The 72,089-nt window shown below is 36.5% G+C and overlaps 4 protein-coding genes across 9 annotated transcripts; 1 reads left to right on the forward strand and 3 right to left on the reverse strand.

Moving 5' to 3' along the window:
• Window positions 1-33,954: 33,954 nt before the first annotated feature.
• LOC113359665 lies at window positions 33,955-35,231 on the reverse strand. The gene is made up of 3 exons (XM_026603258.1): window positions 34,857-35,231; window positions 34,503-34,610; window positions 33,955-34,419 (listed from the first exon to the last, which is right to left on the reverse strand). Exons 1-3 carry the CDS (start codon window positions 35,229-35,231, stop codon window positions 33,955-33,957), a joined length of 948 nt encoding a protein of 315 aa, XP_026459043.1.
• A 7,718-nt stretch (window positions 35,232-42,949) lies between these two features.
• LOC113356585 (patellin-1-like) lies at window positions 42,950-45,412 on the forward strand. Its single transcript, XM_026599753.1, has 4 exons — window positions 42,950-44,309; window positions 44,408-44,532; window positions 44,639-44,780; window positions 44,884-45,412. The coding sequence occupies exons 1-4, from the start codon at window positions 43,098-43,100 to the stop codon at window positions 45,136-45,138; spliced, it is 1,734 nt and encodes a 577-aa protein (XP_026455538.1). The 5' UTR covers window positions 42,950-43,097; the 3' UTR covers window positions 45,139-45,412.
• A 1,554-nt stretch (window positions 45,413-46,966) lies between these two features.
• On the reverse strand, window positions 46,967-49,219 carry LOC113356587 (carboxymethylenebutenolidase homolog). Its single transcript, XM_026599761.1, has 3 exons — window positions 48,979-49,219; window positions 48,130-48,422; window positions 46,967-47,637 (listed from the first exon to the last, which is right to left on the reverse strand). Exons 1-3 carry the CDS (start codon window positions 49,084-49,086, stop codon window positions 47,106-47,108), a joined length of 933 nt encoding a protein of 310 aa, XP_026455546.1. The 5' UTR covers window positions 49,087-49,219; the 3' UTR covers window positions 46,967-47,105.
• Window positions 49,220-49,351: 132 nt separating this feature from the next.
• Window positions 49,352-55,223, reverse strand: LOC113356586 (serine/arginine-rich splicing factor SR45-like). Of its 6 annotated transcripts, none has more exons than XM_026599760.1 (12): window positions 54,916-55,223; window positions 53,848-53,910; window positions 53,019-53,107; window positions 52,469-52,515; window positions 52,305-52,385; window positions 52,043-52,208; window positions 51,750-51,939; window positions 51,600-51,650; window positions 50,809-50,916; window positions 50,154-50,220; window positions 49,974-50,011; window positions 49,352-49,860 (listed from the first exon to the last, which is right to left on the reverse strand). In XM_026599760.1, exons 1-12 carry the CDS (start codon window positions 55,104-55,106, stop codon window positions 49,851-49,853), a joined length of 1,101 nt encoding a protein of 366 aa, XP_026455545.1. In that variant the 5' UTR covers window positions 55,107-55,223; the 3' UTR covers window positions 49,352-49,850. The 6 variants fall into 6 exon arrangements, with proteins under 6 accessions (XP_026455545.1, XP_026455540.1, XP_026455542.1 ...); XM_026599755.1 differs by having other exon boundaries at window positions 50,142-50,220; XM_026599757.1 differs by having other exon boundaries at window positions 53,019-53,116.
• Window positions 55,224-72,089: the final 16,866 nt, after the last annotated feature.

The raw sequence follows: 72,089 nt of genomic DNA on the forward strand, positions 1-72,089 counted from the left end.
AACTTTTATATATATCCAATGGTTATTTCATTATTTTTAAGGTAAGTGTAATGAAAAAATCCGCCTAGGTGAAATATCAAATTCGATGCTTAAGATCTGTTTGGCACTTAATATTTTGTCTTATTAGTAGTTGCCAATACAACGATATTGGGATCACAGACAATGAAATTGTGGTGTTTGGCATGGCACTGAAGAATTAATCTTTTTTATCTATTGTTGCTCATTGCATGGTTCGAAAATACTTAAAATCAATAACAAGTCATCAAAAACACAATTAGTTGTTGAGGTTTACATGTCTTGAAAATAGTTAAACTCGACAATAAGTTCATCAAAAACTAATTTTTGAGGTTTAGATTTAAAATGGAGAATGATATGGTTTAATATTCTTTCCGGGCAGCCAATATTTTAGGATCACGCATATTTTTGTTTTATCTTAAATATATGTAAGATATTGTATATCTTGGCATTTAATACAACTTCTTCTAAGATATGTGCACTACGTATCAAGCTGATAACAGGAGAGTATCCGGGAAACGATCCTTTCGCCCCAATCAAAGAAAAATCATAAATGCAACGATGAGTGGTTGTGATGTTTTAGTTTTGATGCCATCTGGAGGTGGGAAGAGATTGATACATGGGCGAAACTATGAGAATACTAATTGCAGTAGATAACAGAATATATGCATTGGATGTAGCCTTGATATGTTTCTCAGTCTGCTCTTCTCTTTCAAGAAGCTTCTTTGTTCCCGAGAATTTTTTCTTCAAGTTCTTGTAAAGAAATATTCTTTGTTTTCCGTTACCTAGATGCATCTACGAATTAGTCTTCTTATCATCCCAACCAAACACCCTCTTAGTGAAATCGTAAATCTTGCCCCACTCAAGCCCATTCACGTAGTTTGGCCTCCTCACGACTTTTCTTCTTACGCTTAGACCAGTAATCAACGACATTATTTGGATTTATTGTCATTTCGCCAACCGGAAGATGGAAAGTATCCGTTTCCCCATAAAATATCTCGACAAAGGTAAAAATAAGAGGTTTGTTATATCCAACGACCAAATTTTTGACCGCAACCAACAACCTCGTAGCATCCACTAGATGGAAGACTTCGAGTATTTTTTTATCCAGCGACCATTTGGTCATTTTACCCGATGACATTCATGGCCAAAGAAGACGCACGACGTTGGTGTGGTTCTAAAGAGCATACCGGTAGAATCATAATACTAAACGGAAATAGGTTCTTATTTATGGTTGCACAGATGGCAGCAGCCTGACTGTGTTCGTACCCCCATAACAACTCTCCTTTATCGCCAGATAACTCATAAATAGGAAAACCAGGTCCACGAGGTAACATCATAGTAGACTTCGGAAAATATTCCACTTTCTTCTTTGGTAGTCCCTTTGGGGCTTTTCCTTTACCTTCAGTAGTCCCTTTGGAGGTCTGTCCTAGTTTTTCTTGACCTTGTTGTTGATCTTCTTTGCCTCATTCTTCCTCGTTATCACTTTTTTCTTTATCAACTTTTTCGTCATCCCTTTTTTCTTCATCACTTTTTTCTTAATTTTCTTATTCGTCGTCATTTTTTTCTTTATTAACTTACTTGTCACCGTTTTGTTTTTCATTACCTTCTTCTTCACTATGAACATTATCACTTGGTGTACGAGTATCAGATTCTTCTTGTATAGGATGATAAACTTGAGTTAGTTCATTGATCATGAATGATTTACCTTTACCCGCCGAGCCCTTACAATGTTTAGCATCCAACCTTAGACCGTCCTTTCGATGAAGTTCCAAACTTCGAGGTGAAGCAAGATCATGGTGTTTCTTCTTCACTAGCTATTCCATTTGCTTTGGTTTTTCCTTGTTATCTTTAATGAATATGATAAATATATGTCTACCAACAATCAAATTCAAGTAAATGTAGGAATTCCAGGTTGATAATCGGTTCCTAACGGTTTACACAATAGAATCAGTCTATAAAAGGATGCATATAAATCGATTCCGAGTTAAAAAATTTAAGAAAATTTGGGCATTTTATCCACACAGAATCGGTTTATATAAGCACTTACATAGATCGGCTATGGCCTTGAAGGTTGAGAAATCATAGATTCTATAATTTGTTTATGCATACATTCACATAAACTGATTCTATCAAAAATAAGCAACAAAAACACAACTATTAATTCTACCAAAAACGGTTGATGTGGGCATGAACATCTACCTTTTCAGTTTAGGTGTTCTTCAACCGTAAAACACATACAGAATAATCAGTTGACGTGGGGATGAACATCGACCATTTTATGAAGGAAATTTTTAATTTTTTTTATCAAGGTCATGTTGTTCTAACTTTAAGTTAGAGGATTATGCTGCTAGAAAAGTACTCATGGTTGGAGCTTTTCTTCTGCTTCTATTAAGTTATGAGATTGTTTGTCTTCCACAACCGTTTTCGACATCGATAGTTTATGGCGAATCGATGTCCGAATTCTTGAATCCTCCAAACTAGGATAAGTAATATTACTGGGATGCTTCACTCGTGATGATTCGTCACTGTATAGACGACTGAAACGACTAATTATTTTAGGAATCGTCGATATTTTTCGTTTGAAAATGACAAAAAAAAGGAGTGGAGGTGGGGAGGAGAAAAGAGAAGGAGTCGGTTATTTATGGAGAGAGTGTGAGGATTTGAGATGGAAACGAATTTAGAGTTTTAGGTTTTATTTATTATTAAGAATTAATAGAAAGTATTTTGGTAGTTTCATCCAATTCAGACACCCCTTATACTCCATCTAGTTGGGAACAAAATTTTGGTAGGTCTCAAATAATTGAGATAGGGTTCAAACTTCAAACTAGGCAATATATTTTCAAGCAACCACAAACTTCAAGTAACAGTGCACGTTGGTGAAAACGATGGGACAATTTGCTGCAATTACTGTGGATAACGTCAGAGTAACAAAAGTGATGGAAATATTATTTGTGGACGCTGAGTAAACACTAAAGTCTTGAAAAAGTAATATTTAAGGAATCAAATCGGGTAGCAAGAGCAACAACATAATATTCAGGGAATGCAACACGAATTCTTCAATTTATCTCTAATGCAGAGTTCGTTATGTATGTTGATCACTGGAACATATCAAACAATCATTAGGGAAGAACTGATTTTTGCTTTTTCATCGTAATTACTAATATCGAGGTAGTACATATGCATGTGGTAAATTTTTTAAACTGAGTTAGTCTGTAGCCATATTTATTTGGACAAGTTAAACCTATGTTTCCCAGCATAAAATGCTAATGATTATTTTGAAAATGTGAGTAAGTTACTCCAATCGTAAGATTGTTTGGGCACTTTTTAAGCATGAGTAAAGACAATTGTTAAACTGACTTGGTCTCATTTTTTGCTCATGAGTTTGGTTCGAGGGTGGTTGATGCTTCTAAGTTTTTTATGTTGACGTACATAATTTTCATTTCTTGACGATTTGGCGTAAACACTATTAACAATGCATTGGGTCAGTGTAAGCACAATGACTGTCGTTAAATTGCAGCAAGACCAAACGTAATGTGTAGTTTAAATATTAAAGTCATCAAGAAAATTGATGATCTTCAAAACAATATACAATCATAATACAATGATATATTGTGAAATGCTACCAAGGCTCTTGTCTTGGGTGTACAAATCGTTAAGGGATCCTCGTCAATAAGGCGGCCAAGGCGCAAAATAAAGAAGCAACTACTTATTTATTTTTCTCTGGGCACCTTATGCGCGCCTAGGTGCAAAAGGTATGAGGAGAAGGGCGTGGCTCCTCGACTCACCTCGACTTGCGCCTCACACAACAGAGCTATAAGGTATGAATACAACTAAGTAGATCAATCGAGTGCTTTGTAAAAATCTTAGATAATCAAACGCCAAAAGATATTCCCTCCGTCTTTTATTGCCTGTCCAATTTGACTAAGTCAAGATATTACGTAGATCGGAGTAAATGTCATGGCTAATCCTATTTAATACTAGATTATTGCTAAAAGTAAAATTAACATGTGTAATATATAAAAAAAATATATACATTGGGGAAGTTTATTATTTTTGGAAATGTTTTAAAGAAAATAGAAACAAATATTTTGGTTATACTTATGGATTTTATATTTGGTTACATTATAAGATCATATTTGGTTGGCCATAAATATTTTCATTTAAAAAGGGAATGAATAGATTTGTTTCTTTATATATGGAAATACTATTAAGATTTTGGATTGGGTATGTATTAAAAATGATTTTATATAACTACTAATAAAAATGAACAAAGAAGTAAATGCGGTTGTCACCAAACATGAGTTCACTATTAATAGCCTATCAAGTGAATTGGCTATTTTTTGTGACCAATCAAGGCACACTAAGCTAACACCCACTTAAACCACGATAAAGAAATAATAAGATCCCTAGGGTTTAGAAAGAAAAAAAAAGGATAGGGTAAAGGATGTAAAGCTCCTTGGATAATGAAAGAGAATAGATCGAAAATAAAAATGATAACTTGCCTTTTTGATTCTTACATTATCATATTTAGCTATGGATGCTGGATGTAACCAAAAACAAAAAGATGAAGCCGAAGAACAATAATAAGATGTAAAAATGTTGAAGAAGATGCGTCAAGAGTAGCGAAGTATTTTTGCTACTTTAGAGGATATACTCACAAATAATGGGTGCTTACCTTATCGATCGACCTGTGGGTTTATACGCTATATTCAGATCTCTGAATTGCATGATACCAATCTCTTGGGGACTCAAACCGGAAATCAAGCTTCACATTAACTGGAAAAAATAAGTACTAAATTTGATTCTCGACCATCATCTTCATAATGATGACTTAATGGGGATCTGGTTCGTGACCATTGACGGCCTGCTCGACATTTATATGGAGCTACTAAACTAGCTAGGTAAGTAATTGTTTGATAAAGAAAAAGAAGAGAAAGATGAAAGCAATGACAAGGAAAATCAGGAAGAGAAAGACACTGAGAAAGAAGAACAGAAAAGCTTCGACAAGGAACAAGAGGAAAAGAAACAAAACTGGCAAGGAAGAAGAACTTGTAGAGAAAAACACCTACAAAGAACAACAAAAATGCTCCGACAAGGAAGAAGGGGAAGAAAAACAAACTGGTAGTGAAGAATAACAAGACACCAACAAGGAGGAAAAAAGAAGAAGAATTTGAATATAAAGTTTGTTACTTGCAAGTTTTAAAGACTTGTGTGTTAGAGTCGAGGAGGTGGGGGAGAAGGTTCGTTGTTGCAAGGGTTTATAGTGGCTTTAGCGGGAGACTATACCAAAGCGTACCCACTACGCATTGAATAATAGAAACTTGGAGAAAATGTGACAAGGGTTCTCATTCCTCTCTACACGAAGAATTAAAAGAACACCCGAAGAATAATAAGAAAACGGAGTTTTTATTAGTCACCCCAAGTAGTGATAGAGGATACGGTTTTGAGATTAGTCTTATACACCCAAGAAAACTATTCATATGGATGGTAGCTTGTTCTGTTTTGGTAGTGGATCTGATTGGGCACATGATTTTATAGAAAAATACGAAAAAGAATTCGACCCACAATCCTATAATGAGATAAAGGAAATGCTGAAGAAAGCAGTGTACCATATTTCTGAAAAAGAAAAGATTGTTGGTGGAATGGTGGTTATATCAGAGATTGAAATAGAAAAGTCTGATTTTGGTAGAAAGCTAAGAACTAAAATTTTCAGGTTTCCTTCGGCAAGACAGTATGGCCTTTTTCTGTCACGCTAGTTAGCATTTGTTTTTCAGGTAAGAATTTAATGGCAATTAAATTAATATTTCCATCATTATCATTATATCTTCTTTTTTTTCTCAAATTTTGGATAATAACCTTTACACCGCCTCATAATTTTCTCAAATTCTTTATGATTTTCTAGTAATCTCTTAACCATTCCCTCCTCATTTTTGACTTGATTAAACTCAGAACTAAGCACTGAAGCACCTTAACACCACAAAAAGTGGTAAGTTCTTAAACCTGCTTCTTAATATTTTCTGTGTTGTTTTTCTTGTGAATATTTTGGGAATGCACTAAACAACAGAATTAGAAGGATCCAAGAAAAAGATCCTAAAATTTCCTCTTTATAAAATCTGTAAACTATACTTTTTTCTTTTCTAAAAAAAATTCAAACTCAGAATGAAGAAGATTTTGTTAACCGTTAGAATGTCGAGAAACATACTGGAAGTTCTTATGGAAAACACACCAATAGAGGTTGATGCAGGATGCTGGATAAATTTTTTTGCGAGATGTATGAAGTTATTATTATTCATGAACTTTAATTTATATTTGGGTTATCACCCTTGGGAAAATATTGTTAGCTTGTCATATAAAGGTAAACCCTGATGTTGATTCAAATTTAATTTTAGACAAAGTTATTGGGTCATATTTGAGGAATTTACAACATACCTCATATGAGTATACAAGAACTAGGAACGTAGAAATGTTGAAACTTGATCTTGCTACTCATGGAGAACCTGAAGACGTATCGACAACAACGAAGACATCATCCTTAAATTCGAGTTTAGTAACTACAAACTTGACATGTTCCATTTATAACGTTTGTTCATTCAAGGTAGTATTTATTGAAAACATAACATACGAGGTAAAGTTTAAACTAAGACCAATCCCTATAAAGGATCTAAATTAGGACTGATCCTTATATGTCTGACCAAAATCATACACTTTTGATATGTCTGTTATCTTCGGGTTACTAAAGACATCGAGATGTAAATGGGTTAGCATAAGAATGTTTATAAAGGTCAACATAGTGATTTGAACATATGCTAAACTCTAATATCTTAATGTTCAAGTATTTTCCTTTGATACTCAAGGCATGATACTGAAAATAATGTTTCAATATCTTTTTAGATATCGAAATTATATGTGTTAGAGCATTGCTCAGTTGAACCCACCAAGAGTTGGTATATCAAGGTTGGTTGTCATATTTTAGTATCAAAAATCAAAGTCGCTTGATTAGATTACTAGAGTCAACTTTATTAGGTTAGACTAGGAAGCCTATAAGTGTTGATACATACAGGTATTACACTAAAGATTGGGAAGGCGTATCGACATCAACATACACGTAATCCTTCTACTTGAGGTTAGTAATACAAGACTTGACTTGTTTCCATTTATATATACTTTACTTCAAGTCATTTAGATTGAAAACATAACATGTGAAATTATATATATATATATATGAAATTGTAAGTATTAGATACTTTATCATCTTATCATGATCAAAGTGTCAAGGAAGAATATACAAGTTGTATCACAACTTAGGTATATTAAATTATGAAGTATAACGCATATCTTTTGAACTTCGTAATTACAACATAGACATAATCTTTGTAACTTGTTACTAGATTATGTAATGAACTTAGGATTGATTTCATGCCTAGAAAACTATGTTTGATTACATGAGTTTAAGGAAGTAGACTTACGAAACTTGTTTTGTAGTTGAAAGAAATCAATGAATTAGTGGCCTGGTTCCTATTGGGGATCTATAGCAGGGCCGATTCCCTATGCATTGGGGATCTCTAGAAGAACCGATCTCTATTGGGATCTCTAGTAGAATCGATCGCTAACTACTTGGGATCTATTGTACGACCGATCCCAATGGAAAAACCGATTTCAAATCTCACGTACGCTTTAGGGTTTGTGTGATTTTGGAAGTTGGGTTTGCAAAATAGAAAAGTTCAAGATGTCTACATTGTGAATTAATTTGAACATGTGTATACATCTTATCTTTTATTGTTCAAAGATATTCCTTGATACTCAAGGTGAGATCCCAAAATGAAATTTCTGAGAATCTTCTTTTAAGACTTTCAAATATATATGTTTTAAATTTCCATCAAGTAAAACATATCCATGGAAGCTATATTAGTAAAACATACTTATATACCTATTAATATCGAGTTGTCATCCAATAGGGATTTCGGTATTACAGTTGGATATTGTTTGGAATTAGATAAAACCCAAAATCAGTGTTTATTGCATATCTTAAGAATATTTTCGGTTATGAAAATTCCTTGGTGTCCAAACTACCTTGGTCTATAAATAGTGAAGTTTGTTCTTCTTACAAACTTATCCTAAGGCAGGCACTTTACTTTATTGTCACTGTTGTAGCCGACTAATGGTATCACTTGTAATACTATATTGGAGAGGAGAGTAACCTAATTAGGCGAAATCTCTAACGTCTGTTAGTTTAAATAATTTTGTGGGATCAAGAAGAGCCTAGATAGTATCATTATTAGAAAACAATAATTTGCATTGTTATTTTAGTTGTTCATTATTGATTTGATCGATCAACGGTGGTTGAACCTTGATTGCACTTAGTTTGTTTATTCTGAGAGGCCTTCTCTTCTAATATAAGGTCACTCGAACTAGATCAAGGATCATATCAGATATTTTTTTTGATCTGACGATAGGCTCAGGATCATCCATTATTAACAGACTTTTCTGTGCATGATCGATCACAAGGGAATCAAGTTTATTTTTGCGGGTAGAGAATAAGACATCGAAGATTTGAAGACAAAAAGATTTCTTAGTTTCGTATTTTTGTAATTTAACTTCGTGCATACACTTGATCGTCTGGGATCCGACTAGATTTTTTTTACCCTTTTGATAGATATCTTATTTGCTAGTCTTACATAGTAGATCAACAAACTATTATTTGGTGGTATTCTTCAGTATCTAGATCTGATAGTTTGTATACCTAGATCTGGTCATCTTGATAAACTAGATCTTGGTAGAACTTACCCAATAAAGGATTTTATTAGATTAAAAGGAATACCTTTTGTTGAACTAAACTATAATCTTTGATTTACTTCTTGAGATTGGAATAGTAGTTACGAAACAAATTAGTCCTTTACTGTTTCGGAAGACGATGTAAACAAGTTGAGTGTTTGAAGTCTTCACAGTGGCTGAAACAACTTAAGATAGTGTACTCGATCTTAGGATTCGCGTGTGTTGGCCAGATTGGTCGTAGGCGCAGGGATACTGGGGAAACTAGGTAATTTGGGGTAATTTACTTGGTCTCAACTATACAAAGTTGGTAGTAGTCTTTGTATAACGACTTAATAATGAGAGTATTCAATCTGGATTAGGTCACAGGGTGTTTCTGCATTTGCGGTTTCCTCGTTAATAAAATCTTGTTATGTGTTTTTACTTTACTTTCCGCATTATAATCATTATTTAGTTATAATTAAAGTAATTGCATTTACACGCTAATCAAACACTTGGGTTGATCCGTATAATTAGTTTCGGTTTTGATACCTATTCTATGTAACAAGTGTGTACCTTTTTGTTGACATCTTCTTGACAGTCTCTGTCTATATTAGATCATACAAGGTATCAGACTTATAGGTTGATATAGAAAATATTGAGGTGTACTTGGAATCCTCGTCATTTCAATATTCTTACCATATCCCATAGGTTTGCATATCTTTAGTTGTTATATTAGTAAAGTACATAGATGTGTGCTATCGGTTTAATAGTTCGAATACAATTGGTATTTGTTAGTTCCAAAATTAAACATTCATTGCATATCTTAAGTGAAAAAGCGGGGACACAACAACCACACCCAATATTTCGATTAACAATCTGTATGGACTAACTCCAATATACTTTCAAGAGAATCAACTAGACTCAATATTAATAAAGTATATCAAAGAGTTATAATATGTCGATCTCTCGATTTAATTCTTACTCAAGCAAATAGAAATCTGCGAGTCAAATTAAATACAAGAGAGGTAACTTGGATGGTATCAAAGGCCAATATCCAAGTGTCAATCAATGTAAATCAACAACCAAAGGTTGGATATTCTAATTGATTAAACTTAACGCACAACTTGTGATATTTCAATTCTAAAACAAAATATAATGCGTAAAAGAAATAACACAGCCACCAGAAGTTTTGTTAACGAGGAAACCGCAAATGCAGAAAAACCCCAGGACCTAGTCCAGATTGAACACACATTGTATTAAGCCGCTACTGACACTAGCCTACTACAAACTAACTTCGGTCTGGACTGTAGTTGAACCCCAATCAATCTCACACTGTACTCAATACGATAGAAACAACTAGATCAGATCACACAACTACAAGAAAGTAGTATCGGTCTGGCTTCACAATCCCAATGAAGTCTTCAAGTCGTTAACCTACACGGTCTCAGTAGAAACCAAAGGTTAAAGGAGAATCGACTCTATCTAATACAACTAGTATCACATAGAAGGTGTGGGGATTAGGTTTCCCAGTTGTTAGAGTTCTCCCTTATATAGTCTTTCAAATCAGGGTTTGCAATCAATGTTAGCTTAGTAACAAAGCATTCAATATTCACCGTTAGATGAAAACCTGATTAGATTCAAGCTAATATCTTTCAACCGTTAGATCGAAAACTTAGCTTGTTACACACAAATGAAATGCATGTTTTTAGGTTTGTGTAACCGTACCCAAACATGTACATTTGTTGGTTCAACAATAGTTAACCAAATGGTTAGCCATATGAGCACTTTCATATTAACCATATTCTTCTTCACCATAACTAGTTCAAATGACTCAAATGAACTAGTTAGAGAGCTGTTCAATTGCTTAGATCTTATAGAAGTATACAAGACACAATCGAAGCAAAACGATTTGATTCACTCGAATCGATTCATGAACTTTATAGCCACGGTTTGCAAACTTGCATTCCTTAGTTAATATAAGTATAAGTTCACGAATAATCGTTTTTAGATATAACCAACATAAGTACGCGGACTTGGTATGCGGACTTAACCAACCAGAATAAGCTTGTAACAAGTTTAAAAACTCCAGCAGATTTTCTTGGGAAGAGAACCTCCGTCAGTACGTGGACTGAGTTCTCGGACTCTTGTTCCGGTTTTCCTGAGCAGCAAAGTTAGCATACTTTGGTTCAAGGAATAAGGAATTATACATGTATGCGTTTCCACACAATGCTTATATCCAACAATGGCTATATAATCTGAACTCTCATTTCAATCATTGAAACATTCTTAGAGGACGTTATATAGTTGTTATTCACAAACCATTTTTCGGCAAAGCCATTTTCAAGTAATTGAAACATAACATGACTTTCGTCACTAGGTAAAGATGAACTTGGCCAAAGCGAAAGCTTACCAACACATATTTCGAGAAATAAATAAGCAAGATACACTCGGCCCGAAATAACAAATGTGTATAATCAAAGTCTATATAGCAAAACGACTGTTGTCTCAAGATATGAGATAGAGTAAATATACTTTTAAGTGATAGATAAGTTCAAGTCTCCACATACCTTTTAGCCAATGAAGTTCTACCAGTTTCTTGAGTAGCTCTTCGTCTTGTATGATGATCGCCATGGAGTTCTTGAGCTCAACTACACTTTCTATCCTAGTCTGAGGCTTAGTTATAGTAGACTAAAAATCAAGGCTTATAGTTTTGGTCACTAACATTGACAAACATGCTTGAGATAGCAACACATGCGAGTTCGACCGAGCATTGCTCTAACAATCTCCCCATTTGTCAATTTTAGTGACAAAACTATCAATACATATGGAATACAAAAATAAATAAACTTTTGTAGCTCCTATTTCACATGCCTAATCTTCAAAATTACTCGAAATCTTCGTCACTTCCAAGTACTCCAATGATCCCAAAGGTGGTAAGTTTAGCATCATCGTTGTTGGAAATCCGTAGCTATAACAATGAGAAAACAAAAATTCTCGATCATTTTTATACAGTGTCATAGTATTATCATACAACATCAAAGTTCAATTGTATCACAACTTCGACAACAATACTATGGTGATATGTATCACTCAATACTCCATCTCACATGGAAACCACTCCCCCTTACATAATGATCCGAAAATCATAAGTGTTTGTAGTGTGAACTACACATTAATTCTCCCCCTTTTTGTCAATAAAATGGAAAAGGTACGAAAACGGGATCCTAATGAAAATTTCCATAGAGACATTTCATGACCAAAAGTAAGCACATATCGTATAGCCGAAGCTAAATGCTTTCATCAAGGAGTTTATAAAGATACAAGATAACTCCTATAATTTTCCACAGCCGCACTCCTCACAAAAGATTTGGCAATTAAGCACAATTCAATTAAGAACTCTCCCCCATAATATGTCATTCCCGAAATAACAACAAGAGCGACCTTAATTTCATAAGAAAAGAAGGATTTCTTTGGACACAACAAATCACATACAATATGAATTTGAATCCAAAAATACTCAATTAGATTAATCACAAGAGAACTCATAATTAATCTAATCGGAATTGTTCGACATAAGAGAACTTACGGAGCCTCACAATATATACATAAAATATGGATCAGGGAAGATCAATACTGCGGAATAGACAAGGATTCATTCTATTTTTCATCACTATTTGCACAATGACATACAATAGATATAATCCTCGTAAACAAAAGTTCATCCTATCTTCCATCAATATTTGCATAATGACATAATAGGCTTCAAACTTTTGTGATGTCAAAAGTTCATTCATTCTTTTATCAATACATGCATATCGACATATCAAAGACTTAACTTTTGATAAGGTATGGGACAATCATAGTGCACGGATGAAACACACATATCCCATAAAAAATTGCAATATATAAAACCATAAAGATTAATACTGCAAAAATCATCTTCCAAACAATTTTTTAGAATTTAAACAAATAAACCTAAAAACATGAAGATGAAAATGTTGGACCAAAAGAAATATATTAGAGAACGAGCCAAAGGGCATAGCTATGTGTAATCACAATAATGGCTATTCCAAACTCTAGTTATTCTTCTAAACAAAACAAGAAAATAAAAGTATCATCCGAAGATTTACTAGGATTATAAAATCAAAGTTCATTAAGAACCTCATACCTTTCAATGAATCCATCAAAGAATGTATCACCGATTTCCTTTATTCTCTTGACCGTAGACACACCATGTTCGTGAGTTAGAACACTAACTTTACGATCAACAACCCGAGCAAGATGTATAGCCTTGACACAGTCCATGATGAGCTTCTTTTGATTCCGTATCAGAATATTATGATTAGCAAGGATTCTGGCCTGACCATCTAAGTGTTGGTTTATTTGCAGTTGAAGATTTGCAAAATCGACCTTTGAATCATTCTGAAAACACATTAAATCCGTGACGGAATCATCAATCCAGTAGTTGTGATCCTTTCTTTCAATTCTCTTAGTAATGTTTTCTTCTTTCTCATTATATCAAGTAATTCATGTGAATAATAATGTTATCCTGGATATTTTTACCTGGTAAAAAGGCTGCCTGATGCGGGAGATAATTTTGGAGATTATTGGTTTCATGCGATTTACTAGAAGATTCAAGATAATATTGTAAGTTGAATTACAGAAAGCTAATGGACCAGAAATCAGTTGGGTAGCAGTACACTCACTCTTATGGACTGGATTATGAGGTGAGTTTTGTATTGTTTGTCACAGGTGACTAAGACAAAGCCATCATAAATTTTATGCTCTTGCTTGGTTTGATTTATTTTTTCTTGTTATTGACTTCAAATATCATGTATTGTTTGTCACATGTGAGTCTTGTATTGTTTGTCACAGGTGACTAAGACAAAACCATCATCATTCTTAAGATCTTGCTTTGTTTGATTTATTTTTTCTTGCTCTTGACTTTAGATATCATGAGATCTTTCTTAATTCCGTTGACAAGGCTCTTGTAATCATTGTTGCCAATAATTATCATTTATGTGTCATTCTTGTGACAGATTTATGATCTTAATTTCTTGTATGGTAGACTTGGGGATCCATTTATGATCATCCTTAGCAACATTTGATTTCTTCTTCATACCATTAAGACGATTTCCCTTCTAGATAACTTGTGAATCATCCCTTTTCCAAGTTGAAACATCGTATCTTGTCTTTGCATTTACAAATTTATCTCTCTTTAAATTATTCGGTATTTTATGGGAGAATTTTGGCGAGATTCAATACAAAAATCTTGAACTTTAATTGTAATAATTCTTTTACCTAAACTTCGGACAATGACGACCTGAGTTATTAAGGGGAATATCAATATTGGAATCGAATTTTTCAATTCATCTGTCACCCAAGCTGCAGCACTGTGAGTCTTGTTAAACTTCATGTCACTTTCTTTAATCCTACAACTCCTTTATAAGCGACCTTTATTTCCATAATAATGGTATTGGTTAGTAATATAGGAATATGATGTTCAATGTGGAATCACTTTTTTGTTTGGAGATCGAAGGTTTTTGTTCTTTTCAATATTTGAAGATATTGTACCTTTGATATGATCAGCATTCTTGAGGTGTCTGGTTGACATAGTTAGCCTTGAAAAACTTTACCTCTTTACAAGAACTAACATCATCTATTCCTTTATATCCCAATCCCCGTGTATCATGAAATTCGTACTTGCTCATAATGTAGAGGTTTTTGTTTGAGCTATCATTGAACTTATTCAAGTCCTTTCCTTCTTCCAACCTTTTGATTTTTTTCAAGAGCAGCATCATGATCATTCCTAACAGTTCTGCTCGAGAAAGACTGACACTAATTTTACCTTCAAGATTTAGCATTTGTTGAGAATTATTTTCCCTCAACTTCTCCAAGAGTAGTTTCTTGGAGAAGTTTTTAAATATTGTTAGAGAAGGACTCAATGATGTTATAGAGTTCATGTTCTAGACCAAGAGACTTTTCAAATTCATCAATAAGCTGAGCACGATCCTGAAAATCAATAGCCTCAGTAGAATTTTTTGAGATTCTGGTGAGCTCCATTTCAGCTTTTTCCATAGTGTCAAATGTCTCATTGGAGAAGGAAATGTCACCATTTGATAGAACAATCTTCCTACCTCGGGATTCAGAAGAATCAGCTAAGGAGTAATCCTTTGAGGTATTCCCAAGACATTTGGCATAATTAAAAGCTTTAGGAGATATCTTGGTATGCGTATATGCCAGAGATGAAATTCTGTCCTCAGACCCAGATTGCCACAAACACAGACTTGTAAGGTCTTTAAACGTTTTTGCCTGCTCTGATACCAATTGAAAAAGGGGGGGAGGGGGTACAACAACCACACCCAATATTTCAATTAGCAATCTGTATGGACTAACTCCAATATACTTTCAAGAGAATCAATTAGACTCAATCTTAACAAAGTATATCAAAGAGTTATAATATCTCGGTGTCTCGATTTAATTCTTACTCAAGCAAATAGAAATCTGCGAGTCAAATTAAATACAAGAGAGATAACATGGATGGTATCAAAGACCAATATCCAAGTGTCAATCAATGTAAATCAACAACCAAAGGTTGGATATTCTAATTGATTGAACTTAACGCACAACCTGTGATATTTCAATTCTAAAACAAAATATAATGCGTAAAAGAAATAACACAGACACCAGAAGTTTTGTTAACGAGGAAACCGCAAATTCAGAAAAACCCCGGGACCTAGTCCAGATTGAACACACACTATATTAATCCGCTACAGACACTAGCCTAATACAAACTAACTTTGGTATGGATTGTAGTTGAACCCCAATTAATCTCACACTGATCCAAGGTACAATTGCGCTCCGTACGTCTCTGATTCCAGCAGGATACTACGCACTTGATTCCCTTAGCTGATCTCACCCACAACTAAGAGTTTCTACGACCCAAAGTCGAAGACTTTAATAAACAAACCAGTATCACACAGAAAAGTCTACGGTAATAGATAAATTTGTCTCCCACAGAAATACCTGCAACTACATGAACAAAACATGACTTTCTTCACTAGGTAAAGATGAACTTCGACAAAGAGAAAGCTTACCAACACATATTTTGAGAAATAGATAAGCGAGATAAACTCAGCTCGAAATAGCAAATGTGTATAATCGAAGTCTATATAGCAAAACAACTTTTGTCTCAATATAGGAGATAGAGTAGATAGACTTTTGAGTGATAGATAAGTTCAAGTCTCCACATACCTTTCGTCAATGAAGTTCCACCAGTTCCTTGAGTAGCTATTCGTCTTGTATGATGATCTCCATGGAGTTCTTGAGCTCAACTACACTTTCTATCCTAGTCCGAGACTTATCTATAGTAGACTAGAAATCAATACTTATAGTTTTGATCACTAACATATACAAACATGCTTGAGATAGCAACGCATGCGAGTTCGACCGAGCAGTGCTCTAACATTAAGTATTATTGCATTGCGCAATCGAACTCACAAGTGTTGCTATCTCAAGCTTATTCTCAAATTTATTTGTCAAAACTATATCTTGATTTCTAGTATACAATTAGTTAAGTCTCGGATTAGAATAGAAGATGTAGTTGAGAAACAGACATTACGACAGTCATCATTGCGTTCTACCGTTTGAAGGTGAAGATCAACTGAAGCTTTTGGAGAACTTCTTCAATGAAAGGTAAGTGAAGACTGAACCACCTACATCTCAAGTTATATTTATCTTTCTATCTATAAGACGACGTCGCATAACTAATTAGACTATCGTAATCATATCAAGAATTCCGGGTCAAGTTTATCTTGGTAATTAGTTCTCGAAATATATGACTAAGTTTAATGAACATTTTTTTTATCTTGATAGCTCGATTATCATGATCTTGTGCGATTGCTGAGCTGCTCACTTGAACAAGATAGATAGAAATATTCAAAGTTCTCTTAATACTTCTGAGATGAATAATAATCTAGGCTACACTTCGGGTAGTTCAAATCTGATTTTGAGGTTAACTAGACTTTGTATATTGCTATCAATTTTCAGTATCACCTTGATCTACGATCAAAATGGAAATCACATATATGGGCTTATCTGTGGGAGGCAGATTGGTTTAAAGTCTTCAATTTAGTTGAAGCAACTCTTAGGCTGTCAAGGAAGTCATCTAAGGGGATCATTTGTGCAGAGTCCTGCTAGGACTCAAGAGGCGCAAGGAGCGCGACGTAACTGAATTGTTGTGAGGGTTTAATTCAGTCTCAACTACATTCCGGTCAGAACTTAATTGGTACTAGGCTAGTGTCTGTAGCAACTTAATACAGTTTGGTGTTCAATCTGGACTAGCAACTTAATACAGTTTGGTGTCTGTGTTATTTCTTTTTCCGCATTATCTTATTTATCTCTATAATTGAAATATCACATGTTGTACGTAAACCAATCATAGTAGATACATCCATCCTTGTTTTTTGGATACGGTTTAATTAATTCTTGGATATTGATTCTTGAGATCGTCCAAGAACTCTCACACGTAAATCAGGTCCACATTTTAGAGTGGAATCTATGTTGGGGATTATGATCCATAGAAGATGAGAATGGAAGTTTTCACATTGGTGAAGCATCTCAAGATAGTGGAATCCATGTTGGGGTTCATGTGCATAAACCAGATTGGTTGTATGCTCATGGATACTGAAGGAACTGAGTAATGAAGTAGTGTTTACTTAATCCCAACTATACGAAGTTGTGGGAGTAAATCTGTACAAAAGCTTAATTCTTGGAGTATTAAAAACTAGACTAGGTGCGATTTATTTTACCATCTGGGTCTTTTTTACCATGTATTTTTTCTCGTTAACAAAATCTTGTGTGTCGTGTGATTTATTTAACTTCCATTATATATAGTTTATCTCTATAATCAAAGTAAATATACTTGTACACTGGGTAGCACTAACGCGATATTTTTGGAATCGTTTCCATGTCGGGTATTGGACACGGTCATGACTCGGGAATAACTCATATCAGATGCACCCACGTGTGCGTCACATGTGTTTATTGTTTTGACGCATATTGGACGCGTCTAGGACAACACAATGGACGCATTTTTCTCATTTTAGGTTTCACTTTTGTTTTAATTTTCATTAAGAAAAACTAGTTCATTGTGTTAGAGCACTGCTCGGTTGAACCCGCCAAGTGTTGGTATGCCAAGGTTGGTTGTCATATCTTAGTATCAAAACTCAAAGTCGCTTGATTAGATTACTAGAGTCAACTTCGTTAAGTTAGACTAGGAATCCTAGAAGTGTTGATACATACAAGTATTACACTAAAGATTCGGAAGGCGTACCAACATCAACGTACACATAATCCTTTTACTTGAGGTTAGTAATACAAAACTTGACTTGTTTCCATTTATATATACGTTACTTCAAGTCATTAAGATTGAAAACATAATATGCGAATATATATATATATATATATGAAACTCTAAGTATTATATACTTTATCATCATATTATGATCAAAGTATCAAGGAAGAATATACAAGTTGTATCACAACTTAGGTATATTAAATTATGAAGTATAACGCATATCTTTTGAACTTCGTAATTGCAACATAGACATAATCTTTGTAACTTGTTACTAGATTATGTAATGAACTTAGGATTGATTTCATACCTAGAAAACTATGTTTGATTACATGAGTTTAAGGAAGTAGACTTACGAAACTTGTTTCGTAGTTGAAAGAAATAAACGGATTAGTGGCCTGGTTCCTATTGGGGATCTATAGAAGGACTGATCCCTATGCATTGGGGATCTCTAGCAGGACCGAACTCTATTGGGGTCTCTAGTAAAATCGATCGTTACCTACTGGGGATCTATTGTAGGACCGATCCCCATGGTGAACGAGGAAACCGCAAATGCAGAAAAACCCCAAGATCTAGTCCAGATTGAACACACACTGTATTAAGCCGCTACAGACACTAGCCTACTCCAAAATTAACTTCGGTCTGGACTGTAGTTGAACCCCAATCAATCTCACACTGATCCAAGGTACATTTATGCTCCTACGCCTCTGATCCCAGCAGGATACTGCGCACTTGATTCCCTTAGCTGATCTCACCCACAACTAAGAGTTGCTATGACCCAAAGTCGAAGAATTTAATAAACAAATCTGTATCACACAAAAAAGTCTACGATAATAGATAAATCTGTCTCCCACAAATATACTTATGAGTTTTGTTCCGTCTTTTGATAAATCAAGATGAACAGGAACCAATCAATAATACCAGACTTATATTCCCGAAGGACAACTTAGTATTATCAATCACCTCACAATAATCTTAATCGACGTAGCGAAAAAAAAATATTACGGAATCACAAACGATGAGACGAAGTTTTTTTGTGATTACTTTTCTATCTTTCCTATCGGAGATATAAAATCTCAAGCCAAATATTTCAATTGTACTCGTACGATAGAAGATGCAAGATCATATCACACAACTACAAGAAAAGTAGTATCGGCCTGGCTTCACAATCCCAATGAAGTCTTTAAGTCGTTAACCTGGTTTAGAAGAAGAAACCAAAGGTTAAAGGAGAATCGACTCTATCTTAGCACAACTAGTATTACACAGAATGTGTAGGGATTAGGTTTCCCAGTTGCTAGAGTTCTCCCTTATATACACTTTCAAATCAGGGTTTGCAATCAATGTTATCTTAGTAACAAAGCATTCAACATTAACATTTGTTGATTCAACAAGTCAACCAAATGGTTAGCCATATGATTACTCTCATATCAACCTTATCCTTCTTCACCATAACTAGTTCAAATGACTCAAATGAACTAGTTAGAGAGTTGTTCAATCGCAAGGAAATCTTATGTAACTACACAAGACACAATTGAAGCAAAATAAGTTTGATTCACTCGAATCGGTTCATGAACTTTATACCCACGGTTTACAAAAGCATTCCTTAGTTTATTTAAACATTAGTTCATGAACAACCGACTTTAGATATAACCTGCTCAAGTTCGCGAACTGGGGTCGCGGACTTAAGCTCATATAATGAGTACACGAACTCCAGCAGAAAATCTCGGGCCGAGAAGTTCCGCAAGTTCGCGGACTGAGTATGCGGACTTAGTTCGTGGACTTGGGTCACGCCACTTCCAACTTCTCTTGATCAACAAAGTTTAGCAAACTTTGGTTCAAGGAATAGGACTTATGCATATATGTGTTTCCACAACAATGCTTATATCCACCAATGGTTATGTAATCTAAACTCTCATTTCAATCATTGAAACATTCTCAGAGAACGTTATATAGCCGTTATTCACGGACCATTTTTCGTCAGAGCAATTTTCAAAGTGATTGAAACATAACATGATTTTCGTCACTTGGAAAATATGAATTCGGCTAAAGCGAAAGCTTACCAACACATTAGTGTTCTTGAGGATATTGTCAAGGAAGACTCAATTAGAGAAAAACGTTTGATCGAGACACATTCATCAGATCTAAACAGACTTCGTGTCGAAAAAGAGAAACTAGGTGCATCTCTTATTCTAGCCCATGAACAATGCAGATCCTTGGAAAAGGAAAATTCTGTCTTAAGGAGAAATTCTTCTGTACCAACTAATTCTCATGGATTACAACACATGAAGAAATGTCCTCCAGAAGAAGGTTGTGTCAAGAAAGATTTACGTGACTTACAATCTTATCATATGGCTATGAAGTTAAAACAGATGCCAGTTATTGCTTCTCCTCCACGAACCTGTACATTCTGTGGGAAAAAGAATCACTATGCTATTCAATTTTTTTGCCAGGAGGAAACAAATGTCGAATCTTCATAATTTGTTTCTTTCTACTATTAATGGAGTAAATAGTCTGTCGACTACTGGAGTGAATCTCGTGCCCATAAAAAACCAGAAACCTTATAAAAATGATCTTTATTCTATAAATCGTCACAGGGAACTAGCTCATCTCAATGGTATAAATTCTTGTGCCACTAATTAACAGATTCCCTGTATTTATAAGAATGAGTCTGGTAAATCTAAGTCTAGAAAATGGATCCCCCTCTATTCTGATCCTTTTGAACCAATCTCAAGAGGTCCTAGATTTAATCCTCAGAGAAAGCCTTCTGACGGATATGTTAAACAAGATGTGTCTTACTCTTCTGGGATGAAAGTCAACCGAAGAAAGGCGAAGAACACAAAGATCAAACTGTCAGATGATATGTACAACTCCTTTCTCAATAATCATATTTGGATTATTTCTCACTCTTCCACCTGATTCCATGTATTCTTTTCCTTGTTTCCACCTGTTGAGTTTTTGTGTTGACGGTCCACAAATGTTCGCGTCCTCCTTTTTTTTTGAGAGTTCATAGGGTTTCCATAACAAGAGTTTCCTTCTCCTGTTTACAAACACATATATATTCACTCTATATTGTGTTCTTCCATCCCTAACTAAAAATTACATGGAGAACTCTGCAAAATCTTAAGAGATTGTGCATCTTGATATGGAGGAAGACACTCAAGGATGCGAGTCAATTCAAGAGCTGGTTCTAAAGATGCTTTGAAAAACGCGAGTCAATTCAAGAGATTGTGCATCCCTAACTACAGGCGTTTAATAGATTAGAATGGTCTTTTGTTAAAGACGTTCTTCAACAAGTAGGCTTTGAAAATGAATTGTATAATATGATCTTTCAATGTACTACTACTCATACTATATATCTCTTTGTTATTGAATGGATCTTTCAAGCCTACTAGAGGCCTTAGACAAGCTGATAGTTCGTCTCCTTATTTATTTATCATATGTATGAATGTTTTATCTCGTTTACTTACGCAGAGTGTAAGAAACTCATTTATTGGGTGAAACCTGCTCGCTCTGGCCTTTCTATCGCATATTCGTTTTTGCTAATGATGTGCTTTTATTTTCTTAAATCAAAAACTTCTGAAATCAGGTATGCTTGGAATATTCTTATGCGCTTTAGTCGAGCTTATGAACAAGCTATAAATCCGATTAAGTGTTCTGTTACTTTCGATAAGAAAATATCTAGAAGTGGGCAAATTGAATTGACAAACATGTTGCAAATAAAGCCAATAAAAATCAATGATAAATATCTAGAGGTTCTTCCTTTTTTGAATAATATCTAGGGTTCAAAATTTCCAGCTTTTGATTCAACAAATGCAAAGCAAACTAGGTGGCTGGAAGAAAAAACTGTTTTCTCAAGCCAGCTAGTAAGGTTATACAGATTCAATCTGTATTAAATTATATTGCTATGAATCAGACGACATGTTTCGATTTACTTGGTGCAACCATTAAACAGCTGGACAACTTACAACGCATGTATTGGTAGGGTCATCACCCCAAAAAAATTATCTGAATCCAAAAGCTTAGAAAAGCTTATGTTGGCCTGAGCGACATGGAGGTATGGGTTTAAAAACATGTCCAAGTTTAATCTAGTTGTGCTTACTAAAGATGACTTGGAAATTAACTAACCGTCCATATGCTTTATGGTCGAGAGCCCCTAAATCTTAATATTTTCGAAACAACATATTCACTATGCTTAAAAAAAACAATCCACGTGGATTTCGAGGGGCCTGACTATGGTCTTATACATAGTTAAAAAGTATCACATATGAGAAGTTGTTACATGTGAGAATACTAGCATTTGGCAGGATAACTGGAGAGATATAGATTTACCTCTTCTTATTAGACCAGCTTATTATTATTTGCAAGATTTACTCAGGTCTCGCAGCTTATTACTCACTTCACTAATGAGTGGGACCTCGGCTCTTGCTGAATTATTCTCTCAAGATCACATTGATAAAATTACTCAGGTTCCTCTTCCCACTTCTGGTGAAGACTCTACCAGGTTATCGGTGAGGTCACTTTTCAACTAAATCTGTTTATAAAACCCTTTTGGGAAATCAGTGAAGATGTATTCCATAAGAACAAAAGTAATGTCTTCATTTGTGGCATATGGATACTCTTCCAAAATTTTGATTATTTATATGGAAATGCATTCATAATATTCTGCCGTTGAGAGAGTATATGATTAAATTTGGAGTTATTGCAGATGACCTTTTCCCGTTGTGTGGTATGAATTCGGAATCTTTTGATCACCTTGTTTATTCACTGCACATTTGATAAAGCAATCTGGTTTATCTTATCCCCACAAGTCTTATCTTAAGTGCCTACCTTTCAAACTTTAAGAAATTTGATTCTACATTGGTTAGTTGTTAAAGATTTGGAGGGCTTGATGTAAAGCTAGTATAAAAAATATGGAGCAATGTTTTATTTATGTTATTCACAAAATTAAAACTCACATGGACAATCTAGATCGTACTGAACATCTGTAAAGACTGGATTGGAAAGGAAGATCCAATTATACTCATAGAAATAATCATGACAAAAGTGTGTTTATAGGGAAGGAAAGATGCAACAGATCCTTTGAAAAAAAACACCAAACACATACTCAACTAGGTTTGGAAGTACAAAGATATTTAAATTTTTGATATAAGGACAAATTTTTAACCAAACAAGTCTCAACTAGTATAGTGGAAAAACCTAGATGGACAGTTCCTTTATTTTCACAAAAGAAACTCAACTTAGATGCCGCCTGGATTTCTATGAATGCACCAGCAGGTTTTTCTTTAATCTTCAGAAACGATGCAGGGAACTTCGAACATCGCAGAGCAGGACCCATCACAGCTTCACCACCAGAAGAAGCAGAAGCTCTAGGGCTTTTGCAGGCAGCTAAATGGGCAACATAGGAAGGATAGTCGAATTTCAGTGTGGAAGGAGACTGTAAGAACCTTTTTGAATACTTGAATGAAAAACCATCACAAATTACTTGGCAGAACCAGTCGATCATGGAGGAAGTTAAAAGAGAATTTAATCTTTGTCAAAACTTTTTAGGTTTTTTTATTTTTCTAGATCATCAAACAATGTAGCTGATATCCTTGCTAAGGAAGCTAAATCTTTTCAATCTCTTGTTAATTGGAGGAACGAACCTCCATCTTGTATTTTGCAAGCTTAGAATTAGATAAATCTAATGTTCGGGTTGAAGTTAATAGTACAACATTAGATGGCTCTACTATTACTGATGTAAGGTTTACTAACTCCCTAAGTTAGTCTGTTTTAAAATAGATTTCCTTCTCTTCTTCTACTCATACTATTAAGCATTTTATTTTGGATGCTCAAAGAGACCGTGTATTAATGTCTGTTGATGCTTCTCTCGGGAAACATTCTTCTCTTGTAGGTTGTGAATTTGTCTGCTATGGACCAAATAGAAATCTTGCAGCTGCAAGATGGTGGACTACTTCAGCAAAATCAGTGGTATAAGCTGAAGAAAAAACACTGTTGGTAGCTATCAAATGGGCTAAAGACTTCCATAAGGAGAAAATTTTGTTTTCTCGGATAATTTCTCCTTAGTGGATGTTCTAAGTCACTTCCTGTCTTAGGACGGATGATACTTTAGCTAAGTTAGTCGGAAGGTTTTCACTAGATAATATATGGGTTAATCAGCCTCTTCTTTGTATCTCTGGAAAATTGTTCCCCTTATATACCTTCAAGTTAGGGTTGATAAAATCTTTGCTTTCAAAAGAGAAAACAAATATTAAAAAATATTTAAGAAAAAAAAATAGGCCAATGATGGGGAGGGGGATCAATGGTGTAATACAACTGGATTAGTCGTTGGATTAGAAGAACTTGGTAGGTCACAAAACAAAAGAAAAGTCTAAACCCTATCTTTTGCTTAGTGCAGCTATCATAGCATCATCTGGCTATATCTGTCCATCTATCTATCTGTTTTTAATATTGGTGGTTCACACATCTTCTCTCTGTTGTTGCTAGTAGTCACTAACCCAAAATTAGCTGGATTTTCTTGCCTCGTTGTAGAAGTTTATCGAGCTGTACGTAAAGATTAGTACATACCAAATCAAATTTAAATATGCCATCGTTGGATTCTAATAATTAGCCAGTATTCTCCTCTCTCCGTTTTCTTAACTTGTCATTTTGACAAAATATTTGATTTAAGAAATGGTTTGACAACTGGCTCTTATGGCAGCCTATCTATCTTCATCGTAATCAACAGTCAAACCGGAAAAAAAATGTTTGTTTTTGTTAACTTGTTTCTTGTTTTTGGATGAACTTTTTCTCTTTAATGACTGCTACTACTAAGCTTGTGTATCTATCTGTCATTCAGCGCCGAGAATTATTACGAGGAGGAATTCTATTTTGTTTTCCAAACATCTCTAATCCCACCATTATGTATGGATTAATGAATATGATTTGTTTTGGTCACATAGCACCGTTCCATGTGATAAAAAAAAACAGCAATCTTTTGGAAAAGATCTCAACGGATCTTGGAAAAATGATGTTATATATTGGTATGACTAAACAAAGAAAATGTCAAGGATGTTTGAATGAAGTAAAGACAAAAACAAAGAAAAATAACGGGCAGGAGGACCATATGTGAGTGAGACTACTACATTTAGGTTCTTGACAGATGTGACAAGTGAAAACGCCATAGATATTTCCTTTATCAGCCTCAGGCTCAGGCTCAGCTAGCGTAAATGGAGCACTAAAGCTTAATTATGCTAACAATGATAGTTAGCATTGTCTTGTTTTAGAATCTTCCACCAATTGCCTACCTTACTTGTAGTATATAAATTTGATCCAATCGGTAAACAAAAAAGCGGCACCTAATTTAAGAACTAGCTAGCGTTGGAATATTGTGTAGATTGCCAAGTCTCAGAGCGTATCTTGCTTGAATTCTGAGGACAAAAACTAATTACTCGCAAATATGGCTGCCGGCCGTTTTACCCCTATTGTCTGCCGCCATTTATTTATTTCTTCCTTCCTTGGTAATGAAATCGTTCCGAATAGATCCCAAAGGGCAATCAAAACAATAAAAGACCTCAAAGGGTCAAAACAGACAACCCCAGAAAAAGAAAGTATCGTGTGCCGTCATAATGTGGAGGTTCGGCAACCATTAGTTTATTATTATTATGGTACGAAAAACCCTTTTATAAAGTCGTTTGACAACTATTATGGTAAGGATTTAATTAATGCATACAAAACGATATTAACAAGGTAAAGAACAACAAATTAGTGTAATTTGCGAAAGTGTGATTATTGTTAAAAGACTAACTTCAGTTAAGGGTTATCCTTGCTCTGGCTCACAATTCTTATTGTTGAAAGACTAACTTCAGATAAAGGTATTTATTTATTTATTTATTTTTGAAGGAGGAAACAAAGACAAACAACAAAGAAAGAAAAAAGAGAAGCTAACTAGCTAGCAGCATATTGCTCATTCTCAATGAGATGAACAATACTCAGAGGAGGGGAAGAGAGCCACACATTCGAAGTGTTAGTAGATGCAGGTAGATCTGCTAGATTATGTGCCACGTTATTGGCATTCTTTCTGATAACTCGGAATTCCACCGAGTTGAACTTTCTCAGGTCATCTCGATGCTGCTAATGGTGTTCTGGATCCTCCAGCTTGAGTTGTAATGCTTATATCTCAGTGCATTTATAACGTTCAGTGAGTCGCCTTCCAGGATGATGTCTCTGAATCCTTTATTGATCCCCAGCTCCACTGCCAGACCTGCACTGTACGCCTCTGCTTCAACTGCTGTGCAGTAGTCAATTATCTTGTTTTGGCACCCCTGCACCTTAGCCCTTTTATCCCTGGCAATTACTGCACAAACAAATCCTTTTGGCCCTGCAGCTCCATCAAAGTTGATCTTTATTTTTTCTCCTTCCGATGGTTCTCAGTAGTTCTTCTGAGCCTCCATCATGTCATTCTCTGTTAGCTGCACTTCATCAGTCTCCACTTCAAGCTTCATATTGTACCAGTACATTGCCTCTTGGATCACCTCCCTTACATTGAACTTCTTCTTGTTAAAGACAACATCATTTCTACCCTTCCATATTACCCAGAAAACACACAATCCCATTATCAGTTTAGCATAGTCAACCCCTTCTTCCAACCACATAAAATGATGTCTTTAACTGATAAATTTGGGCCCTCCCCAATTCTGAGACTTAATGGTGAAGCAAAGAGTACTGCCTGAGTCAGCTGACAGTATAAAAACAGATGATCCATGCATTCAATGTGTCTTTCACACAGCCTGCAATCATCATTTATTCCTTGAATGTGCTTCTTGATATTGCTAGCTACAAGGAGACCATTTTTTAGCATTCTCCAACCAAACATTTGAATTCTTGGAGGGATATTTCTCACACTCCAATATTTCTTCTATGGAAGCTCATTATTAGTTGAAGTAGAAGGGATTCTGTCATTCAATGTTTTAAGGAAGGATTTAGTTGAGAATTCTCCTTTTGGATGGTGAATCCACAACAATTTATCAGTAGTACTCTCCTATGGCTCAGCAAGTATATGGATCTCCTTTATTTTGGTCACTTCAGTTGGGGTGAAGAGTTGTTGCATCTTGAGTTCATCCCACCTCCGTTCTCCTTGTATAATAAGATCTTTCACCTTCTTTGTACTATGATCTCCATTCTCCCTCTTCTCTGGTTTCATTGCTGGAATGCTTGGTATCCATGGATCATCTCATATATCAATATTGTCACCATTCACAATTGTCCAACATCATCCCTCTCTCATTTCTTCCCTGACTTTCAACATTGCACTCCAAGTAGCTGAGCTGCCGTTTTGTTTCTTGACCTCCCAAAAGTTTCCATGCTTCACATATTTCGCTTTCATAATCTGACCCCAAACACAATATTCATCCTCCAAGAACTTCCAGATTAGCTTAGCAATCATTGCCATGTTCAGCATTTGAAGTGATCTTACCCCCAGACTTCCATGCTCCTTTTCCATCTCAAATATACTCCAATTAATGAAGTGAATTTTTTTTCGTATCCTTGTCATGACCCCACCAAAAATTTCTCATTATTCTTGTCAGCTTTGCTAGCACCTTCTTGGGTATAATTGAAATAGCCATATAATAAGGGGGAATGAGTCTCAGTTCTGTCTTAATCAGCATTGTTCTTCCTGCATGAGACAAAAATACTCTCTTCCACCCTGCTGTCTTGGAGTCGAACTTGTCCTCGAGACCATCATGTGAAGATATCAGATGTGTTGGCTTGATTAGTTGGTGTCCCAAATACTTATATGTATTCTCCATCATTTGTACACCCAATAGATTAGCTATCTCCATTCTTCTCTCACTTTGTACTCCATTGTTGAAGAAAACTGCTGACTTCTTCATATTCGATGTCTGACCAGACCAACCAGCATAAGTGAATAATATCCTCATGAGTGTATCAACAATCATGTTATCCAGTGTCCCAAATAGCAGCAGATCATCTGCAAACATAAGATGGGAGACAACTGGTGCACCCTTGCAAACTCTGTAGCCATTATATAGTGCATTACTTTCCATAGTGCGCATAAGCCAAGTGAATCCTTGTGAACACATAATGTACAGATATGGTGAGAATGGACACCCTTGGCGCAGTCCTCTTTCACTCCTAAAGTATCCCTCAGCTTGCCCATTTACAACAATAGCAAAACTACCTTGGTTACACAATGCATGATCAACTCATATGTATTCCCTACAAATCCAAACATTCTTAGACAATGGCTGAGAAATCTCCAGCTAATCTTGTCATAAGCCTTGCTAATGTCTATTTTTAAGGCAAAATCTCTTATTATGGACTTTGAGTTAGACATGGTGTGCATAATCTCTTTGGCAGTTACTATGTTGTAATTGATCTGCTAGGGACAAATGCAGATTGCACTTTGTCCACTAATCTATCAAGATGGATTCTGATTCTCTGAACTATAATTTTTGTGATCACCTTATACATGATGTTTGTTAAAGCAAGAGGTCTAAAATCAGAGGGAAATGAGGGGTTTTTGACTTTGGGGATTAACACTATATTGGTATGATTAAGCCCTAGGGGAAGAGTTGCTGAGGAGAAACAAGTTTGGATGATTTTTGTTACCTCATCTCTTATCAGCTCCCAACATTGTTTAGAGAAAAGAGCAGGCATTCCATCTGGTCCTGGAGCTTTCAGGCTTTTCATTCTCCTAATTGTGTTCCAAATTTCCTCCTTCATGGGCACCATTGAAATGCTGGCATTACTAATTTCATCAATCTTGGAGTTGGCTTGGAACTGAATTGGATACTTCAGCTCATCTGGATATCTCTTGAATAGGTTTGTAAAATGCTCAACTCGATACTGAACAATATCCTTATCTTCAGTTATCCACAAGTCATTTGGTAGCCTAAGAGCAGTTATCTGATTCTTCTTCTTCCTTTGCAGTACTTACATGTGAAAAGTTTTAGTGTTCTTATTTATATTGGGAATCCATTTAACCTTACTCCTCTGCTCATAATATATTCTCTGCATAACATTTAGCTTTTTTTATCTCCATACACAGCTCATTCTCTTCTTTTCTTGTGTCTCTAATATGAGCTTCCATTTGAATCTTCAAGAGTTTTTCTTTCAATTCTTCTCCAGTTCTAAATATGTTCCCAAAGGTCTTCCTACTCCATTTTTTCAGCTCTTCTCCCACTTCCTTAATCTTCCTTGTTGTCTCATTGGAATTTGACTGCCAAGCTTCATGAACTACATCTTGGAAAGCTGGATGTTCTATCCAATAATATTCAAACTTGTTAGCATGCTTCATTTTTCTCTTGCTTGTTCTATGAGTGTTTACAAGTATTGGAGCATGATCACTACTTATCCTGGGTAGATGAAGGACTCTATTGTCTTGAAACATAAAGTACCAATCTGGTGTACACAATGCCCTGTTCAATCTTTCGAAAATGGGTTCATTCACTACAGCACCATTAGACCAAGTAAAGGCAGGATCAACAAAGCCCATATCTATGAGTCCTCTATCTTTGATAAAATTATTGAATTCATTATTTGCATAGTTCATAGTTTGACTTCCTCCCTTTTTCTCATTAATTGAGCAAATAGCATTAAGGTCTCCTACAATGCACCAAGGGTTTTGTAATTGAGCAGTATAGTGAGAAAGATCATACCAGAACTTGTTCCTTGATTGTTGTTGAGGAGGCCCATACACACATAATAAATCCCAATCTTTCTCGATGATATGATGATTTCGACAATGAATTACGTTCTTGTCAGCTCGCAACACTTCCATATCAACTGAATTCTTCCATAATAACACATTTCCACCACTTCTCCTTATTCCAGGAATGTACTTGTACTGGTCAAAATTAAGTGAATTGAACAATCTATCTGAATTCGCCTCACCCATTAAAGTCTCCGTCAAGAATGCAATTTGAGGGTTGCAAGGCCTGAGAAACGCTTTTAGATTTTGGACTGTCTTTGTAATGACCCGTCCCTCCACCGATACTGTCCTCACTTAGCCACTGAGGTCATCCGGCAGTGTGGGGTTTTCAACGGGCATCATTGCGGTAATCCAGCAGAAACTTTCCGGATGGTCACTCATCCCTGGATTACTCCTGGCCGAGCACGCTTAACTTCCAAGTTTTCTACCAACTCTGGAGCCAATTGTGCTGAAAAGGCCTCGGTGTTAGGAAAGGACAAATCATTACTTATATTCCATTCAGCCAACCGCTGCCGAATATCGGGGTATTACAATACTACCACCTTAAATTGGAGCCGTCCTCGGCTCCAGAATATATTCCCAAGACCAGATCTCCGACGTTCCCTGTCCCTCATGAGAAGCACCTGGACCAACCCCGTCCAGCGTACCTTCTCACCCTCAGAAGGTGAACCGTCGTCGGCTCTGATACCATTTGTAATGACCCGTCCCTCCACCGATATTGTCCCCACTTAGCCACTGTGTTCATCCGGCAGTGTGGGGTTTTCAACGGGCTGTGGTAATCCAGCAGAAACTTCCCGGATAGTCACCCATCCCTGGATTATTCCCGCCCGATCACGCTTAACTTTCGAGTTTTCTGCCAACTCTGGAGCCAATTGTGCTGAAAAGGCCTCGGTGTTAGGAAATGACAAATCATTACTTATATTCCATTCGGCCAACCACTGCCGAATATCGTGGTATTACAGTCGAGGTGTTTCTCAATCCTTGACAGTTCCATGAGAAGATTAACATTGACCTTGTGGCTGATTCTGGACATCCACCACACCCATAGAAGGGTAATTCGTAGTGTTGAACTTCTTCACTGGTACATCAATTTCCATTGAACAAGTTGTTCTCTACATCCCACTCAGAACTTCTTCAACATTTTTGTTTTGTCGAACTCTACTTGAGTTTCTTGCTTTTCTCTTCCATCCCTTCTCTTTTTTTTTTCGAATTTTCCTTTGTTGATGTTGATGAAGAGTTGAAATCATCGTCTTCTGTGTCATTGATTGAATAATTTTGGCTTGATTGAGGATTAAAATTAATTGGATTTGGGGCATTAGGGTTAGGTTGGGGACAGGGGTTTTGTGGTTTTTTGTTTCGATTGATTATGGGATTGGCTGAAGCTTTTATTCTTCCCTTTGGTATCTCAATATCCACACCCGTTGGGTTGCCCATATTTTGATATGGATCTTCATACGTGGACTCCACGTCATTTTTACGTGGTTGTGAATCATCTCCTCCACCTGTCTCACAATTAAATATCTTTTTCCTTACCGTTACCAACCCCGACAATCTCTTCTTCATTAACTTCTTTTCTGCCACACGTCTGTTGTCTATACCAGACGGTTTTCTTGGATCTTCTAACATGATATCTTCTACCATATTCTCTCTGCCAGTGATGCCATTTGTTGCACTACCACCTGCGGATTTTTCGTTACACAGGTTGTCATTCGTCTTCTGCAAATTTGTCTCACTTGTCCTGCACCTGAGTGTTTTCTCGCCTTCGGATCCGCTCATTCTCAGCGACTCCAAATCCATATTGAGTAGCCGCGTGGCATTGTTCTCACCGTCCAGATCAATTTCCTTCATCAACGGTTCTTGAGACTCCACATTCATCTTCTTCACCCCTTCAATGCATCGATTCATGTCATCTTCAGTGTGCTTGTAAAAAGAACGAATCTCTTCATTGTATCTCGCATAAGTTCTATCGTTCATTTTTAGCATAATATCTTCAGTACTGAGAGTTGTATCCTCTTCCAGTTTTTTGGATAGATGAGGACATTGTTTCATTATGTAACCAAAATAACCACAGTAAAAGCATAATCTGGGCACCTTCTCGTATCTGAAAGTGATTCTAATCTTCCTCTTGGACTTTAGAGTAATCTCCATATCTTTTGGGTGAGGCTTTGTTATATCAAGTATTACTCTTACCTTTGCAAATTTACCCCATTTTGCAGCCATGGTTGTATCAATAGGTTCAGGGGTACCAAATATACTGACAATGCTCAACACTTTCTCAGCATTCAACATGCTTAATGGAAGCCCATAGATGTGTAAACTGAAAACCACATATCTAAAATCATAATCTTCTAATAAGAATTCTTCATTACCTCTTTCTATTAGAATCAAATCTTCTTTCACATACCAATGAGTACCTTGTAGAACTGCAATTAGATCACACAGAAGAGCAAATTTGACATTATAGATACCACTTCCTATCTTCGAGATTGTAAAGCCTCCTGATGGTCTCCAAGCTTTGGTTAGGATCTGATGCATTAGATTAATATTATAATCTCTTCCTGAAATAAATTTGAATGGTATGTTCTTGTTGTGCTATGTGCTTCTTTCATTTGATTCCTCATTGTCTTCAAAAACATAAGTAATCGGGTCTTCGACAGAGTTGTTTAGGGTGTTGACTGCATCTAAACCTGCTCCTTTATATTTTGATGTAGATGCCATTCTCACACACTGAATCGAAGGATCGTAGCAGAAAAAACAAGTTACAAAATCACAAATCTGTGATATAGAAAAGCAGCCTAATGGTGAAATAGAACATCATAAAGATGAAAAAAGTTCGCCTTGACTAAGTCAGAGGAGAGACGGCCAAAATTGACCGAGAGAGAAAAATAAATTTAACCATTTTCAGTTAAAGGTATCAACCAACCATACAAAACGGGGTGCTTCACAATTTGATTATAACTACAATGCGGAAAAAGGAATTTCAACCAGCTTAAGTTTGATTTGCTCTAACTTCCTTTTAATTAAACTCTTGTTTGTGTAGTGAACTCCAACTACAAATTTGAATTCAGATTAAATTATTAACTAATAGAAGCAAAATACGTGAAAGTAATTAACCATCTTATTCACTTTTTAAGTATCAAGTGCTTAAAGAAAATAAACCAATTGATTCCCTATTATCACATCTGATTAAATTCCTAATAGGGTGTTTGGATGTACACTCAGAAGTAGATTTTCAACTTCTGAAAGTTGAAATGTCAAAAGTCAATTCGGCAATGTTATTTTCGAACGACTTCTAGAAGCCAAAATATTCAACATTTTATGAAGCAAAACTATTTTGTTTCAGAAGCAGATGGTATCCAAACGCACTATTAGGCCCCTTCTTATGGGTGTGGAAAACATGAATGTTTGTCATTTAAGTACCCAGTATGGAGGGGGCAAACTGGAAAACTGGTCTGGCTAAGTGGCAAATTTGCCACTCAGCCAGGCCAGGTCAAGTTTTTACCGAGCGGTTAAGACTCGACCGTTCGGTGTTCGCTACACCGCTACCGGTTTTTATAATACCGGCCGGTTTAGTTTGCACCGCTGAGTATAATCTAATCCAACGGTCATAATTTTCACCCCCTATAAATACCACATTCGTCTACCATTTTAACTCACATCTTCTCTTCTCTACTCTTCACATTTGTTAATCTAAAACAAATTTCATCATCTAACTATTTCATTCACTTGTATTGTATAATTTCTTTAATATGTCTCAATCTAATACTCAATCTAAATAACAAAAGAAGAAGATTAGGGGTCCAAAATTTACCATATCCGAAGATGAAAGCATTTGCAGAAACCATGTGTTCTTTACACAAGATAGTATCGATGGTGCTAGTCAAAATCTACCAAGTTGTGGGATAACATATTTGCTAAATTTCGTGAAGAAACTATGAACATCAACGAGCGTGATGCAAATGGATTGTCTGGTCGCTTTGTTACAATCAACGCCCAAGTTGCCTTGTATGTCGCTGCTCTAATGCAAGCTGCTCGTGGTCGAGAGAGCGGTCTTGTCGATGTTGATGTCGAACGAAATTGCCGAACTGATTGGCACCATAAACATGGGATAAATTTTGCCTCAACCTGTTATACAGAGTTCTGTTTTCAACCTGTTATATAGAGTTATGTTTTCAATATGACTGGTCATTTGCGCATAGTTCTTTGCAGGTAATCCTCTAGCTGGTATAATCTCAGGCCTTAAGTCTTCATCTTGATGGTTAGTCCAATTATTATTACGAAGAGTCTCCTGGATAACCATGTTATGCATAATGATGCAAGTCAACATAGTCTTATGCATTTCACGAGCACTTAAAACACGATAAGACCCACAAATGATTGCGAACTTCCGCTTCAGAATTCCAAAAGCCCGTTCTACATCCTTTCTCAGATTCATCTGTTTACTATTGAAATACGAGTATGAACGACCCATTTCATCGGCAGGTGGCTGACGGTAACATTGAACTAAAGTTGACCATTTTGGATAAATTCCATCTGCAAGATAATAACCATGAGTGTAGTGATTCCCGTTAATACTGAAATTTACCTGAGGAGAAATTCCATACTTTAAATCTTCAAACAAAGGCGATTTGTGTAAAACATTTATATCGTTTTGAGATCCCGGGAGACCAAAAAAAGTGTGTCCCAACAATCATAAGAAGCAGCAGCCTCAAGGATCATTGTTGGTTTTGCGTAGTGACCCTTATACTGACCTGCCCAATAGGTAGGGTATCCGGTCTATACCCAATGCATGCAGTCAAGACTACCCAGCATTCCAGGAAATCCCCTTTCCTGATTTTACTTTAATATTTCTCTAACATCTGCATCAGTTAGTTTTCGTAAATAGGTAGGACCAAAATGATTAATCATTGTTTCGCAAAACAACGCAAGATACTTGTATGCAGTTGTTTTTCCAATGCGAAGGTACTCATCATTAGAATCTGGAGGTCTGTCATATCATAAAATCCTCAAAGCCGAAGTAACCTTTTGTTCAGGGCTACGACCCCTAATATACAGTGCATCATACTGATAATTAAATTGAGGTTCTACCTGACAAAGCTCACCAATAATCTTTAGCACCAAATGTCTAGGCATGCGGAATCGGCCTTGGAAATTTTCATCATATAACACACAGTGAGGAAAAAAATAATCATGCATCAGCTTCTCATGCCATTCATCCCGACCCTGGTACGTATATCTTCTTGTGAAGACTTCTCTTGGCTCTGGATCTCTAGGTATTTGCCCCGATGAATATAGCTGCATCAAGTTGTTGGTTAGTTCTTTATCTTCATCTGACTCATCATCAATTTGATTCAACGCCTGAACGAATATTCGTTGTTGTTCTTCAAATCGATCCATATGAATGCGCACTTCTTCGTCAGAAGAATCCATGTCCATTGAGTTGAAGCTAAAAAAATTAAACAGATGATTAAGGTACAAAAGAGTGAGTAAGATAGAGATAACGAGAAAATTAGGTGTGATTAAATTGAATTGAATCGGGTGAATTTATAGGGAAACGTTGGGGGGAATGGCCGTTATTTCACTGTTTAATAACTGACGGTTATAAGACCGGTCGGTCTTTTCTCGACCGCTCGGTGGAGACTCGACCGTTTAACTTATTTCTCATAATGGCTCGGCCAGTTTGCCAGGCCAGCTGGCATGGAAAATGGAGGGTTTAGCCATTTTCCATAGGAACCGGCCTTAGAATACTAAATCAAAACAAGATGTTTGGATACCACATAAAAGGTAGTTTTGTGATTTAATTTCCGAATAACTTTTGCCTATTTTTTTTACTTCTGACTTCTACATGTGCTATTTTTTTTTTTGAAGGAAACATCTAGATTTCATTAATATAACATGAACGAATACATCATATTTAAGTACATCAAAGATGAAAACAATAATAAAATACACATATCTTGTTTCATAGAGCTTTAGAATCCTGGCGTTTTTAGGGGCCACTCAAAAGGATTTAGGGGCCATCAATTTATACCCAGCCAAAGACTCTAGTTAAGGGGTACCCTATATGATATTGAAGTTACATAAATGCCCTTCTGGTAAAACTGTATAAAAACCAAATCAAAAACAATTCTACTCATTTCAACTCTTCTTATTCCAGTTTCATATTATCTTCCGATTGTGGAAGAAAAAAAAATTTCCTCGTTCAACCGAAACATCGCTGCGAATCGTAAAATCAAAACATCGTCGATTCGATTATAAAACAATGGATAAGAGAAATGAAACCCACAGACCTAGAACCAAAAATGTTGCTCGGGGTATCGATCCAAACATTGGAATTTTAGCAAGAAATAAAGAAATTCTTGCTGCAAATGAAGAAGAACGCGAAGAACAAGTACCCGACAATGTAGTCGGTGGTGGCGATTCCGAGACTCAAACACTTCGTCAACTTCAAATGGCCCCAATTAGGTAAGAATCTATCATTTTTGGGGTTTATTTCGCTTTAATTCGTCGAATCGAGAAAAAAAATTCTAGGGTTTTCGGTTATTTATCCAGATTCGGACGATATGCATGCTCATTTACTTCCGAATGTAGTCGTGTTCTTCATTTTTCAAGAACATCGACAGTATTCGGGAGAAAGATTTGATGATTATCTGCCGAATATTGGTGGCCATATCTTCCTGGATACAAACTGCTAATAATCGGTAGTTTAATGAATTTTTTGGCTACCGAATATATTTAAGTAGACACAAAGTATTCGGAAGAACACTCACTACCGAATGTATATATTGAAAAAATCTCAAAATTTATGATATAGGAAAAATCCCATTTTGGGGCCAGTATTTATTCGGAAGACAATATAATGTTTATACCTCCGATTGTGTAGGATAAAATTTTAGAGTTTCTGAACTCCAGTTGATGAATATTCGGTTGTAAACGTGTTTAGTTATATTCCGATTTTTTTCATTCGGAAAAAATATGTGTCTTCTTACTTCCGAATTTGTACATTCGGGTTATAGAGGTGCACTTTTCTTCCGATTGTGTAGGATGAAAAATTTACAGCTTCTGAACTCCAATTGATGTATATTCGGTTGCAAATATTTAGTTAGCTTCGATTGTTTTGTATTCGGGAACAATATGTGTCTTCTTACGTCCGAATGTGTACATTCGGGTTATATTTCCATACTTTGTCTTCCGATTGTATAGTTTGTAAATATTGTTCCTTTCTTTGTTGTTTAGACAAAGTCGAGAAGGGAGGAAGAAAGTGACAGCTAGTGCTAGGAGGGAAAGGAGTGCCAAAGATAATTCAGGTGCTCAACAAAGCGAACAAGAACAAAGCAGTCAACAAGGAGTGCAACCAACTGTTGAACAACAAGGCAGTGAACAAGGGGTGCGACCAAGTGTTGAACAAGCCGCTCAACAAAGTGCAGGACCAAGTGTTGAACCAGTTGATCCAGTGGCAAGAGTAGAAGAAGAAGGACAACCAAGTGGTACCCAAAAAGCCAAAAAAGGAAAAGATGTTGTAAGGAAGGATATTGCTAAGAAAGCATCACATCTTGTCCCTCAGCACTTGAAGAAGAAGGGTATTCCAGCAGGCACAATCCTTGGACTACCAGCGGATGGAGGAAAATTGCTATTTGGATACAAAGACTCATGGGCCAGAGAAATATATGAAACCGAGGTAATAAAATTACTATTTTTTATTAATGTATTGTCTATGTGTATCGTATACTTGTATTAATAGGATCATCAAGATGCGGTCCGTCTACTCAAACCTACCGCCGCACCAACAAAAATGCTTGCGTGGCCTTTATCCGGTGAATGTGAAAGGTTCAAGACAATTGTTGCCAACTCGGGGTTAGCTAATGCCGCCGAGAATTCATTGTTGGAACATGATCGTGTGGCCATATCGGCGTTCGTGGAGAGAATGTATCCTGAGACCGATACTTTCCATATGCCGTTTGGGGAGATGACGATCACCCCGGATGATGTTGTGCAGATTCTTAACCTTCCCGACCAAGGCACAGCTGTGAAGTTTAACTACACAAAGCAGTTAAGTTGGGCACAACTTTATTCTCTAACTAACAAGTGCTTAGGTTGGGATGAAGAGACAACAACAGCAGAGTTTAGGAGGCATGCAAGTTACATAACAAGACAGATCAACATTACAGCTTTGATGAATATGTTTCGAGGCACCTTGGAGAAGGAAAAGAATGGAACGTTAACTGATGAGCAAGTGAACCACGCTGCCACCGCATATCTCCTTTGTGTATTGGGATGTGTCATATTCCCCAATACTTCTGGCAACCGGATCGACGCCAACCTTATACAACTTTTGGATCCTCTCCATGAAGTCGGTGACTATTCTTGGGGCACGGCATGCCTAGCATTCTTGATGGAAGAGTTGAGAAAGGCTTCGAGGCTAGGAACCTCCAAGTTGCCGGGAACGTGGCTCTATTGCAGGTTTTTTCTTTAACTCTATAACTCACTCTATAGTTATTCGGTAGACAATACATATGATGCATTCCATAACTCCAAATGACGCATATTCGGTAGGAAATTATCCATCTCTTTTCCGAATGTTGGTTATTCGGTGGTTAGTACTTACTTTGTTTTCCGATTATATACAATCGGAAATATTTTGATATTAGAACCGAATATACAGGCCAGAAAAGCTATAGGTTACTGAACTCCAAATGACGCATATTCGGTAGGAATTGATCCATCTATTTCCGAATGTTGGTTATTCGGTGCTAGGTACTTATTGTTTTCCGATTATATACAATCGGAAATATTTTTGATATTAGAACCGAATATACAGGCCAGAAAACTATAGGTTACTGAACTCCAAATGACGCATATTCGGTAGGAATTGATCCATCTTATTTTCCGAATGTTGGTTATTCGGTGGCTAGGTACTTATTGTTTTCCGATTATATACAATCGGAAATATTCTTTTGATATTAACCGAATATACAGGCCAGAAAACTATAGGTTACTGAACTCCAAATGACGCATATTCGGTAGGAAATGATCCATATATTTCCGAATGTTGGTATTCGGTGGATAGGTACTCAGTTTTGTTTCCGATTATATATAATCGGAAATTATGTTTGGAAATTACTACCGAATATACACAATCTATTTACTAAAACTTGGTTTCTTATGTATATAGGCATGGATCTATGACCTTCCCTATCCTGAAGTTGGGGAGAGAACCCGGGGTGGTGCAAAGGTACTCCTAGAGGAACAAAGTATATATTTGAAGACAACCGTTCTAGGACAAAGAGCAGCAGTTGATTCGCATGAGGGAGATTTTGGACCAATTGAAGGCCTCGACGTATGCTTTGATCCATACAAGGAAGATCGAGCCAGTGGGCATATAAATGTTCGGTCGGACTTGTCCCTTTATTTTGGACCATTGTGGCACCCCACAGGATATGTGATGTATAACCCCTCTAGGGTGATGCGACAACACGGGTATATACAACAAAACCTCTGGAGAAAATGGGGGATTACTACAAATTGGAGTTGGAGTTGTGCTCTTCTAGTGGTGATAATCTCACGATTGTTCACACAGGCCCACCTACTGTTCTTGATAACTGGGATAAGAGGAATGACTTCATTATCGACACTGGTAGACGAACCACCGAGGTGATGAAAATTCTCCAGACTATATGAGTTGGTATAACAAGGTATCACATCCTTTGGTTATCCGTGAAATCAAATCCAACACTACTGCGGCGGGTTCAAGTTATAATTGTATCATCAAAGACAAACCAGCTGGTTATGATAGACTGGTGCGTGTTCTTATATTTTGTTCATTTTATATTATTCCTATAAATCTTAGGTAATTACCGTTTGATGTTATGTCATTACGTATAAAAAACAGGTGAATAGGTTCAAGCGTGTTTCCAAAATGTTAACTGCATGCTGAAGAGCGGAGATCCCATGCCAGCTGAGAAGATCAAAGAGGCTAGAGATCTAGTTGATAATATGGATAACGAAGATTATGCTGCCCAGTTTGGGGAGAAAGTCACGAAGAGGCATCAGCCCAAGGTGGCAGTATCAAAGACGGGTAAAAGAACTCGAGCTTCATCGAGCGCTGAAGCTGCTCCAACTGAAGCTGCTCCAACTGAAGGTGCTCAAACCCGTGGTCGTGCAGGACTGGGAGGTAGTCACGGTCGTAAAGTAAAGAAGAGCAGATAAATGACAATGATTTTTGTTGTACATTCGGAAATTTGTTTGGGTAACTAAGTTAGACAAGTTCAAATGACAATGATTTGTGTGGTATATTCGGAAGTTTGGTAACTAATTTAACTTCCGATTATTTCAAGACAAAATTTGAAAAGTTAAGTTTTTCCAAATTCTGATTTTTGGGCCATCGTACATTCGGAACTTTAAAAAAACCTATCCTCCGAATATCACAAGTTCAAAACAAACCACGCCATGGCTCAGGTGGTTCCAAGGGCCTATTGAAGGTTAGACACCCATATTCGGAAGTTTTGGTAACTAATTTAACTTCCGATTATTTCAAAGACAAAATTTGAAAAGTATAAGTTTTTCCAAATTCTGATTTTTGGGCCATCGTACATTCGGAACTTTATAAAAAAACCTATCCTCCGAATATCACAAGTTCAAAAACAAACCACGCCATGGCTCAGGTGGTTCCAAGGGCCAATTGAAGGTTAGACACCCATATTCGGAAGTTTTGGTAACTAATTAACTTCCGATTATTTCAAAGACAAAATTTGAAAAGTATCAGTTTTTCCAAATTCTGATTTTTGGGCCATCGTACATTCGGAACTTTAAAAACCTATCCTCCGAATATCACAAGTTCAAAACAAACCACGCCATGGCTCCAGGTGGTTCCAAGGGCCATATTGAAGGTTAGACATCCCATATTCGGAAGTTTTGGTAACTAATTTAACGTCCGATTATTTCAAAGACAAAATTTGAAAAGTATAAGTTTTTCCAAATTCTGATTTTTGGGCCATCGTACATTCGGAACTTTATAAAAAACCTATCCTCCGAATATCACAAGTTCAAAACAAACCACGCCATGGCTCCAGGTGGTTCCAAGGGCCATATTGATTAGACACCCAATTCGGAAGTTTTGGTAACTAATTTAACTTCCGATTATTTCAAAGACAAAATTTGAAAAGTATAAGTTTTTCCAAATTCTGATTTTTGGGCCATCGTACATTCGGAACTTTATAAAAAACCTATCCTCCGAATATCAGTTCAAAACAAACCACGCCATGGCTCCAGGTGGTTCCAAGGCCAATATTGAAGGTTAGACATCCCATATTCGGAAGTTTTGGTAACTAATTTAACGTCCGATTATTTCAAAGACAAAATTTGAAAAGTATAAGTTTTTCCAAATTCTGATTTTTGGGCCATCGTACATTCGAACTTTATAAAAAACCTATCCTCCAATATCACAAGTTCAAAACAAACCACGCCATGGCTCCAGGTGGTTCCAAGGGCCATATTGAAGGTTAGACATCCCATATTCGGAAGTTTTGGTAACTAATTTAACGTCCGATTATTTCAAAGACAAAATTTGAAAAGTATAAGTTTTTCCAAATTCTGATTTTTGGGCCATCGTACATTCGGAACTTTACAAAACATTATCCTCCGATATTACAAGTCAAAAAAAACTGTTTCCTGGAACCAAACAACACCATAATCGGAAAGAAAGTTGACTCATAAATAACCGAATATTACAATCGGTAGGTTGTTTAACAAAATAATCTACCGATTTCGTATAATCGGCTAGTTTTTATATTAATAATACTCCGATTACATCCATACATAAAGTTCAAACGGCCTTAACCTTACATTTCGTCAAAAGCACCTAAATCCATACTCCTAATTGACATAAAAGTATTAAAACAGATCATAACTTCCAGTGACCATAGAAATTGTCCCTCTTGATTTTAGCATCCTTCATGTTCAAATCGTTTCCCGTAGAGGTCCAATACCGGCGATCCGCAAGATTTCTCTGAAATTACGAATGAGTAACAAGTTAGTACTAACTTTTGTTAATGTGAATGGAGTTACAGAGATACTTACTCGTTTTTCATACGTCCCCAAGGAAAAGCGTTCCTAACAAACCGTTCCTCATCTTCAAGTTTTGTCAATCTCCTTATCTAGCGCATTCTTTCTCATCTTAATGTCATTGGATGATCTTCGAATTCGATTACCATCTAAGCCTCAAATACCATTAAGATACGGTTCCCTATCTGCTCTTCGGATTCCGATTTGTGGAGCTTGTGAACACGATCATGAGTAGTTACCACAACCCACGCTCTATAAATAGCACAATCTTCTTCTTCGGCAAAAGCAATATCCATGTTTTTTGTTATGAAAATTAAAACTGAAGAGAGGAAAGAGTTTGGTGCAATTGGGGTGATAGATATGAGTTTCTTTATATAGTTTTAGGGTCCAACGGCTCTTTTTGTTTTTCCCAAAAACTCCAACGGCTAATTTGACGAAAGTTGAATGTGGAGAAACCAATAATCGGTAGGTATTGGATTTAGCATATCTACCGATTATGGTAGCTTTCAAAATTTGAATTTGCGTCAACTTATAATCGGTAGGTTTTGTAATATATTTAACTCCCGATTAACGCTGAATCCAAAACATGAACCAAGAAATACTGCACCTCGTATAATCGGACGTCTGGCAAATATTTTGGCCTCTGATTGCATTCGGAGGGTAACAATGTTATCATTTTCCCTTTGGGTAATTTCGCCATTACGAATTACGCGAGATAAGGGCTGGCTACATTTTCCCTTTGGGTGACCTTTTTTGTTTTATTGTTGGTTCCTAAATCCTTTTGAGTGGCCCCTAAAAACGCCAGGTTTAGAATACCCCTTAAAACTAAGCAACGTCCTAGAATAGAAGTCACCAGAGAATAGGAACGAGGAAAAATAAACGGTAGGAAGAGTAAAAATCGGACCCCACAGAAGCAGTGGTTCTGGTTGTATCGTGTGTGTTTTAGCTAGCTTAGGGGTTGGTTGGTTGTTTGTGGTAGCCCACAATTTAAAACCAACCTGGCTTAAAACTGAATGTCATGACAGTCTGTTCCTCTCAGTCCCCAAGAAAAAAAATTCTCCACATATAAACACCCACAGTTTTTTTTATTTTTATACCACTTCTCTTTTCTCTCCTCTTCATCAAACATCTCTTAATTCCTCTCTTCTAATTCTTCTGCTCTTCTTCATCAATCAAATTTTCATCCTTCTTCTCCATCAATTAATGGCTGAAGAAACCAAACCTGCCGCTGCTGCACCAGTACCAGAATCAGAAGTGGTTGTAGTTTCTGAAACTACTGCACCAGAACCAGTTAAGGTTGAAGAAACTTCTTCAACTAAAGAAGAAGTTGTTGTTGTTGCTGCTGAAACTGAATCTGAGAAACCTAAAGAAGGTGAAGAAGTTAAAATCGATCAATCAGTTTCTTTCAAAGAAGAAAGTAATATCGTTGCTGATCTTGAAGACCCTGAGAAGAAAGCACTTGATGAATTCAAAGCTCTTATTCAGGAAGCTCTTAACAAACATGAATTCACTAAGCCACCTCCACCACTAAAGGTAGAGGAGAAAAAACCTGAAGTTGTAGAAGAGAAAAAAACAGAGGAGAAAACAGAGGAGGTGACCGCTGAGGCTGAAACTAGTGCTCCTAAAGAACCAGAAACAACCACAGAAGCTGTGAAAGAAGAAGAGAAAACTGAAACAGCAACAACACCAGAACCGGTAAAAGAAGAAGAGAAACCAGAGCCGTCTGTTGTTTCTGAGGTTGCAGCTAAAGTTGTTGAAGAAGTAGCTGCTGTTGTTGAAGAAGTATCTGATAAAAAAGCAATTGAGGAATCAATTGTTAAATCAGAACCAGAATCATCCTCAACTCCTTCTGATCCAGCAACTGTTGTTGTTGAATCTTCTGAGCCTGTTGTTGTTGAAACAATCACAGAGGTACCAATCACAGAAGAAGAACAAGTTCCATCACCACCACCAGAAGAAGTATCAATCTATGGAATCCCACTTTTAGCTGATGAAAGAAGCGATGTGATCCTTCTTAAATTCCTAAGAGCTAGAGATTTCAACGTGAAACAGGCTTTAACTATGCTTAAGAACGTTGTTCAATGGAGGAAAGAGACTAAAATTGAGGAATTGCTTGAGGAGGATCTTGGTAATGAATTTGAGAAAGCTGTTTACATGGATGGATGTGACAAAGAAGGTCATCCAGTTTGTTACAATGTTTTTGGCGAATTGTCAAACAAAGATTTAGAGAAGTTTGTCAGATGGAGGATTCAGTTCTTAGAGAAGAGCATCAGAAAGCTTGATTATGCACCAGGAGGTATCTGCACTATTGTGCAGGTTAATGATCTCAAGAATTTCCGTGGTCCATTCCAGGCTGAACTTAGAAAAACTGTCTTGTTGCTTCAAGACAACTACCCTGAATTTGTTGCTAAGCAGGTTGGTCTTCTATTTACTTTTCATGATTCAAAGAATTCCTTAATTTATTTGATTATGCGGGTTTTGATTGTGTTTTTGTTGTTAAAATTGTTATATAGATCTTCGTCAATGTTCCATGGTGGTACCTTGCTGTGAATAGAATGATAAGCCCATTCTTGAGTCAGAGAACCAAGAGCAAGTTTGTGTATGCTGGTCCATCAAAAACTACTGATACTCTTTGCAAGTAAGTACTGTAATTCTAGCTTGATCACTCACTCTCTTTAATTGTATATGTATGTAATTAGATGGCTAATCCTTGAATGGGTTTGTTTTGATTTATGATATGATAGGTACATAGCACCTGAAAGACTAGCAGTTGCATATGGAGGTGCATACAAGGAAGGTGAACATGAATTCAGTACTGCTGATTCAGTTACTGAGATCACCATCAAACCAGCCACCAAACAAACTGTTGAATTCCCTGTTTCTGAGGTTTGTTTTTATATTCTCTAGCTATCTAAGAATCATGTTAATGAAACCCCAATTCTCCAAAATCAAAACAAAGACTAATTTGGATGCTTTTGAATTTGTGTAGGCATCTACTCTTGTATGGGAGCTAAGAGTGGTGGGATGGGAAGTAAGCTATGGTGCTGAATTTGTTCCAGAAGCTGAAGATGGATACACAGTAATTGTATCTAAAACAAGAAAATTGACACCAGCTGATGAAGCAGTTGTGTGCACGAGCTTCAAAATTGGTGAACCAGGGAAAATTGTGCTCACTATTGATAACCAAACTTCAAAGAAGAAGAAGCTTCTTTACAGGTCCAAAACCAAATCCTCATCTGATTAAAAACCTCATGAAGAACTTGAAAACAAACACAATTATCAGTTTCATTAGAGATTGAAATTTGGGTTTGGGGTTACCAAAAAAATGTTTATTATTTTGCTTTTTTTATTTTCTATTAATTTTATTTATTATGGGGAAGAAACAATTATATTTGTAATTTTATTATTTTGGGGGAACAACATGTGAAAATTTGGTTTCAAGTTTTGTTTGGTTTTTGTGACAATATTATTTTTACTGAAATGAGAAAGTGTGGGAAAATAACTGTTTATTCTATTCATTATTCAAGGTTTCTTTTTGATATTTAGGACACACTACTAAACTCTCTGTCGTATCACCTTCTTGGGTTGTTTTAAGTACTTTTCTATAAGACTGTTCAATAATGATGGGAGGAAGGAGGGGGGATGGTTGGAAAGTGAAAGTTGGGGTCTCTAAAGCAAATGGTGTGCTGTGCCAGTTCCAGTCCAGGCTGCAAGAAGAGAGAAATTAATAACCAAAGAGGAAAAGGCAAGTGCATGATTAGTATCTTTGGGCACCACCAGACATCTTCATGTGCTCATGCCTGATAGGGACCTACTCCTCAAGGTCCACTTTTAGGATAGATCAGTTGCAGTCTTGCTCTTGCAGATATTTTATCCTTTTATCCATGGGGTAGATTTCAAATCCTTTTATCCTCAAGGTTGAATCAGTGAGAGTCTCCGATAAACATTTTGATTTCTGTCGAAACCCATATAAGACAAACTAGAAACCCATATAAGTTGGATGACTAGATATTTTAATTCAGAATCGAGTTTCATGCAAACAGTTGGACCTTCAATCACCGGGTTATACAAGATGTTGAAATTTTAAACATTTTGATTTATTCAAGTCAAAATCAAAAGTAGGATAAAAACCTTCCATAGTTGTACTGCCCCTAACATTTTAACCTGTCCGGAAAAAGGTTAGAGTGTATCTTCTTCTTCTTATCAAGACTGTCGTGATCAAAACTACAGGATTTATTTAGCAATCTGCCTTCTTTGTTGTATAAAGGCGTGGATAGGAGGAGAGCAGTTGTAGAGGTGTGGGGAACATATTTATAGTTTGTATTTTTGGTGGAACCATGTCTAGTAGTTGCTTTCTAGTTGTACCACCTTATCTTTTGATACCATCATACCAATATCTATTTTCTAAGAATTTATTCGAGGGGAAAAAATATTCGCCAGATCATATAAATATTTGAATCACCTCGCCCGAAGATTCTTTGTGAGAAAGAAAATGACTTGATCATATAAATCTAGACTAAACAGTGGCCTGATTAGATTGGATACAAATTCTAACACTTATCATATTGGCTTTAATTATTTGAGATAGGATCAAAAAAATGAAGAAAGAAATGGCTTACCTAAAAAAGTAAGAAAAAAGAAAATCTATGTGCTTACTGACATGCTCTCTTGGCATTATTTTTTACCACTTATGATAGAGATGTATATCCATATTGATATTGATAGTGTTGTCAAATTCTTGGAGTAGTTAATGACTTCTAAGAGAGGTTTAGCATACTATGTTTTCCCTGTAGTACCACAGGGCTAAGCTGGTGTGAGGATGTTTTGGAGTTACTGCTGATTAAATGCCTGTATATTCATGGTCCATATGAAATTAACTGTAAAAACAATAGTCTTGGTCATTCTTCAAGAATTCTAGCATACAAAAAGAAGCAAGAGTGTTCGACTAGAGTGCGCGCCATTCACCCGTCAAGTTCGCTTTCCCTTTACCCATGATGTTACTGTTCAATGTAGCTGTAAGCAAAAGCAAAAACAGGTTTCTCTTGAACAATTATGATGGGAACTCCTTGATGTGCAAACTAGTGAACGTAATTTCTGGCATTCAAATGCCTGAAACCACTTCTGATAATGCTAGAGAACAGAATACAAAGAGTACAAGTTGGTAGATAGAGAAGAAATTGATATAAGAATGATACAAGAGATTACAACTTTTCATTCCTTTTTAACTACCAATCCATCGTGCAACCAATTTCTCAGGATGGAAAATGCCGCATCAGCATCTTCATCCTCTTCCTGAGACTCTGGACGGTGAACAAATCCGTGACCTCGACCCTCAAAAACCACTACCTTGGAACCTCTACCTATATTCTTTTCTAAATCATGAAGAAGTTCGACTGGGCAGAGTGGGTCTTTGTCGCCTGAAATGAAAAGAACTGGAACATTAATACTATCGGCTACAGATGGGTTTATCCGTGTCCCGTAAAAGCATGCACCAGTTCCAAAATAAGATCCTTGGTCTTGAGATAGTGTTTCTAATATTCTTCCTCCTCCAAAGCAAAATCCAATTATACCAAGCTTCTTTGACATTTTGGCAGCTATAAATTCATCAACCATCCATTTTGCTGCTAAGTTGATGTCAGCTGAAACCCTCTCAAGAGATTGTTTCGCTCTCCAGTTTTCATAATCATCTTTAGGACGGTGTTTTGACCAGGGGTTCCCTCGAAACAAGTCTGGTACTAGAACACTGCAATTAAAACTTGATCAACGAAATGCCTACCAAAATGTACAATGCTGTGTATATGACCATGCATAACTCAGTGTATCTATACAAACATGTATGTCCATCTTTACAACACTTTGAGATTCACTGGGCTTCATAGGGTAAGACAGGGTTGGAGGTAGAGGTAATTCCACTTGGGCTCTTCTCATAATCAACAAATTGGAAGTCAGTCCCCGACTGTTGGTTTAATGGTACGAAATTGACTGTCCTTGATCGTTAAGTATAGATGAAATGTAGAGAGTTTGAAACCTGACGCGGGGGAGGTTAATTCTGCAAACTTCGAGATTCACCCATGTAACATCCCCCTCTTAGTTTTTCCTACTAGAGAATAGCTATATGGAAATGATCAACCAAAAATAAAATGAAACAAATAATTTTTGAAAATTTGATATCTAGATCCTAAAAGAATGACAATAGTTATATGACGTTAAGAATTTTAGAGGTCAGGGAACATACTTGTAACCATTGCATGCAACTCGATATGCAAAATCTCTGGTTGCTGAATCCTCAAACCCAAACACGTCTGATAAGAGAAGTACACCGGTTTCATTGTTGTTCTTCACTGCCTTAAAAAGAGAAGCTCGAATGCTATCTGTACCTTCTCCTAAATTAAGCTCAAACCCACTTACCAATTCACATGCTTCATCATCCAGTTCCTGTTCCGCTTTCACTTGGACGCAAGGAACTCTGAATTTTGTGGTGTTCTTTGTAAGATATGAGCACTTTTTATGACTGAAACTGCATCTTCTCTGGATAACAACTGAAGTATTACAGTCAAAATAAGCATTTAGCCTATACTACAAAATGGAGTAAAAAGATATGCTACAGAATTCGACCTTTCTATTAATCAATTCAAGCGAATGGTTTACCATAGCTTCAAAGTCTTCTATGAATCCCAATATGGATATTATTTATGCTATGAATTAAGGTGCTAACTAATTTCAAACTCAAGCCATGAATATCAGCATAGAGCTACTTTACCAAGTCCAATGAAACTATTGGTTGATGTGTGTAATATGTCATGTTAAAGATAAGGCTGGTCAGTTTGCTAATGAATAATGAAACTATTGGTTGTTCTTTACCAAGTCCAATGGAACAAGAAAGAATAAGAATCCGACATATAAACACCATCTTCCTATACCATATCAAATGGAGAACCATAAGATACAACAAGACAGACTAAATTTTAATAATCTAAGTAAGATTAGCAATCATGTAAATTGTTGTTACGTGGTTTTGAAAATTTGCTGAGCAACAGTGAATATATAAAAATAATGAAAAATAACTAGAATCAAAATCACTTACAGAGGAGAAGGGGGAGAAGGACAGATTTGTTCTCGAAGAGAGAAAGAGAAGTTGGCTTATGCTTCCTTGGGTTGGGACTGAAATTGATAGTGTTGAAGCCAACCCCATTTCTCAGTCTTTCAGAGAGACTCTGCAGGGAGAAATGCAAGTGTTTGCGAATTCAGGCCACAGAATTTCGACTTGATAACCCCAATCACATTTCCACCCAATATTTTACCAAGTGCACCCACAGTATACCTGCAATCTGTGCGGTGCATTACTTCAACGTTACCACTTACCATATCCACATGGGAGGTACCAGGGGTATATCCACATGGTAGGTACCAAGGGTTGAATTTAGACGTCACAATCAAAGAAAAACTAGTTGATCGATAATTGACAACATGATTATTGCATGATGAAGCGGACCAAATCATTTGATTGATGACAACAAAACTTGTAACATCTAACCAGAGCAAATTTATTTTCGGTAATGCAATTATCAAGTAAAAAAAAGAAAAATTTAGATATCAGAATGATTGTTCACTTTAAAACCTTGAGGACAAGGTAGATTTTAGGAGGGAAGGAATATTACGTTCTAATATTCGAATCGCTATGTACATTAGAGAATGTCATAATAACAGTGTAGTAGTTAATGTGACTTGCAAAACAGCAGAAGAGTGAAACCTTACAAAAAGGGTGTTTTGTAATCGTTAAGGATATAGAACAGAGTATGAAAGGAGTTTCTCTTTAGTGTCTGATTACGCTCAAAATGTAATGTTTGGAGGTTTAAGAGTTTCCCTTGAAGAGAACTTGCTACCTAAGCACGTAAACGAATCTCCTTAAGGTTTGGGTTTAGGGGAAGGGGAACTGCTGTTGCTAGTGCTCCTTCCTCATCCCCCCCTGCAAGAAAATGAAAACACATCAAAAACAGAAGTTAAAGAAGACTCGGACATGGTAAATGTGTAATGACGTCTCTTATAGACAACATGATACTTCAACTGATAAGAAATTACCTTCTTGGACTACGACTCCTAGAAAGCTTCCTTGCACCCTATGGAATAACATTTGAGTTAGATCTGTATTAGATATCAAATAGTCTGTATCCTAGAGTCCCAAAGTGCTATTAAGACAGATAAATTTAAAATAAATGGTAAAATCAATTTACACCGTCAATAAAATACCATGGTAGAGACCTTGCGAGGACTAGGCGAATCAGAGGATGATGAGGACCTCCCACGTCTTTGTGCTAGGTTTCGACCCCTGTTGTAGCCACAAAATAATAGAAATCATGAGAGTGGATATGGCGCATTTTTTAGATCTCCAAGCTAGTGGAGAAATTGAATAAAGGTCATACAAGTAGAGGATGATTACACTAACAACCAGAACAAGCAACTGCTACCCTATCCAGGCAAAACTAGGGTTACAGATACAGATAGGAAGACCACAGAATGTGAGTCATCTAACTGTCTTCATATAAAGTATCATCTACGACATGTATGTTATGAAATAAAAAGATGGTAGAGAGATTAAAAGATGGGATCCAACATATGTTTAGGCTACATGCACACAAACCTCTACAACATATATCAATATCATGACAGTATGACGCGGATGATCAAAGTACTGTCAAAGCAGAGCGTAGAGATGATAATTTATTCACTGTGATCGAACACATGGATACTGCAATCACTATTTCGGTAAAAATCCATACATATTTGCAAGGAGCTAGTTGAATATGCTAAAACTAAAACACCACGTCAGCAAACATTGGCATCATGCTATAACATCATATCAACTAGAACTGCCAATTCATCTTAACCAGTTTCAGATGTAACTATTAAACATTACCTGCGAGGAGAGACGGATCTTGAGTGTGAACGTGCAGGTCTGCGAATAGGAGAGCGGCTATGTCTACGATACCTTCTTAAGGGACTACGAAGTCGTCTAGGAGGAGAGCTAGGAAAAGACAAAATTGATTGTCAGGCACATGAAACAGCACCAAGATAACTATATGCTAAACTTCATTTTGGAAAGGAAAAAACGAGGGTGTGAGTAAGATATATCAACTTGGCATGTATGAATCATAAGAAAAGTTGAAAGACATTGTGAAAAGGTCACATTATTTCAATAGGTTGTTAAAGATTTCTTTATATAATACCAAAGGATTATTTTCCATATTTGAAGTACCTATAACCTAACCAGTGACCATTACATCCATGGATAATTCAAGCTCAAGTTGAGTCCATGCTTAAAGGCTCATAATGGATCTGGGATAAGCTTATTTTTCCCTTTCAAGCTCACGCCTAACACCAACTCAGTAATGCATTCGGCACATTCTCAAGTCAATGCTCATATTTCATAAGGCAAAAAACCTCAAAAATTCTACATAAAGCAACCAACAGGAACAAGATTCGAGGATCCAACATATCAGGATAAACTTCTATGCAATCTTAGTTCAGTGGATACTTACCATAAATTAGTTGAGGGGAACCTCTGCCCCCAATTAGGAAATACTACTAATAAGACAAATGATAATATCTGCAAACTCTTTTTATCATGGTCACACATTAATTCAACACCTAGCATTGTAAAAGCAGAAGAGAGTTTTAGATAATAGATTTTCCAAGCTTTAGTATTACCGGCGTCTCATTGGAAAAGGAGAACGTCTTCGCATAGGACTTCCACGCATCCTTCAAGGAGAAACCCGTTCAGAGGAGACATTAGCCAAACACTATCATGCTTAACTAAAGAAATAGATTAAACAAAACCTTAGGACTTAAGTAGCTCACCGTAAAGGTGATCTTTGGCGTCGAGGAGCTGGGGACCTAGAACGTCGTCTAGCTGGAGATAGCTGCCTCCTCCTTGGAGGACTTCCTCCTCGCCGAGGAGAACCTGTTCGTGGTCGAGGAGATTCACCTCTTCGAAGAGCTACAGGGGATTTTCTTCGCAATGGTGAAAGAGGCTTTTGAAGAGGAGAAGCTGGCAATAACAAGTTCCACAAACTTAATGGGTAAAAGAAAGAAAAAAAATAAAAAACAAGCTCACAAGGTAACATAGTTTTCCCAATGAAAGGCCAAATTACCATCTTTTTTCCTTTGGTGCCCATCCTTCTCAACAGGAGCACCAATATCGTCCTTGCCCAAAGCTTCTCTTTTGGGACCAGTTGTAACAGCCTTTTGAGGTGATGAAACCTTCTGGCGTTGAGGCAAAGTGAATTTTGCTTTAATGACACTTCCATCAATCTGGGCCTGCATTAAAAACCAATGGAATTATGAAATATAGAGGAATTAATGTAGTTCTGTAGCATAGAGTTGTGCATCTCTAAACATGAACTAAAGACATACACCGTCCATGTAAAAAAGCGCCTTCTCTGCTTCGGCTCTCGTCTTGAACTCAACATAACCAAACCCCCGAGGAAGATTAACCTATATGCATTTTACATGTTAGATACTGCAACATATGAAAAGGTTAGAGGGATTTAGTTGTACAAGTAAATCCCTAAACTTACACTACGATCCATTGTCAACTCCACACTAACTACTTCTCCAAAGTTACCTGCAGGGTAAAAATTGAATCACAGAGATGCAAATATTAGTACGTTAATAGGAAAACATGTTTTCATCACAAATATCAATGAAAAGAACTAAATCAACTGGAAGGAACCATTTTAATGAAAACAGAAGTCCTTTGCAAATTCTTGCACACTTATTTCTAATAGCAAGATCCGCTTCACATTGAACACTTTATTTCTATGGTTTTCTGGACATATAAAAGTAAAGCACTAGAACGCAGTATACTATCTCCAAACTCAGACCACCACCACTCCCAAGAAATTTGCTGTCATTAATACCTACACTTTTTGAAATAGGTTTGAGGCTGCTAAAGCCTTTCAGGATAAAGGACCTCATACTAACCAATTGGGAATTTAGGAAAAGTCATTCAGAGGTGGTAAGAGATAACATTAAACTAAAAACAAAAGTGAATTGGAGATACACAGATTCATCTCAGCATTACTGCTACTTGTATTTAGACTTTTCAGAAGAACAAGAAAGACTTACTAAATATTTCTTTCATATGGCCTTCATTTACATTCCTTGTAAGCTGATCAATGTGAAGGACAACAGATTCGGGAACAGGAGACTTTTTCCTGGAAGAACTGAAAGCATAAGATACATTGTGAAGTGCAATCACTCAAAACATTAACTGAATTTAAAGACTTTAAACTGAAATGTTTTTGTGAGCACGCTCTTCCTGTAGTTATTACTGTTTGGTTATAAAATTATACAGCAGAGAAATGTAAGTTGCTCAAAGGCTACTAACATCTATCGATCAAAACATCCCAATCAACTCTTAGAGGAGAATCTGTAATCCATACCTCCGTAAACCAAGATAAACACATATATAGCTATCAAGAGGTATGATGCCCGTAAAAAAGGAAGCGGAATGTGAAGCACAAACAAACTCATCTGTTTGTGGCATTACATTGAGCAACAAGCTAGAAAAGTAAAGGAACCAAATGGAAATACGATTCCTTCTATAGCTTAGGAGACGAATTAGTATAAATCAGCGATTCTTACAAACTACTAATAGTTATGAATATAAACTCGGATAAAAGGTAATATTTGCGGTACAAGATAAAAACATAGATTTAAAAAAACATTTTGGCAAGCCTTGATTTTTCCTGAATAATTATGCCTCTAGGGCTTCTTTAGAAAAAAGAAACTAAGGTTTGAGGCATGCCGCAAATTTCTTATGTTCTTTTTAGAAAAAGCCTCATATTAATGTTTTTCAAGTCTGGGGAGAAATCCCTAAGGAATTTAGAAAGTTTGAGGACTCGGGAATAAAAGGAGTCTTGATCAATATTTATTTTTTTTGAGATGAAGTTACCTTGGGCGTGGTGAATCTCTTTTAGCTGGTGGAGAGCGACCTCGTCTTGCTGGTCCTGTGGTACTGGAAGTAGAAAACAGCATTGTGTCAAAGATGCATCAGATAATGCATCGCAGATCACACGGTGCCAAAAGAACAGGACACTGCATAACTCCTTCAGGATGACTGACACAAATTCCCATGTATCATTCATGTTGACCTTCCGACAGTCTAACCATGTGCCATCAAACAACTACCGCACCAAAGGTCCAAAGTGAAATCTTTTGGCCACACAATCAGATGCAACTAAGTCTGCCATAACCCACAACTGGGTCATATACCTCAGAACAATGCATGTACAAGTTAATAATATGTGCTGCAATTTTATTAATGAGCAGTCTACACACTTTACAAACAGCAACGACATTTTAGGGAAAAACTCCCAACTCTGAAAACTAAATTCTTGTCTTAAACGAAAGGATGGTAAGCAACATGATAACATATGGATAGCATAAAGGCTTTATCGAAGCTATTAAGTTTGATACAGATTACAGATGCAGCTAACACCAGGTTCCAAGAAGCACATCTATGCACTGTTAGGTGTACAAGTATGCCATAACCTTCCAATTGGAACTTTGGTGTTTGATCATCGTAATTTTTCATCAGTAAATGACTTTATAAACATAGTGGGATTTTTTTTAAAGAGTTGCCAAGTAGGTTAACTAATAAATTGGCATATACGGATTCTATGACTATGACTGACCACTGGAACTAAGTGAAATTATATGGAGTAAAGTTCTGCTTTAGCATTTGTAGCTTAAGACCATTGTGAAAATTGACAGCTGAAAAAAACCATTTTTCTTGGACAATTCAAGTCCACAGAAATGATAAATTAAGTTATTTCAACAGGTTTAGTACACAAACCCTTAGGAAAACTTCAAAAAAATAGTACAATAAAAACTAAACATGAACCCTAATTTCAAACACCATAACTGTTTCATATCATATCAAACAATTGAATCTCGAAGAATTGTTACTACAAGCTAAACTTGAATCTCTTAAAAAACAAGAAAAGGAGAGAGCTAAAACCTTTTTCGTCTAGAGGGAGGGCTTCGGCTACGAGAACTTGAGCTCCGGGATCGAGAAGAAAAAGATGAAGTGGATTTAGAACGAGACCGAGACCGAGACCGAGAACCTGAAGAAAAGCGAGATTGTGATGAAGAGCTAGAAGAACCAGAAATAGATCTTTTAGCAGCTCTACCTCCACTAGGTTTCGCCATTACTGTCTGAATCTCGAACACGCAAAACCTTGTTTAAACCCTAGAATACGAAGATGAAGCGGTTTTTCTTCTTCTTGGCTCTAATAAAATCCGCAGCACTAACTCTAGTGTCGGAACTCGGAAGTGAGGTTTAGTGAGTGAGACTCTAGTGAATGTAGCTTGGTTCAATTATTCACTCGAGTCAAAATTGAATATTTTGACTGGTAATTTTTTACTACCATGCCTTATTTTATTTTATTTTTGATTGATGGTTTGGAACCGGGGTTTTGGACCACATCTACATGCTTAACTCCTTATAATGAGTTATTTCAGAAAATTATGGGATTCCAACTCCTACCTCTGTAGTGGGAAGGAGCATGTCAACTATCCGACCATTCGATGGTTGGACTACCATGCCTTAAAGAAAAACTAAAAATTCACTAAGAAAAATAAAATTATCGGCTAGAAGGACTTTTCTGTGCGGACCATAACCAGATTCTATCAATTTTTCAGGTGGAAACTATGAAGTTTAACTTCATCAACCTTCTATATAATGGAATTTTTCGGTTAAGTTGAGAAAAACAAATTGTTCATGTCAACCTTCTATATAATGAACTCTAACTTCATCAATTGTTTCAAAGTGAATTTGTCATATAATATGCTTAGCATGTGAGAAGAAACTCCTTTCTAATTCTTATGTGGAACTGGATTTTATGCGTACACTCATTAAATAACTATAATTCTACCTTTTCTCGACCCGGAAAAACCATAATTCTTAAACTTAAACCAATTATTAAATCTGCATGTACTTCGTTGTGCTTGCCATTAAATTATTAAATCTGCATGTACTTCGTTGTGCTTGCCATTAAACGATTCTATGGGAATTATATTTTCCCGTGTAATCTCTATTTAGTTCCTTATTTATTATATATACCTCAAAAAAAAAAATTATAAACTATTATTTGGTTTTTTATTTCTCACGTTGTCCCTACATTTGAACCATAAAATTTACCATTGTATAGCCTTTAAACTCACCATAAAAACTCTAAGTCACTGCAAATTTTCAGAACTAACCCAAACTTTACCTCAGCAGATTAATACTAAACCAATGGTTTAGACGAAGTTGTTGAAGCTCGATCTACAGTTCCTGAAGCTGCCAAAAAAAATTATTTCTCTATTTTTGTGAATTGTATAAATTATCTTACCTTTTCACGAACATGAATGAGAAAAATTGGATAATAAGCTTTGAAATGCATGGTTAAACACATTCCAATGCTTTTTGTACATAGTCTGTGACATTAAATTAGCAGATAAGCAGGTTTTCAATGCATTTTGGTTGGTTGTGTTCACATAAATTTGTCATGTTGTAAAATATTGTCCTTGGAAACATTTATTACTGATTAACATCAACATTTACAAAGCCATGATCCTTAATCATCGTACGGTGATAGTCGTATATATGGTGTGTAAGCCTGAAACTATGGCTATATAATTAATTAGAAGGGTTTCAAGAGTGGTTTTATGGTATGTTCATATCTAGGTGGATAGTGGCAGTGGAAGACGAGGATGGTGACCTCGATGATAACAACCTCTAAGAATGTACAATTTATCCTCCACTTCCATGACAATAAAATTTGTTACTTTACATTCAAAGATTCATCATACCTAGAGGATTAAGAAGATTAAACTCTTCAACCAATAATGGTTTTTGACAACAACGTGAAAATCATAAAGGCCATTGTGTATGGTATGTATGTTATGAGACGATTTTTTTTTTGTAATGCAAAAAGCTATACTGATGCTAGTTGGTTAGCTGCTTTTGAGGATCTTAATGCAGTTGGTACATATGACTGGGGTTGTGCCAGCTTTGCGAAATTTTATGTGGCACTCGAGGCATCTGGTAGGGATAGGAGTCACTAAGCGAGCTCTTCCAAATATCAGAGGTAAGTTTTTATCCTGTTCCTACTTCCTTTAAATGTTTATTTGGTTGCAATTCATTTATTTGGTTGGTTGTTATGACACAGTAATTTTGGGGGTACGAATATTCGGGCGTATGCCGACCACTTGTCCCAACAATTGGTATTGAAGGTATATGGCCAAGAATTTCTCGGTGGAAGGAAAATAACAGGGGGTTAGTCAATTGAGATTTGTGGAGATATTGAAAGATATTTAGAGACTTGAAAAATATCTTGTTAGTCAATAGAGAGTTCTTCAAAATCTCAAGCAATCTCTGTTATTGGATCGTGACTTTCTAAAAGTCTTTAGAATTCCCTATTATTGGATTTGGAATTCAAAATCAATGACTTATAGTTTTGAGAGACTTGTAGAGACTTTTATTACAAAACATACCATAAAATGGCTAAAAAAAAAGTCTTTCTTAAGTAGGTGATATTTTGAGAGACTTTGTTCTTTCTCTGTTCTTTAAAGATTAAATATCAAAATACTATTAAAAATAATAACCAAATACTCTACAATTAAATTCGTAAAAAATGAAAAAAAAAATTGTTGTCTTCCAAAACCCATTAAGTTTACTAGAGATTTAAATCTCTTTTGTTCGTTTCGTTTTGATTTTATTGACAAAATGGTTACAACTTATGTTAGCCATGCATGGACTAATACATTCTCATTGAAATATTCATATATTCATTTTGTAAAATAAATAAATATATTGTTTGTCTCATGTGTGTAAGCTGAAATTCATATATGTTTTATTGTCTCAATGAATCACCATAATTCCTTGAAAATCATTCAGAGAGTCTCTCAAAATATTTAAACTCACAGAGAGTCACCCAAAATCTCTTGCATAAAAAGTCTTTGAATGTCTCTCCTAATCTCAATTGACTGACCCCCTGTAAGAAAAAGATTGTTGATATTGTTCGCTATAGGGCTTTGCTTAATCAGCTGGGTGCAGAAGGCATGACGTGGCGACCGAGGAAATCCTTCTTACGTGTGTTTGACTCTGAAGCTGGACGCAAGGCCGTGGAGCTTCCAAATAAAAGAGTTATATTTACTTGGATTAGCAAGAAGAGTTTTTTCTTTTTTTCTTTTTTTATGTGGCCATTATTATTACAAACCATTAAGTCTTTCTTTCTTTATTTTTTTTTTTTAATACTTATCTAGATACTTTCTGATACTTGTTTATATGATAACATATGATCGTTTTCGTATGCGTCAAAAATAAATTACTTTCTCACTATTCAAAATATATAATATAGAAAGGGAAAGAAATGATCATTCCCACATAGAGGTCCTGGATTGTCAATATGTTTCGGTTTCCTATACAAAACAATAGGAGATTTTCTGATTTTTGATAAACTAAGTTATACTAAAAACAAATAAAGCAAAGCAAACACGCAAATCAAGATGTAAAGATATTGGTTAAGGATTTTGTCTTCAATCACAACATGTTCTTGGACTAATAATTAGAATTGATATTTAGTCTCTCATTATCAAGATCCCTAGGATACCTTGATCGCAAGAATATCCCGTTAATTTCCTCTTGTCATCAACAAACACATTAAAAGATGCGAGTATGAATTCTATCTAAGAGAACAACCTCACGTGTAAAAGCGCTAATGAGGTTTAATTCCCTATATGCATTAAGCTCCATGAAATCAGGCCAATCAAAGTAATCGAACATGTAAAAGCACTAAGTCGATTTAATAAAGGTTATGATCCACTTGTGACTACTAGGATGTATCACTACAAGCAATATTCACAATTATGCTACTTGCAATCAGAAATTTATCACTTTTGCATATAATAAACTCTAGTCTAGCAATAAAGATGAAAGAAAACTCAATGCTTCACGACTCAACTGAACAAACATTCAAATCATGTAACAATATTAATGGTGAATCATAAACGATAATGTGAGAAAAAAGTAATTTATTTAACCAGAAACATGTTATGTGAAATCAACTTAATCATTAACCAATAATAAAAATTAACTCATGTTCATGGAGTTCATAACAAGAAGAAAAAGAAAAGCTTTCATGTTTCTAAACCCTAAAACAAAAGTAGAAGTAAAGATAATAAAATAAAATTTCTGTTTTTATATCTTTCTCCCAAAAGGATACTCTTTCCAAAATTAGATCAAGTCATCAAAATCCATATATATACTAGTAGTCCACCAAGCCCATGAGTTAAAAATATCTTTTCTGGAAATCCTGGGTCAAAACTGAGTCGTCGGGTTGCTGACGTTAGCACCGGAACCCAGTCACCGTTACCGCAACCTATTCATCGGAAAACTGACTCTGACTGCCTTTGTCATCGGAAACTGTCACCAGCAAGTGCATACTCCCAGCAGCTTAACTCTACTCCTCTGCAGTTCAAGCATTCACTAGAATCATCTAACTCAATTCCTTATTTCTTATGCAAACATACTCAAAAGCGTGACCAGTAGCTCATATATCTTGTCGTCGACTCTTGTATCCGACTCATACCCCCTTCATGATTTTGTGAAACTTTACGATTCCTACTTTCCATATCGAAATACGGCAACCAGAATTAGTACCACCGTCTCACCATTCTCACTCACTTTTCGCACAGTTTTTGCGGTTCTGGAATTCTCATGCAGGCCAACTCTTTCCCAGCTCAGGCCACATTCCCCCCAAAGCCATTTCAGTTGCGACGCAACAGTAAACTGCACCATCTGTAACTTCTCTGTAACAATTTCACCACCACTTCTCCTGTAATCATCAACATATGTCTCTGCTCAACCATATTACATTGTTGTGATGCATAACTCCCCAGCTGCAGCTTCTCCTAATGCCTCAGTTCAGCTACAACTGTCTCCTGAAATTGCTTTATTCAACAGTTCTTGCAGCTTCTTGCTTGCACAACAACCACTTGTAATAGCTTCTACACAACTCAAACTCACTACCAGTTCCATCTCCCATTGACTGCAATATCAACAACCACAACCAGCTGGTGCTCAACTGCTCACATGTCTTCAATTTCATCACTTCCATCTTTGCAGTCTTTCCATTTCAACTCAATCCCACATAACCCATAATTACTCATTGTAACAGTTGCAAACAACTCTCAACACCAATTTAGCCAACTGAACCAAAACCCATTTAACTTCAGATAATCACTGTCATGCTCTTCTGTGTAACTGTACTCAACAACTCCACCAGAACCGCACCTGCAATTTCATTCTAACCACTGCATATCACCAGCTATCTCCTTGATGCTCAACTCCCATCACCTGTAAAGCGTTCATTCCTTCATTCAAGCCATTCCTGCACCTGTACTTTTCAAACGGGTACGCAAACTAGAGTTCTGGATTTTGGTCACGTCCGACAGTTCGCAAACGGGTATGCGTACTGTCGTACCGGAGCTAACTCAGGTGAAACCGTTCGCATACTGGAATGCAAACTTGGTTCTCGGACCCGAATCATACTACAACAGTTTGCATACTAGTATGCATACTGTGCTATATCCAGACAATGGTTATTTGTTCTAAACTCCCATTTCAATCATTGAAACATCCTTAGAAGACGACAATAACTGTCTCACACAAACTATTATCTTATAAGTAATTTTTAAGTGATTGAATGATCAATACGAAACATTCCAAGTCTACAGCAAATGACTGTCTCACACAAATCATGTAAGATGTTTCAAGGCAATTTTCACATGATCATCTTTTGACTCATTATTTAGTTTCCAACAAATAAATTGTTTCCAACTAAACTCGTCAAGAATAATGATGAACGTATTTAAAGCAAAAAGCTTTCCAACACATATTTCGAGAAAGATATAAGCGAGTTAAATTCAGCTCAAAATATCAAATGTGTATAATATAAAAGTCTATATAGATATACGACTCAGTCTCATTAGGAGATAGAATAAATAGACTTCTGAGTGATAAATATTTTTTAGTCTCCACATACCTTTTGTTGATGAAGTTCCTCAAAGGTCTCCTCATTAGATCTTCGTTTTCAATCGATGAACGCCGTGAAGTTTAAAGCTCAACTACACATTCTGTCCTAATCCGAGACATAGCTATAAGTAGACTAGAAATCAAGACTTATAGTTTTGATTACCTAAACTTGACAAACAATCTTGAGATAACAACGCTTGCGAGTTCGACCGAGCAGTGCTCTAACAAGTTCTTCTATAGAAATTGATCAACTACTTGCAGAATTAGGCAGAAAATTTGCAATAAGAGGTTTGGGTGAGATGCATTTCTTTTTAGGTATTCAAACATCCAGAAATGGTGAGGGAATTCTTATGTCTCAAGAGTAGTATACTTACAATTTGTTGTATTAGATAAAACTGTCCTTGGCCAGGCCATCTTCAACTCTCATTTCCTCGACTCATTGTTCTTCTCCATCACCACTTTTTGATGATCCAGCTTTGTATAGGAGTGTTATTGGTGCTTTACAATAAGCCACCATTACTAGACCTGATGTGGCATATGTTGTTAACATGGCTTTTCAATTTATACAATCTCCTACAAAATCTCATTGGACTGTACTCAAAAGGATTCTTAGACAGTTACATTGTACTATAGGATATGGTCTCCAGTTCAAATGTTCAAGTTCCTTACTATTCAAGCTTATTCAGATGCTAATTGGGATGGTGATCTTACTGAAAGACGTTTTACTAGTGGCATGTCAATTTTTATGGGACCTAAGTTGATTTCTTGGTGTTATAGGAAGCAGAAAACAGTATCCAAATCAAGTATACATAAGCAGAATATTGTGCTCTAACTGATGCAACTTCTGAGATAGTTTGGGTGTAGACTTTTATGCCAGAACTCTAATTTCATTCTCCACGACCTCCAGTTCAGTGGTTGACAATATGGGTGCCACTTATCTCATTGACAATCCAATTTTTCACAATCGCATGAAGCATATAAAAATTGCATTTCACTATGTAAGAGAATTGGTTGCGGCAAAGTCTTTGGAGGTCAGTTTTCTTTCTACTCAAGAACAGATTGCAGACATCTTCACAAAGGGATTATTTTCTACTTGATTCTCTACTTTTCGCTCCAAGCTCAGTGTCTCTGCTCCTCATTAGACATTGGACTTGCGGGGGTGGAGTGCGTGGGGAAGGGGTGTTGGAGTATGCATCTCAAGCGTGTGAATTCACTCAAGTGTGTGTAACCGTCAGGTGTTATTTATGTCAAGATTGGGTAACCGGTTACAGCTGTAATAAGTGTGTTGGCTAATCACGTCTCTTAAATACTTCCTTTCCCTGTCTCTGAGTCTGTAACAAAAAATATCAAATCAAGAATCAATGAAAAATCTATGAGAGAATTGTCAAGTGGCATTCATCTCTTTACATCTACAAAATATGAATCTTTGAATTTGACTTCCCTTTACTTGTAATGGATGTTTGGATTTTGATCCAGGGGTTTGCACTTAGGTAATATATGTGTTGAGGTACATTTTTAAACCTCGTGTTGATATCTTAGTCAATTTAGTAAATACTGTGGACGGGGAGAATGTGAGTGTTCATTGCTGGATTTCTTTGTGATTCACACAAGGAAGTTGAAAAGCTAGAAAGTCAAGAGAATATACATGCAGGAGCGTGCAAGGTTGATCAAGGTGGAGTTGAATTTGGTCAAGTCAGGGATGAAACATGTGAATTTGCAGGGTCACATTGATTGCATTACGTGATTTGCTATGATTTTTGATAAAAGGGGAGCAAAAAATGATCCTAGGAGAGCAAAAAATGATCATAGGAGAGCAAAAATCGTAGTCAACTCGCTAATCATAACCCATTCGACATATTTTCATGTCCCAAACTACCCTACTTAATACACCCACAAGAGTTGAAATGCCACGACCCACCACGGAAAAAATCAATCACGTCCCACTACATGAACAAATTAGTTTTCACCTAAATGTTCATGAATCTCCACAAAATCTGACTGTATTTTGTGTTTTCTGCCATTAATAATTTTAGAAAAGAGAAATAGTATTAGAATGAGACTATGTATTAAACGAGACTTATTCTACCTCTTCTCTGCTAAATCAAGAAAGACATAATGAAGAAAATGGTCGTTGGCATGACTAGAGTCAAGGAAAACTAAACCTGCATATCAACACATTTCTTGCTTCTATGAATTGAAGACCAACACCCAATCGATACAGACCCACTCAGGATTCCACCAAAGATCCTTAACAATTCGGGAAAAACAATTGGAAATCTGCTCTTTCTTCTAGACAACATTGCGTCTGAATTACTGAGGTTTCTTTATTCTCTTTACCTATCGCCACCTCTGTTTCTCCCCAATGGGTGATCAAACACCACCGCCAACCACCAATCAGAAACCTTCCACCTCGACAACATCCCTGCCTAATCCATTTCTTTACCCTAACTGCTCTGAAAAGCAGCCTCAAAAGACACAACTTAAACCATGTGTCTCCTTCTCAGAAGATTCATCACCTGATTCAGATAACCAAAAGATTAAAAACCAAAACTTTTCTAAGAAATCTCCCCAGACCTTCTTTTCTTGCTCATTTACATCCATCTCGAGCAGCAAAGATACCATTACAAAGAAAGAATACCCCAAAACAACCTTTCTAAAAAAGAATCTCTACAAAATCATAACAAGAAAGGAACAAGTCAATCAATACCTTATAAAGATCCCTCTGAGACTAATCATCCATCAAATTTTCTCCAAAAGAAAAAAGATACCAAAACCCTTATCTTCATTCTCACTGAAAGAATGAAGAGCCTTATGCAATCCCATAACGAGCACAGTTTAGCTGTCAAAGTTCTTGGAGGACCAGTAGATTTCTCACAGTTCAAGAGGGCGATAACATGTCGATTATTTCCCATTCAGATCCACCACTTAGAGACTAGTTCAACACTGCATGTCATGCAAATGTCTCTAGAACACTAAGGAGATAAAGATTTCATTCTCGCAAACCAACCATGGACTGCAGGTCCCCATGTAGTCATGTTTGAAGACTTGAATTTATTCATTAATCACCCAAGTAGATGCTTCAAGTTTTCCCGTTTTGGTTACAAATTCTCAACCCTCCAAGGTTCTTTGTAGATGAAGAATCAATCTATGACCTCATTGAGAAATCGTAGACAGAGACAGTACTCCAGATAGACCTCGACAGTTCACCTCCAAGAGTATGTGTCATGATAGATCTCAACAAGCCCTTCATGCCGGGAGTGATGCTCAACATTGGCAAAGGTGTGTGGGTTCAGTTCTCTTATGAAAACATACCTATTTTATGTCTCCTTTGTGGTTTTCCTGGGCATGTCTTAAAAGACTGCACCAACTTTTTGGAGATAGAACATGCCTCAAGAAACAAAAAATTTCCAAACTTCCCTTATGGAAGGCTTAATACTAAGATGAAGACTCCATCTCCAGAAACTCCTAGAAGTTACATACATGAATACAGGCCCACTATCCAGGTTGTTGGAGAATCATCTATGAGTCATCATGATAAAGGAAAAGAAACTTGGCAAGAACAACAACAAGAACTTCAGCAATACCAGCAACAACAACATCAGCAACCTCTGATGACAACACCTACAACACCAATCTTGGAAACACCACTGAATAAAACACCTGCAACTAGGGTTTCCGATCCACCATCAACAACTCGGTTTCCGACCCACATGTCTGAGGAGATCACTCGGCGTGGTCGAGCCTGGAACCCGGTCTAGGTACAAACAAAGACTGACAAAACCACTGCCACAAGCCAACTGCCACAGCCACAATCTCAGAACCCTGATAGTTGTGCCCATGCAAAATCTTCTGAACCAAATTCTGCAAAAGTTAAGAGTGTCAGAAAAAAATCTGACGATTTGGACCCACCAAGAGCCACGTCAATGTTACCAGTTGGAAGCCTTGTTGGACTTACCACAACTGTGGAGAAATCCCACAACCTACCTGGGACGAGCACTAATCTTCAGCCCAAATGCAAGGGCAAATAAAAAGCCCACTACGAAGACATTCAAATTTCAGAGTCTGGATCAATGGATCAACATCTGAATCCAAGCCCAACAATGCCTTTACCACAGAAAGCCAAACTAGGGGTCAACAGAATATTAGCTTTCTTCACACCTGACTACACTAATGTACTACTGAATGTGTTACAGACCAGGGACGCCTAGGTAAACCTGTTGGTACACAATGTTAACGATAAGCCAGAAGTAATTGTCACAACTAATGCACGGCCGGAGAAGCATCATGAGATCATGAAGACAGTACAAACATACAAACGAAGGACTGTCACCACTCCGAAAAATCTACCTGAACATTTGATGATACCCAACACTCCGGACTTTGCAGGCCAACCACCACCAGCCAAAACTCGGAAGTATGCATTCATGGCACAATTGGAGCTACAACAGACAACAAGGCTAAGATCTCTAACTTTTGAAGTTCCTATACCAAGAAATAGGAAACCTAGATGCATCAGAACCAACAGCGCCATTCCACCAATTCGTACTGTGACTGAAATCTCTCTATCACATAAGCAACAAATACCTACAACTTTGGCCAAGGAGTGCGGAACCAGTCGTTCAACCACTGCAGCAAAACCAGCTTGGAAACTTTCATTTGATGAAAGGAATGAGGAAGCTGGTGATCAAAATGTTTCGCGAGGTTTTGGCTCAAGCCAACACCCACGTGAAAAATGAGTTTCCTAGACTAGAACTGTCAAGGTATTCACAATACCTTGACAGTTTCAAAACTGCGTGACTACACACGCAGGTTTAGACCTTTGCTTCTTTTTTTTGTCTAAAACTCTTGCTATATAGTCGCATATGTCGATTTTAGCAACTTCCTTAGGTTTTTTTGGGTCTTTTTTTGTACCGTGTATGGGACATAAGGGTGGCCTCTGCTTGATGTGGACATCCCACCTAAACGTCCCAGTCATAGTAGCAAATCAAAATGTTCTTCATGCTTACATCAGGCCTACTCAACAATGTTAGAGCACTGATCGGGAGAACTCGCATACGTTGCTATCTCAAGCATGTTTGTCAATGTTAGTGATCAAAACTATAAGTCTTGATTTCTAGTCTACTTATGTATAGCTAAGTCTCAGACTAGGATAAAAAGTGTAGTTGATCTAAAGAATCCATGGCGATCATCATACAAAGACGAATAACTACTCAGGGAACTTGTGGAACTTCATCGACTAAAAGGTATGTGGAGACTTGAACTTATCTATCACTCAAAAGTCTATCTACTTTATCTCTCATCTTGAGACAAAAGTCGTATTACTATATAGACTTTGATTATACACATTTGCTATTTCGAGCCAAGTTTATCTCGTGTATCTATTTCTAGAAATATGTGTTGGTAAGCTTTCGATTTGTCCAAGTTCATCTTTACTAATGACGAAAGTCATATTAAGTTTAAATTACTTGAAAATGGCTTTGACGAAAAATGGTTTGTGAATAACAATCATATAACGTCCTCTAAGAATGTTTCAATGATTGAAATGAGAGTTTAGAATATATAACCTTGAAGGATGTAAACATTGTGTGGTAACACATATGTGTGTAAGTCCTTATTCCTTGAATCAAAGTATGCATACTTTGTTGTCAGGAAAACCGGAACTAAAGTCCACGTACCAGTGTTAGAGCACTGCTCGGTCGAACTCGCATGTGTTGTTATATCAAGCATGTTTGTCAATATTAGTGATCAAAACTATATGTCTTGATTTCTAGTTTACTTATGACTAAGTCTCGGTCTAGGATAGTTAAATGCAGTTGAGCTCCAGACTCCATGGAGATCATCTTACGAAGACGAAGAACTACTCGAGGAATAAGTGGAACTTCATCCGACAAAAAGGTATGTGGAGACTTGAACTTATCTGTCACTCAAAAGTCTATTATATCTCCTACTCTTGAGACAAAGTCGTATAAGCATGATAGTTTTCATACATACACATTTGTTATTTCGAGCCGAGTTTACTCGCGTATCTTTTGCTTGAAATATGTGTTGCTGAGCTTTTGCTTTAACCATTTTCATCATTATCCGTGACTCAAGTCATGAAGACATTTCAATCTTGAAAATATCTTTGATGACGATAGTCGTGAATAACGATTGTTATAACATTATAGAAGAATGTTTCAATGATTGAAATGTAGTGTTGAGATTACCAACTATGGATATAAGCATATATAGTGTGTTCACACATTAGTGTATAAATCCATGTGCAGGAAACCAAGTGCGTGCATATGTGTGCATGCAGTATTGGTGAAGGAGACAGGTTGAGTACGCGTACCTGCGGAAGTTTTCATACCGAAAATTTCTGCTGAGTTTGTAAGTTTGCAAACTAGTAAACCAGTCACGTTAGGTACGCATACCCGTACGCGTACCGACAGAAGTTTTCGAACCGAAAATTTCTGTTGAGTTTGTAAACTCAAATCCGGTAGCTAAGGTACGCGTACCCAAGCTGGTTATTTCTCAAATCGGTTGTTCATGAACTTAAAACAATAAATTATAAGGAATGTAATCTTTTCAAACCGTGGCTATATTGTTCATGAATTGATTCAAGTGAATCAAACCGATTTTGTTTCAATTGTGTCTATGAATAAATACCTAAGCAATAAAGACCTAAGCAATTGAACAACTCTCTCATAACTAGTTCAAATATGAACTAGTTATGAGAGAGATGAATACGCTTAATATGAAAGTGCTCATATGGCTAACCATTGGTTAACTATTTGTGAACCAACTAAGTGTACACATTTAGGTACGGTCACTCAAACCTAAATGAATACATTTAAATTGTGTGTGACAAGCCAAGTTTCGATCTAACGGTTGAAAGATATTAGCTTGGTTGAATCAGGTTTTTCTTCTAACGGTGATTATTGAATGCTTTGTTACCAAGGTAACTTGGGTTGCAAACCCTGATTTGAAAACTATATAAAGGAGACATCTAGCAACTGGAAAAACTAATCCCCACACCTCATGTGTGATACTAGTTGGTTTTGCTAGAGTCGATTCTCCTTTAACCTTAGGTTTCTTCTAGAGTCCCTGTAGGTTAACGACTGAAAGAAATCATTGGGATTGTGAAGCCAGACGAAACTACTTTCTTGTAGTTGAGCGATCTGATCTTGCAATTTTCTATCGTAGGAGTTCAATTGAATAATTGACTTGAGATTATATCTCCGATAGGGCAAGATAAAAAGAAATCACAAACATTTTCGTCTCATCGTTTGTGATTCCACAATATCTAGTTTCGCTACCATGCGATTTAGATCATTGTGAGGTGATTTAAAATACTAAGTTGTTCTTCGGGAATATAAGTCCGGGTTATCAATTCGTTCCTGTTCACCTTGATTTATCAAAAGACGAAAAAAAACTCATAGGTTTATATGTGGGAGACAGATTTATCTATTATCATAGACTTTTCTGTGTGATACAGATTTGTTTATTGAAGTCTTCGACTTTGGGTCGTAGCAACTCTTATTTGTGGGTTAGATCGGGTAAGAGAATCAAGTGCGTAGTATCTTGCTGGGATCAAAGACATAAGGAGCGCAATTGTACCTTGAATCAGTGTGAGACTGATTAGGGTTCAACTACAGTCCAAACCGAAGTTAGTGTGTAGTAGGCTAGTGTCTGCAGCGGCTTAATACAGTATGGTGTTCAATCTGGACTAGGTCCCAGGGTTTTTCTGCATTTGCGGTTTCCTCGTTAACAAAACTTCTGGTGTCTGTGTTATTTCTATTCCGCATTATATTTTGTTATATAATTGAAATATCACAGGTTGTGCGTTGAGATCAATCAATTAGAATATCAAACCTTTGGTTGTTGATTTACATTGATTGACACTTGGATATTGGTCTTTGGTACCATCCAAGTTTATCTATCTAGTATTTGATAAAGACTCGCAGATTTGCATTTGCTTGAGTAAAGATCAAATCGAGAGATAGAGATATTAACTCCTTGATATACTTTTTATTAAGACTGAGTTTGACTGTCTAGTTGATTCTCTTAAAAGTATATTAGAGTTAGTCCATACAGATTGATAATCGAAATAGTGGGTGAGGTTGTTGTACCCCCACTTTTTCAACCAGTACGCGCACCATTGGAAGTTCACGTCCCGTAAAAATCAGCTGGAGTTTGTGAACTGAAAACAAACTCATTCCGAGTACTTAAGTCCGCGCACTTAGGTTGGTTATTTTCTAAAAACGATTATTCGTGAACTTCAACTTATATAAACAAAGGAATGCATAATTGCAAATCGTGGCTATAAAGTTCATGAATTCATTCGAGTGAATCAAATCGTGTTTGCTTCGATTGTGTCTTGTATACTTTTATAAGATATAAGCAATTGAACAACTCTCCAACTAGTTCGTTTGAGTCATTTGAACTAGTTGTGGTAAAGAAGAATATGGTTGATATGGAAGTGCTCAAATGGCTAACCATTTGGTTACCTATTGTTGAACCAACTAAGTGTACATGTTTGGGTACGGTTACACAAACCTAAATAAACGTCCATTGCAATTGTGTGTAACAAGCTAAGTTCGATCTAACGGTTGAAAGATATTAGCTTGAATCTAATCAGGTTTTCATCTAACGGTGAATATTGAATGCTTTTTTTACTAAGCTAACATTGATTGCAAACCCTGATTTGAAAGTCTATATAAAGGAGAACTCTAGCAACTGAGAAAACTAATCCCCACACCTTCTGTGTGATACTAGTTGTATTATCTAGAGTCGATTCTACTTTAACCTTAGGTTTCTTCTCGAGACCCCGTAGGTTAACGACTTGAAGACTTCATTGGGATTGTGAAGCCAGACCCAACTATTTTCTCTGTAGTTGTGTGATCTGATTTTGCTGTTTCTATCATATTTGAGTACAATCGTAAGATTGGATTGAGATTGATTTCTCCGATAGGCAAGATATAAAGGAAGTCACAAACACCTTCGTATCATCGTTTGTGATTCCACAATATCTTCTTTCGCTAGTCGATTAAGATTATTGTGAGGTGATTGATAATTCTAAGCTGTTCTTCGGGAATATAAGTCAGGGTTATCAATTGGTGAAAAGACGAAGGTACCCAAATACACCACAATCTTTTTATTTGATCACAACCTATTCAATCTCTACCGTGTATAAACCTCTTGGAGCAACAATCACTCAAGGAATATTTCAACACAGTGTCCACTTGAAATAGGGTTAGTCCGAACTGGTCTAACACGTGAAAAATTATATCAGACAAGTGGGGAAATCCAATACTTTGTGTGATCGTCTATGGATATGAATCGATACAATACTACGACAAAGTGTTCACTTGATAACCGAAACCTTATAAGATAAATACCAAGTGCCTAGTTAACATACAAGTGTAATTACTTTAATTATAATATAAAAACAATTGTAATGCAGAAATAAAGTAAAGCACACACACCAGAATTTTGTTAACGAGGAAAACTACAAGCTTGTAGAAAATCCCGGGACCTAGTCCAGATTTGAATACTCAATGAATTAAGACGCTACAAAAAGTAAACCTGCAACTTCGTGTAGACACTACTAAGTAAACTTAAATCCTAGTTACTCAGCTTCAGCAGTATTCTTGATTTGATAATATCTAGCATAACCGAAGTTCTCAATAAATATTTGAAACCCAATATCCTAGCAGAACAGACGTTCTCTTTAGGACTAGATCTAGTATATCTTCTTAATGATTCACAACAACTTCTTATTCAAATATTCAAAGTATTCAATCTTCGATTTAATCTTCAATGTAACAACCTGCAAAAACAAACTTGATTCCTTATTGATTTGTCGCACAGAGCAGAGTCTGTTAACAATAGAAAATCAATGAATCTATCTTACGGATCTAGAAAGATTTGGATCCGTAGAAACGTTGATCTTTGATCTAGTTTGAATGAGCCTTATATCAGAAGAGAAGGTTCTCAAGAATAAACAAACTAGGTGCAATCAAAGATTCAACAACCACTAGTCAATCAAATCAATCGAAAACAAAAGATAAACTGCAATTATCTAGTTTCCCACCAACGGTAGACGCTAGAGCTTCTCAATCCCAAAGAAAACTTTAAACTGAGCGGCCGTAAGAGATTTCGCCTAATTAGGTTACTCTCCTCTCCAAATAGGCGGCTTCACCAGTAACAGTACAACAAAGGAAGTTTACTGTCACGAAGGATTAGTTTGCTAGAATGGCAAACTTCAAGTATTTATAGACAAGGAAGTTTGGACACCAAGGAATTTCCAAAATCGAAAATATTCTCAAAGATATTAAATATATTCCAAATTCGGTTTCCATAATTCCTGAGAATGCTCTGTCCAAAATATTGATCGAAAATCTACTTGGAAAATCTTTAATTAGTAAATGCACATTATTAATTCGATCTTGGGATTTTCTTCCTTTTAGCTGTTAAGGAATATCTTTGAACAATAAAAGATACGCATTAATGCACGTGTTCAAAGTGTGTCGACATCCTTACACATTAACCAAATATATTTTCGGTATCTCTAATATTTCTAGAATAATAGAAAATTCGAAAATATATTTTTGGATAATTGTTTGTGTCAAAAACATAAAACATGCTCGGATTTGATTGAGATTTTTTGTGGCCGACTACACATGTTCAAAGGATCGGTTCCCCCTTGTTGCACATGTCCATAGGATCGGTTCCCCACATATTTATGGTATCTAACTTGTATGTGTTGCACATGTTCATAGGATCAGTTCCCCTTTGCCTAAAAGTGTGTTGCACATGTTCATAGGATCGGTTCCCCTTTGCCGCACCTCATACAAGGATCGATTCCCCTTTGTGATGTGTTGCACCTCTTACTAGGATCGGTTCCCCTTTACCCAGAGTCGGTCATACACAAATCACAAACTCGATCGTATCATCTCAGGTGATTACTTAAGATCAGTTTCACCAATAAAAGTCATACCAATACATAAGTCAGGCTTTTGTGAATAGTTTTACCAAGAACACAAACAAGTCGTGAGCGGTTATACTAAATCACACATATTGGATGTTCACAAGATATGCAATGAATAACAATCCCAATAACGCTTGGCGAT

Source organism: Papaver somniferum, chromosome 3 (genome assembly GCF_003573695.1).
Source record: "Papaver somniferum cultivar HN1 chromosome 3, ASM357369v1, whole genome shotgun sequence".
NCBI lineage: Eukaryota > Viridiplantae > Streptophyta > Magnoliopsida > Ranunculales > Papaveraceae > Papaver > Papaver somniferum.

What these genes read in the sequence shown, in the direction of transcription:
- LOC113356585 (XM_026599753.1), top strand. Translation starts at nt 43,098, where the DNA reads ATGGCTGAAGAAACCAAACCTGCCGCTGCTGCACCAGTACCAGAATCA. An exon ending in ACTACTGATACTCTTTGCAA is followed by an intron (nt 44,533 to 44,638) that starts GTAAGTACTGTA and finishes ATGATATGATAG; the next exon opens with GTACATAGCACCTGAAAGAC. An exon ending in TTGAATTCCCTGTTTCTGAG is followed by an intron (nt 44,781 to 44,883) that starts GTTTGTTTTTAT and finishes GAATTTGTGTAG; the next exon opens with GCATCTACTCTTGTATGGGA.
- LOC113356586 (XM_026599754.1), bottom strand. Translation starts at nt 55,106, where the DNA reads ATGGCGAAACCTAGTGGAGGTAGAGCTGCTAAAAGATCTATTTCTGGT. An exon ending in CGCTTTTTTACATGGACGGT is followed by an intron (nt 52,209 to 52,304) that starts GTATGTCTTTAG and finishes TTTTTAATGCAG; the next exon opens with GCCCAGATTGATGGAAGTGT. An exon ending in CCTTTTCCAATGAGACGCCG is followed by an intron (nt 50,917 to 51,599) that starts GTAATACTAAAG and finishes GTCTTTTCCTAG; the next exon opens with CTCTCCTCCTAGACGACTTC.
- LOC113359665 (XM_026603258.1), bottom strand. Translation starts at nt 35,231, where the DNA reads ATGGATCGATTTGAAGAACAACAACGAATATTCGTTCAGGCGTTGAAT. An exon ending in GTCGTAGCCCTGAACAAAAG is followed by an intron (nt 34,611 to 34,856) that starts GTTACTTCGGCT and finishes CATTGGGTATAG; the next exon opens with ACCGGATACCCTACCTATTG. An exon ending in GTTGGGACACACTTTTTTTG is followed by an intron (nt 34,420 to 34,502) that starts GTCTCCCGGGAT and finishes ATTTCTCCTCAG; the next exon opens with GTAAATTTCAGTATTAACGG.
- LOC113356587 (XM_026599761.1), bottom strand. Translation starts at nt 49,086, where the DNA reads ATGGGGTTGGCTTCAACACTATCAATTTCAGTCCCAACCCAAGGAAGC. An exon ending in CCTTCTCCCCCTTCTCCTCT is followed by an intron (nt 48,423 to 48,978) that starts GTAAGTGATTTT and finishes GTTGTTATCCAG; the next exon opens with AGAAGATGCAGTTTCAGTCA. An exon ending in GTTGCATGCAATGGTTACAA is followed by an intron (nt 47,638 to 48,129) that starts GTATGTTCCCTG and finishes TTTTAATTGCAG; the next exon opens with TGTTCTAGTACCAGACTTGT.